The sequence below is a fragment of the Anopheles arabiensis genome, assembly GCF_016920715.1.
Source record: "Anopheles arabiensis isolate DONGOLA chromosome X unlocalized genomic scaffold, AaraD3 X_pericentromeric_contig0025, whole genome shotgun sequence".
Taxonomy (NCBI): Eukaryota; Metazoa; Arthropoda; class Insecta; order Diptera; family Culicidae; genus Anopheles; species Anopheles arabiensis.
This window is the reverse complement of record NW_024412103.1, coordinates 232-72,320: the sequence shown is the minus strand read 5'-3', so window position 1 is coordinate 72,320 and position 72,089 is coordinate 232. Positions and strand designations below refer to the sequence as shown.

At 39.1% G+C, this 72,089-nt stretch overlaps 2 protein-coding genes and 1 pseudogene across 2 annotated transcripts; 1 reads left to right on the top strand and 2 right to left on the bottom strand.

Moving 5' to 3' along the window:
* Positions 1-15,999: 15,999 nt before the first annotated feature.
* On the bottom strand, positions 16,000-20,217 carry LOC120907875 (plexin domain-containing protein 2; the record flags this gene model as incomplete). Its single annotated transcript, XM_040319113.1, has 9 exons — positions 16,000-16,371; positions 17,391-17,408; positions 17,514-17,911; positions 17,973-18,045; positions 18,117-18,271; positions 18,379-18,600; positions 18,666-18,858; positions 19,501-19,740; positions 20,164-20,217. Coding segments are annotated over 9 exons (1,422 nt in total), but the record flags the coding sequence as incomplete, so codon positions are not given.
* Positions 20,218-32,260: 12,043 nt separating this feature from the next.
* LOC120907874 lies at positions 32,261-35,627 on the top strand (annotated as a pseudogene).
* A 2,470-nt stretch (positions 35,628-38,097) lies between these two features.
* LOC120907873 lies at positions 38,098-53,413 on the bottom strand. Its single transcript, XM_040319112.1, has 3 exons — positions 53,276-53,413; positions 53,060-53,231; positions 38,098-38,261 (listed from the first exon to the last, which is right to left on the bottom strand). Exons 1-3 carry the CDS (start codon positions 53,411-53,413, stop codon positions 38,098-38,100), a joined length of 474 nt encoding a protein of 157 aa, XP_040175046.1.
* Positions 53,414-72,089: the final 18,676 nt, after the last annotated feature.

The window sequence follows — 72,089 nt, the reverse complement described above, 5'->3', positions numbered from 1 at the left end:
AAACTCACACACAAACACGCACGCGCAAACTCACACACACACACACACACACACACACACACACACACACACACACACACACACACACACACACACAAACGCGCGCACGCGATTAGGCACCTACGAACGCGCGCACGCGAGAACGCACCTATGAAAGCGCGCACGCAAGCACGCACCCCCACCAAACCCCTCCCCTTCCGCTATCATCAGCTATCATATAGCGCATCCTCATCCCTAGCGCCGGGCGGGTGGGGAATCGCGACATGATAGAGTGAACGATCACTTTCCCCGCGCTGTGTATGTGTGTCGTGACCCGAAAACTCGAGACAAATTTAGGCATATTTAAAAAAAATTTATAACCACTATACACTGTGCTAATGATGCTTAGAAGGTCGTTGAAGCATCAAACATGTTAAAATTAAAAAATATTAGATTAGTGTTAGACGTTCTCCTACGCTTGTTTTAAATAGGTTTCTTCACCCTCAACTGGCAGGAGCATCGAATGGTCTCATCAGCAGCGGCACGAAATAAAATAAACCATCAATACACCGATAACACTTTGAATCCCAATCCAGCTTCTTCCACAGCGTCTCAAGGTCACACACAAATTAATACAGGGTTTTTCAATTGAGTTTAGACTAGCAGCATACTTTTTTGAATAGTCGCAATAGATTCTTGACTAGCATCCTCTATTTTTGATTACGAGCAATGGATTATTCACTAGGAGCAATTGATTTCAGCAGATCCCTGCATGACAGCCTAAGAGCGACGCGTTTATAACATCCGGTGTGACAGATCGACTTGAATAATAATCTGTGGATAATATTTAATTTCATCCGCCCATTTGTTAAAATCACTTGTTTTACTACTATATATCATCCACAAAGTCAGATATATTTTATCTGATAGGTTTTCGGTGCTATTGTTTTGATTTTATTAATGCACAATACAACACAAAAGCACTTAACGGCTGAATTGAAATATGCAGTAGTGGACCCACAGGCATAACCTAACCAAAAGCTAGATTGGGCAAGTTTTTCAGAGTGACCATATGTAGTTCTATCGATTTTCGATAGAATATCGGTTTACAATTGAGCGCACTATAACTCAATTTTTCTAACCAAAAATCAAATGTTTTTCTAAGTATTCACCGTTCAACGTAAAATTAGAATTTAATAAATTTTGTGAGTGAATAAAAAGTTGTTTTACCGAAAATTACCGAATTTGCTTTAGATTTCCTACCAACAAACCTCTAAAAACAATCTGGTCACTCCGCGCCAGCAATCGGCCTGCTGAAATCAATTGCTCCTAGTGAATAATCCATTGCTCGTAAAAAAAGAATAGAGGATGCTAGTCAAGAATCTATTGCGACTATTCAAAAAAAGTATGCTGCTAGTCTAAACTCAATTGGAAAACCCTGTAAATGCTAACACCCACCAATAACAATACACAACCGTAATGCACATATATGAATCAACGCCTACACCACAACAACCAATCAGCTGGCGGCGGAAGGCACGGGCAGAAGCGCAAATAAGGCAGCAGGGTGAGGGAGGGAGAAGAAGCGGACGAAAAATGGACGCCAATATTTTTAAATTTTTGACCGTTTTTTTGCTCCGCCGCCATAAATAGTTCGTCCATTTCGCCAACAGAGGGCTGAAGTCCTGCGCGAGAAACGGGCCAAAATATACGCTAGCCAGATGCAATTGGCAGATGATTCAGTTATTTCTGTTACAAGTAAAAATATCACTGAGCTACAAAGTCCCTTGCAAACGACACTAAGTAATCTTGAAGTTTGGGCCAGAATCTTGGGTATTGAATCTTCCACACAGAAAACGGAAACGCCTTAATTCTCCTTTTTCTATGACATCTATCATGACATGAGACTGTCTTGTGAATAAATGCGCAAAAGAATCAATTTTCTTCGAACAATAACAGGCTTCTGGTGGGGAGCACACCCAGCCGATATCCTGATGCTCTATAAAACAACTATTTTGTCTGTCTTAGAATACGGATGCGTTTGCTTCCACTGGGCAGCCAAGACACAACTTATCCGACTTGAAAGGATATAGTATCGTTGTCTCAGGATTGAAGGATGAAGTCTACTCATACCATGTCTTTAGAAGTGATGTCTGGAATGATGCCTTTGACGCTTCGTTTTAAGCAACTAGTACTTTGCCTATTCGTCCGCTGTTCAATATTAAATCCTTTGGTAATTGAAAAATTCAAAGCACTGGCAGAGGAAGAGTCTAAATGCAAACTTTTGGATTTTCATGACTTTTCTTCTCTACAGGTTGAGCCTTGTACGCTAACGATTTACCAGAATCCTACAATTCTCTTCTTAGTACAGACTCCTCGTTGAGAGAAGATATTAAGGATATTCCAGATACCACTATTCCCCACAGTGGTGTTCGAGAAATGTGCCGCATATTCAGCATTGCATCCGATGAATTCGGGTATCATCAACGTTTTCAGGTACCATCAACGTTTTCAAGTATCATACCGCAGTCTTGGCATTGACTAAGACAGATTCGGGAATTGGTCCCGCGGTCTTGAGATAAAGTGTGAAACCCTATAATATACATACGCTCTCCGTTGATGGTAATGCCAACAGCTGCATTGAACCAATCCTTGATATGTTGGGTAAAATTATGCTACTTGTACTCGTTCTTTCAGCTACTTCTCTCTCGACAAGGGAAAGTTATAATATATACGGGAAAGATGGAAACTTGTCATAAAAACTGCATAACAGTTATGAGTGAATTATTCAACTATTTAATATCCAATCTAGAGGTGTGACAACACATTTGAGAACATTTTTGGCATAATTTATATCAAATTTGTACAAACAAATTTTCAATCGTGTGCTCGTTTGTGGATCTAATTTGGCTACTTTGGATCTTAAGTTATTTAAATATGTATTCTTTATATTTTCAAAAAGTTTTATATGAGCAAACAACTGATGAAAAACGACAAAAAAGCTTTACAAATATTGCTTTTGGTGGTTTAGCATCATGACACTAACGTGAAAGACTTTACCCCGTGGCAAAGATATTTTTCATCTGTTATCAATTGTTGATTAACAGATGTCATCACACAACAACTTAAAATAGGGTAACCTGAAGTCATGAACCAACCAGCCACTGAAGAAAGCATACAAATCTGCGAAGAACGGATTTCCTGTTAAATAGCAGCCATTCATTTTGCTGTTACTCACACGACGCTGAAGATAGACCTCACGAATAGATACAGGAGATTTCAGTGGGTTTCTTAATTTTGGGACACTTTCTTGAATATGTTTTACGGAAGTGTACTTTATGTGATAACAAAACAAAGGAACAACGATAGGACTGCAGAAGCGACGCCACCTCAACCATCAGTGCCAGTGTGGGAACCCAGTCACCCGGGAGGAATGAAGGTAGAGGCCCGAAACCAAAATGCAAAATGCCAATGTACAGACGATGTGTGATTGGGTAACCTTAAAATTGCTAAAGGGGACAAAAATTATCAGTTATGTTCAAAATTGGGATCGCCCACTAAATCCACCGTTAAATTCGACACGACCGCAACTTCACGAGAGTTGAATAACAAAAGACGAGTGCAAGGTAGAACGAATGCCTGCGAACAAACGGCGTCCACGGGCCTGCCCACGCCCGAATGCAGAGCCGATGACATACGATTCTATCTTCACAATTAACATGAGAGGGATAGAGCTTATACCCCGAACGTACCCGTAAGGTATGCATGCTTCACTCATCAGGATCTAAAGGCAAGGACAAGGCAAAAGAGACACAGAAAAATTTCCTCACGGCTACACATGTCCTTTTGATGCGTTGTCTATGCGTCTCGCTCGGTATCACAGCGGCATACGGCAGGTGAGCAGTACAAATGCTGCTACCTGCTATGCACACATGTTTATCGAACACAACTATTCGGTTCGGCTCGGTAAACTTCACGAGGACGCCGGAACACAAGGGCGCAGACATTTTCATGATTTTGTATGACTTCGGGTGTTTTGGACCGTACGTGTGGGTGCAGACAATAGGCACACCACACCCGAAATATGCAAGAGCCAATATCGGTGAACGTAAGTATTGCACCAGTGCGAATGAGAAGTATAGCACATATATGGCACATCTCACTATCAATCTCACTATGGCTTCGAATCGACGAAATCCGTTCGACTATGAGAATGAGAATCAAGATAAAGTCAAGCATTTAAAGACGTTTATATCTACGATTCAAGGATGGTCATGTTTTGAATTTGATTTTTTGCCGTTGGTATTGGATTTCATTCGTTACATCATTATTGGATGATTTGTTATCAATTAGAAGGCAGCTTGACACACTTTCTTGAAATTTGAATTTAACTTATTTCAAATTTAGAAGGACAGATGATTGGATTTACTTTTTAAAAAATAAAAATACTGATTGATTTTATTGTAAAGAGTTATAAACGTTATTTATGTGGTGAAAATGTTTTGCGATATTTTTCTATAAATTTTCAACATTTCATAAAGAAAACATACTCATTAATGGTGGTGTTTATAAATATATATACATATATATATAGTATATATATATATATATATATATATATATATATATATATATATATATATATATATATATATATATATATATACATATATATATTTATATAACTTTATTATTACATATTGCCTATATATATATTCGATATTTTATGTTTTAATATAAAATTTCAAAACTAATGAAAACTTTTTTATTGGGAATAGATAACAAAACATTTTCAAATGTTATCTCAGTTCAGTTCACCAATCATTTAAAGCAAAATTTAAAGCAAACGTTACATTGAAAACAACATTCGTTCAAACGCGCAAACCTCGCGGATTTCTCTCCCCATACAAACGTTCGACCCCGGCAGGTAGAACTCATTCTTTCGCGCTTCTTACGGTCTCTCAATGGTACGTTATTTTAAGCGCCAAGTGAGCGTTTTCGACAGCCGCGGCGAACGGATCTCGTTTTCGAGGCCCATAGTCGCCCCGTATATCTCACTATATAGAAATCGAAAATCGCCGCAATGACGTGAGAGTAAACATTCAGCAAGAGAGAGAAAGCGGTGAGAGCAGAGCTCTCTTAGCAACGCGCGTTGATGCGAAAGGACTTGCTCCAGCACTATTGCTAGCCCGCGGATGTTGCGGGTAATGGTTACTTAGATTTTTGTTTGATAAATCGATTTGAAATCACATGGTATTGATATAATGAACAATTCTTTAAATAATTAAAGATGCAAATTAGCCATCTGATGATGAGGCCCATCTCAAATACCCCTTCCCATTATAAATCAAGATTATATTCAAGGCTATATTAAAAACATATTTGAAAACCTGCAAAATACCTTAATTGTGAAAGTTGATATTCCAATTAATTCAATCATTCATAAAGCCAACCATACATTATTGGTGCTTAAGCACCTCAAATACTACATACACCGTCGTCACAGCAGATAAGTGTGGTATATAATATCCTGTAAAACGTTGCTATACCCGGTACGTCGAACATGTACACTCCCTCAAATCTTCTTCTATTTGTCGTAACGTCCTACGCGGACATGCCGGCCTATACAGGCTTTCGAGACTTAATTCATTACCACGTGGCCGGATATTCAATCCTTGCTGCAAGGTCTGTCCATTCTGGGCTTGAACTATGACGGGCATGTTATTGAGTCGTTCGAGTTGACGACCATGTGCGACCGCCCCAAATCTACTACACCCTCATTTACTCCGCATTACAGGCTGAGTCGGGACAAGCAAACGTGACAATAAGCAGATTATGTTTTAACCCTAAGCGCCCATATGCTAAAACCTTGCTGAAATTTTGATGGAAGCGGCGGTATTGATTATTTTGAAAATTAAAATTGAATTTGTAACGATTTGCTCGCGGGTGGGAAGAAACCTTTCAGGATGTCCTTCCGGAACAAAGCACTAAAGGAGAGATGGTTCATTGCGCAACATGGCTGCAACATACTGCGCGTTAGGTGAGACAGCCGTGCGCACTGCATTTAGCCCAGTTCAGCATCAACTGCAGAACGATCCACAATGAAACTATGCTACTGTAACGTGCCCAAGAGGGCTGAAAAGATTCTGACTGTATCTATCAAGAATGATGGCGATATCTACCATGTGATGCTATCACCGTACTATGGTGCTGATTAAGAACAACCACGTTATAATTAAGGACATGTCAAATTAGAAGCAAAATCTGAAAAGATGTGGGGTTCAAGAGTAATTAAAGTAGTTTGGCAGTAAAGCGAATTTAGTTAATTGATCTGGAAAGGTTATAACAGTGTTGAACCATCTTTTCTATAACAGTATAGATTGGAATACAGAACTACAACCGTTGAAATAGTAATGTGAGGAATATGTTCACTGTTGAAATTTGATGTTTTACAACAATAACAATTGTCTCATACACAAATACCAATTCCATTCAATACTTAAAACCAGTTTCAGGATAGTAAATAACATTTGACGGCGTTTTTGGAAATGACCTTTGAAATTTAAGACCGGGGGAAAATTGACATTGAAAATCTCATACAACCAAATCAATCCAAGCATCTATTGCTTATTACCTAACGTATGAAACATAAGTCGAAAAAGAGTAGAAATGGAATTGAACCATGTGCGATATCATATTTTGTAGTTCATTCTTACACATGGGCATAAAACACAAAATGGATTGAAGCAGAAGTGAGCATTTCAAAAATTATGTTTTTAAGTACAATTGGGATTGGATCTAAACATATTGTATATGTGTTAGCGGCACCCTAATTTTTAATCCACTGCACATCAATACGTTATTCAATTAACACGTTGTAGAGGTTACTACTTAGCTATGCCGTCGCTGGCATGCCTCAATACGATTGATACTCCTTCACTTCTGTCGCGCTTACATTTGTATGCACCTTGTCGCACCTTACGTTATCGTTTTCGTCTCCAGTTGCCTATATGTCGTACACGTTTTGCTCGCAATGAGCCTTTTGTTTGCGCTGTCGTGTTGCCGCACTTCTGATCTGTTCGATTTCAACATATCCTATCCTGTTCTACCGATCCCGTCTTCGCTCCTTTCCGTACCATAAACTCCTTCCAACTCCTGCGTGAATAATTGTACTATAGTCGTAAGCACTATTGCTGTAACCCAACGTGGCCGAGCAATTAATACAATAAAAATAAAATAAATAAGTAAATGCTTTCCAAAAAATCACGCCGATAACTAAAAATAATAATCAAAGAATTATACATTTATGTACAGAGGCATGGAACGTATCAGTTCGATTGAAAATAAGTAGGAATGCAGCTACTGAACCATTGCTCACACAAAACTCGCCAATTATGATTATCATTGTTATTACTTATAAGTGATAGTAAATAAGATTCATTGGTACTTTACGTGCGTAACAATAGCCTTAATTTTTAACACCAGTTAAATAATTAAAATGCACTAAGGTTTTCTGTTATTTAAGATTTAAGATTTACATCAGTATGGCTCAAGTAGCATCATGGATATTTAACGGTTCTGCAATGTACAGTAAGAACTGTCCAGGAAGTTACAAGGTTAACACATTTGTAGAACAAATAAGAACAAATAGGTGTTTGAGTTACAGGTTTCCAAGTCACTTTGCGATGTGAGCTGCACAATTCATCTCACTTGAGGCGTACTATTCTGACGCATTAGGAACACTCGAATTTTGCACGAGTACATGAAGACACGATGCCAGCGAGCCACTGTTTACATTTTTCAAAAATAAATTTTTGGGCTTTGAAGCAAAGCGGAGCAAACATGTGTGATTGTGTGAAACAACAACTTGTATAGAAAGCTAAAAGCCCAAAATTTATTTTTGAAAAAATGTAAACATCGCGGACGGCTCCAGCTAACATCCCCTGTGAAAAGACTTCACATAATGGATGAAAATGAATGCGGCGGAATAGAAAATTATTTCGGGCCAAATCAAGGTGTTATAAATGACAAGGTGAAGTTGTTCAGAGCAAAATGACATTTCTCGACTTGACATTTCTCTTCCGGGGCTCCGGTATAAAAATCGGGAAGGGCTGGTGCGGGGTAATGAAATTTGTATGCAGAGAGTGACAGATGTCCCCACAATGTCGCCCAGCAAAAGCGATAAAATCAACCTTCTAACTACATTATCCTTGGGCCAAATGAAGTAGCACGTCAGAATAGAAATACGTCTCAAGTGAGATGAATTGTGCAGCTCACATCGCAAAGTGAGTTGGTAAACCCTGTATGGTTGTTGCCACTGAACGTGTAGAGTTTGAAAATAATTCGAAATTTGAGGACATCCGGTAGATTTTACCGGGCCTAAACTAGTATGGTATTATATAATACCATATGTGAAAAACGGAAAATGTTGTCCTTACACATAGGTGTGATGTTGCTGGCCTATGGTAAGTTGGGAACAATATACAAAACATATTTCAACATTAATTAAAAATGCACTTAGTACGATGGTAAACAGTGATAGTAAAAGTTTGTGATAATTTCCCGGTTTTTTAAGAATTTCCCGGTTTTCCCGGAAAAATAAAATTCCCGTCTAATTCCCGGTTTTCCCGGTTGAGTGGCAACCCTGATATATTATGCCAAAAATATTCTCAAATGTGTTGTTTAACTTTAAGTTAGGATGCTACATTGTTGATTTTTTCGAAAATATTATTTTCATGCTTTTTATGAGAAGTGTCCATCTTACCCGTGTCCGTCTTTACCTATCTTTCCCTGCCCGAAATGCCAGTATAGCAACCAATCCACCAGTTGAGCAATTTAACCGAATACAACCGGGATAAGGTGATATTTTGTTGAAGGAAATCTCCACTAGCCTGAGTTATTGGATTGAACTAGACAAAGTTAGAATTACGTTAACTGTAAGACTTAATTTGTAAGCAAAACGGCCGGGCCGTCCCTACTGAACAATATATAAAAATAATAAAATTTTGCGTTCACACACCACGAATCTTCGCTGGAGACAATTATCGTAATTTAATAAAATGATTCGTAAAACACGGGTTTTGTTGTAAGAAATGCACAATAATGACAACCGCTAGAACATTTAGGACTTGGAAGCAATCGAAAACTAATGTTTAAGGACCCTGTCTGTGCTTCGTCGCATGCAATTTTATCGCACGTGCTGTTAAGCGCTTTTTCGATTCATATTAAGATTATTTGATGATTTTAATAGTTTGACGTTGGACTCATCACTCCGACTGCGAGGAGTGCAGACGTGTTTTCCGCGAGGCTCTAAGCGTTGTGATAAACACATACCAAAGTCAGAGTTCTAATTGGTAATAAAAGTGAAACCTATAACCAAAGCGACTAAAGTCGCCCGACCCGCCAACGTGGGTTGTGGCAAAGTCTCGTCAAAGCGAAGGAATGTAAAATTCCTCCTTATCTACATTAAAAATTTCTTATTAAAATTCCTTATCTACATTCCACCGCTTGAGCAAACTCAATACGGAACAGGTGCAAATGGTGTCGCCTAACACATATGCACTGCTTGAAGACGATAAAGAAGAGCATCCTATGGATACACATACGAGTAAGCCTAGCTCGACGAGTAATAGTGTTAGTATTCCTCCAATCAAGATTGTGTGCAAGTCATTAGGAGAAGTGCACAAAAAGTCATCGACGCAGGAGTAATACGTTATCACACCAAAGTGGCAAACGAAGGTATTATCGTGTACACATACACAACCAATGACTTTAGAACAGTGGTCAGACACCTGTCTAACACCAAAGTGAATTTTCACACATACCAACTGGCAGAGGATCGTACAAGCAAAATAGTACTCAGCGGGCTGTACGATATGCCCACGGAAGAGGTAAAACAAGTGCTAGAAGCTGAGGGCATTAACCCGGTGTCAGTGAAAAGTTAGCCGTTCGCAATAAAAATACGACGAACACGCAACCTATCTCCTTCACTTCCCCAAAGGAAGCGTAAACCTTACAAAGCTGCGTTCCATAAACGCACTTGAGCACTGCAGAGTACAGTGGAATTATTATTCCAACAGACAAGGCCCAATGCAGTGTAAACGCTGCCAATCGTTTGGTCATGGTGCTGCTAACTGCCATCATCCTGCTTCCTGCAACAAGTGTGCAGGTAAACATGACTCAAAAGAATGCCCGTTGAAGGCATCAACATCAAATGACAATGGTTAACACACAAACTAAAATGTGTTAACTGTGAAGGCAATCATCCAGCCAACTTTTGGGGTGCCCAAAGCGACCAACAAAATCAAAAGCCAGTGCTCCTAAACTTCCCGCATCGAGAGAATTTGTATTCGAAGGAAATGCATTCCCTGTGCTCCCTCCTACGTCAGCGTCCAAAACAAATAAACTCCTCACATAGAAGCGAATCAAACAAATAGCAGTACGGAGGATTTGTTTAATGCGACTGAATTAACAGTCATAGTTGGTGAAGTATTTTGCAAATTACGCGCTTGCAAGACAAAACAACAACAAATCACCGCGATATTCGAGGTTGTTAGTAAATTTTGTTTGCTAACTGATGGATCATATTCGAGAAATAACTATATCATACTGGAACGCAAACGGTGTTTTAAATAAGAAAATTGAGCTAGAAAACTATTTAAAGAAAAAGATGTTGACTTAATGATTATAGTAGAAACATTCTTAAAACCGGGACAAAGATTCAACATTGCTAACTATAGCATCTGTAGACTAGATAGAATCCTAAATGCCAAAGGAGGGATTATAATATTTATCAAAAGCAACATTGCTTTTAACCTTATGAAAGCCTTAAAATGGAAATTATAGAAACAATAGGAGTTCAAATTAAGACATCTAAGGGCCCATTGTCAATAATCGCAGCTTATCATCCTGGCTCAAACACAGTGATGAGTAAATTTAAAAACGATCTAAGAAATTTAACTAGACTAAAAAGTAGCTTTCTAATATGTGGTGACTTAAATGCTAGGCACAATATGTGGAACTGTGCCTCAACAAACGCAACTGGCAAAATATTATTTGACGAATTGCGCAAGGGGCAATTTTCGATTTTTTCCTGACACACCTACTCATTTCCCTTCAGACTCTACAAGAAATCCTTCTACGATCGATATTACGCTAACAAACAATTATCATCACATTTCCGACCTGAAAACCAGTACAAATTTCACTTCTGATCACCTACCAGTAACATTTCTGTATGAAACGAAAAGATCAATCTAAAACCCGACAGAACACTTCATGATTACACCAAAGCAAACTGGCCCTTATTCAAACATAGCATCAATTCTAAAATCAATCCAGCTGAAATTTCACATGACAGAATACATAGTCAAGCTCAAATCGATAATATGATAGAAAAACTAACTAACACTATATTATCCGCGCATGAAATCGCAATACCATCAAAATCAGCAGGAAGGTATAACTTAATAATCCCCCAGATATCATAAAGCTTATAAAAATTAGAAATACGTATCGTAAACGATGGCAAAGACACCGACTTAATAACACATTAAAACAATCATATTATTTTTGAAAAATCTTATTAACATTAAATTATCTGAACTGCGAAACAAAGCGTGGTCAATAAACCTTAATTCAATGAATAAGGACAAACATAATAAAACCAAACTATGGAAGTTTATTAAAATCATTAAAAATAATCAAAACGCAATACCAGCATTAAAAAGCAATGATCAAACGCTCATAACGTCAAACGAAAAATGCAAAGCACTGAAAGATGTTTTTGAATCTGCACACACAGTAACAGCAAATTTTACAAGCCCAACCGAACGTCATGTGAAAAAAAACCGTTAAAAACTTTCCCAGTATCAATCAAGAACTTATACAAAATAACCTATTCAAACCAAAAGATATTACACAAATTCTTAAAAGATTCAAACCAAAAAAATCATCTGGTATTGACAACATAAATAACTGCACACTCAAAAAGTTACCTCCAAAAGCCATTATATATCTAAATACCATTCTCAATGGTTGCTTAAAACTTGGCTACTTTCCTAATGCATGGAAAATAGCTAAAGTTATCGCGATACCCAAACCAGGCAAGGATCACAGTCAACCAGAAAGCTACCGACCGATTAGCCTTCTTAGTTGCCTAGGAAAATTTTTCGAAAAATTGTTAGAAAGCCGAATGGCACTCCATACATTCAACAACAACATAATCCCGAAAAGTCAATTTGGTTTTCGTCCCTCTCGTTCTACCACACACCAACTCCATAGATTAACAAACAATATCGTACATAACAGATGTAATAGAAAATCAACCGGCTTAGTTCTTCTTGATACTGAGAAAGCATTTGACTCCATCTGGCATCAAGGTTTGCTTTCCAAACTCATCAAACTAAATTTTCCCAGCTACTTAATCAATATAGTAAATTCGTTCATTTCAAATCGCCAAAACAAAGTACATATTTTAAACAGTACATCTAGCACATATACGCCAAAGGCAGGTGTTCCTCAAGGCAGCGTTCTGTCGCCTTTACTGTTTAATATATATACCTCAGACATACCCCACATGAAGAGCTGTGAGCAATTCTTTTATGCTGACGATGTTGCGTTTTCATCCTCAGCGAAAAATCCAAAAACAATAATTAGAAATTTAAATACTGCTCTGAAAAAATATAGTAAATACTGCACAAAATGGAAACTAAAATTAAATGGAAACAAATCTGAAGCTATCTTCTTCACTAGGTATACCTGTGCTCGGAAGCTTCCAAGTACTAAACTAACAATTAACGATTGTGAAATTCCTTGGAAAAATCAGACTAAATACCTAGGACTAATACTAGATAAACGACTGACATACGGATATCATACAGAAAATGTTACTGTAAAATGTGAAAAACTATTTAAAATTCTGTACAGTTTTCTTAACAGGAAATCGAAATTAAATTTCGAAAACAAAATGCTATTGTACAAAGCATGTGTTAGACCTATTATGACATACGCCTCACCCATTTGGTCAAATTGTGCCCAGTCACATAAATTAAAACTACAAAGAGCCCAAAACAAATTTTTGAAAGCTATCCTTAGAGTCCCTCGGTGGTACAACACAGCTGCATTACATCGAATGTAATATTCCCACAATAGTGGAAATATTAGCCAGGTTGAAATCAAATTATAACGCAAAGTGCACATAGCCCACTGCAAATACTAAGAGAATTGAACTCTTAAAGATATAATTTTAGGTTTACAATTACTATTATTATTTTTATTTTTATGTTAAGGCCTGTACATAGTATCAAAAGCAGCAAAATTAGTTTAAGTCTTGTATTCAGCCAAGGGGTTTTCAATTCCAATTATATTTTTCCCCTTAACCAAATTGTTACTTAATTTAGCTTTTGTTAGAAATATTCTAAGTCCTTCCGGCCAAGATTGCCATTAAGATTAGAATTCAATGGTAGAATTCAATGGAATTCAAGATTTCAAACTGTTGTACTTACTAATGAAATTAAAAAATGGAAATAAAAGAACTAACTAACTAACTAAATAGTTTGACGTTGACGTTTGACAAAAAAAATAGTTTGAGGTTGTTCCTTCAAAACACCACACAATTAGTTTGACAGATAACATCGGATGCGGCGTCCGACGAAATCATTTTTTTCAAAATCAAAATCGAAATCAAAAATCGCACGTCAGAGCGTTTCTAAATACACTGAGACTGCAGGTGAGAGATGGCTGTGAGAGAATTGATAACCGGTTTCTCACGCCGGTGTGTGTAGAAGCTCCGAAAAGTGCCGAGATGAGACTTTTAAAATGATGTTGAAAAATCTATTTTAACCACTAAAATGAAGTCAAAAAAGTTTCTTTTACTTTTTAATAATATTTCTACAATTATTAGATTGCAAAAATGCAAACTATGATTGATCGTCCGCCATAAACTCCCAATTCAGTCGCTGTCAAAGCATGCTGTTAGTTATTTTCTCAGCTGCTTTCTCGGTGTATGTAGTGTACGTTTGTTTACATTGCACATTAGCTGGTTGCTGTGATGCGTTATCTGACAGATATTTCACCTGTCAAATAGTTCATTTCGCTGTATATTTCACCTCGTCTGGCCTTGCGGTTAGGCCGGGTCTATGAAAATGTTGCCGGAACATTTGTTGCCAAATCGTATGGACGAACTGTCAAACTCATGTTGCGGGAACATTTTTGTTGCAAGAGAAACAAATCGATTTGTTTCATGTTTATGTGTTGCAGGAACATTTTCGGACTTGTTTGCATATCAAAACGGATAAAACATAATTTCAACTTAATTTTAAAATGTTTTTGTGAGGAAATACGAGCACAATTTTTAAATAAACAGAAATATCAATAAATGTTGCCGCAACATGTTCATAGACCCGGGCCTTATCCGTCCAATTATGGATAGCTTGGATTGCTCGAGAAAGATTTGCCACAGGCTGATAGACTTCCCTACCTCAGTGAAAAAGTGTGTTTGGCAGATATTTTTAGAAGAATATATTAGCAGAATATGCCGTGTCTGAACGCGGCTAATGGGGCCCCTGGCTGCCGATCACCGATGAATCCGCCACTAGATAAGGTACATATGTTCTGCAGTGTTCTCTCATTTATCCAAAAATGGAAATAATATGTGAGTTAATATTAAATATGTGATGGTTTTACTTCTTCTTCTTCTTCTTTTGGCTCAACAGATGTCGGTCAATGCCTGTAAATGTGCTTGTCAGTGACTAATGATTATAAGGATAGTCAGTCCTACGTAAAGTCTATTTAATTGTGACTATGTTGTTAAGTAATGGTTTTAAGAGCTCTTGCTGACTAAGTAAGTATAAATTTTAGCTTCTGATCGAAAAGATTTTCTAAAGTTTGAGTTATTAATCAATGAATCAATCAAGAAGTATCAGGATCAAACACTTACAAAAGAACACCGCAATTACCACACAAACCAAAAGCACTCGTGTATGTCAGATAAAATGTTAATTAAGTAATAAATGTAAATAAAATGCGTTTTTGGAGTTTGAATGAATTTGTGTGGGCGTACATAGTTTGGTTTTGGTTTTCACTGTTGAAGTGTTGTTGATTGATCAGTTTTATGGTTATAGGCATACATATATTATTCAACAAAATACACCATGATTAATCATGACTGATAGACATAAATTGTATCAATTATGTCCCTTTATTTAAAATTTTCGAGGTTGACGTAATACTTGCCTACTTCATACAGTAATAAATGTCTTGTGCCTGTATACATAGTCATGTTCATTTTCTGTTAAAGGTACAAAATCCAATTTTATGAGTGAATTAGGTGTAGTATTTAAATTTACTCATTTTTCCTTAAAGGCACTTACGGATATTTTATTTGTTTTTCATTCGATATTGTACAACGAAGCTTGTTTTGTCAATTTTGTCATGCTGTTAAATTTTTTTCATGTTGTTAACATTATGCATTAATCATTATACTACTATTTAATATATATATATATTATATATATATATATATATATATATATATATATATATATATATATATATATATATATATATATATATATATATATATATATATACACATATATATATATATATATATATATATATATATATATATATATATATATATATATATATATATATATATATATATATATATATATATATATATATATATATATATATATTATATATATATATATATATATATCTTTGAGGTTTCTGTAAGTTCAACTAGTGCCAATAATCCGAATACGCTGCTTTTTTAATTTTGGGCTCTAATATATCTTACCAACTTATAACTGGGGTGGTCTCGTGGTAGAGTCGTCAACTCGAATGACTTAACAACATGCCCGTCTTGGTTTCAAGCCTAGAATGGACCGAACCCCGCTGCAAGATGACTGCCCAGCTGTTCGTGGTACTGAATAAAGTCTCAAAACCTGTATAGGCCGGCATGCCCGCGTAGGACGATACGCAAATAGAAGAACTTATTACTTCTACGTAAAATATAATTATTTGAATATACTTTTTATTTGTGGCATTTCCATGAAATGCCGTTTGAGATATTTTCAGGCTTGCATAACTTTTACATTGATCTTTTCCAAACGTATATGATTACTTCATCGATAAATTAACAAGCTAACAACAAATTCTATTGACCATATCCGAGGATAGTAAAGATGCTCTGAAAAATTCGATTGCTTCTTAAACAGGGAAATAAATTGCAAAAATGATTACAAAAAGACCATGCACGGCAAGATGTTATGGACGGACTGTTCTTGGAATTCATTCTTAACGGGGCTCGGGCTCTCACATGTGAATGGAAGCTGCAGTATAACGTGCCTCGCCACGTCGCCATAACCACTTGTTAGGACGATACTGTAAAAAATACATTTTTATAAACAGAAAAATAAATATAAAGACATATGTAAAAAAACTTTTGTGTCGTGAGAATTTACACTAAAGGTTTATAATGCAAACGAAAAATAAAATACAGTATTCTCTCCGAGTTACACAACAGTCAAGTCACCCGAATTTTTAATTTGGATAGTTCATGTATCATATCTGTACAATTCTATCCAACAATTGTCAAACGCAAAATAAACTACATTTTTCCAAAAATAAAGTTTAAAATCCATAAAAAGTCAGAATTAACCAAATTTTCTATACAAATTATATTAAATACATACTTAGTTTTGATAAGAGTACTAAATTTAATCAAAAATAGATATTATAGATATAGATATAGATATAGATATAGATATAGATATAGATATAGTTCAAATACATTGTGGCTGAAAATCGCGATATTTGACTTGCATGAACATTTTAACTACGCGAATGTCTCCGGAACGCATTATTCGCGTTACTCAGCAAAATACTGTACAGGCGGTCCCCGAGATACACGGTTAATGGGGCCGAGAACGGCCGCAAAAGACCACGTATCTCGAAATTTCCACGTAAGTCGAATCTCGTAATTTCCAGCCAAAATATAACTAATTTTCGTATAATTTTGCATCTAGGGGTGGTTTTAATTAATCTTTAATCTACTTAATTAATTAATTGATATGATTCTGACTGAATCGAACAGTTTTAAACATTTCGAAATGGTTTTAATATTCGATCAAAGGGAATTATTTGAGATTTGACAAGTGTTGTGTCAAATCAGGACAATTTGCTCTAAGAACATCAAATTAAGAAAACCGCGTATCTCTGAATCCGCGTTTCAGTATCTTGAGAACTACCTGTCTTATTTTTAGGAAAGAAATACGGTAAAACAAAGAAAAAAATGTTTGCATTAAAATTTCTGCCAAAGCTTTTGAGTGACTATTACGTAGGCGTATAAATATTACGAAAAATATGTCAAGCTTAACTTGGAAAATGTCTGATAAACCAACCTTTTTCCATTTGAAAATCTACACAGTAGAAATAATTGAATGCATTTGGAAGAAACAGGCATCATAATTATTTCAACGTATGAACGAGATATCATTTGTTTAATTAATTAGAGATTTACTTACCCTAATTAACAATTGTCCACTTTTCGTGTGTGGGTTTCGGTAGGCATATAACACCCAACAGCCGCATATTAGCAAAATTAAAATGATAACAAGCAGAGAAACTATCAGTTTGTTGCTCGAACCACTATCCATGTCAGTTGTATGATATAAGTGGGCTTTGTTGACGAATTCTTCTTTTTTAGATCCATTATGAATATAACTTCCATTCTGGGCGACGCCATTTGTGTTTTGATGAAGTTTGTCATCTTGTGCTGGTTGATAATTATCTCTTATGCTACTGGTGCTATTGTACCTATCCGTTATTTTGGATGTTACGTCCATAGATTCTCCATAATTATTACCTTTTTGCCCAAGAGCAGGACAGTATAATATCTCAGAAATTGTTGTTGCTTCACATCCTATAAATTACGATACATAAATTTTTATGTTTTGGTTTATTTTACTGATTTTCCAGCTTACCTTTATGTACCCAATCTTGGCGCTTACGATCTGTTCCAGTTGAACATCGATTCATGGTTGGACACCATAAACACTAAAATGCATGAAATGTGAATAATTGTAATTTGGTTTATGTTATTCGTTACGAAATAAATCTACTATTACCTCAAAATCGGCTCCTTCATGAGTTATACAAGATTCACAATCTTTAAATGAGAAACAAGTAGGGAGAGATGTTAATGTAATAATAGTATCATTCGTCACTTCAGTTTGTCCAAAATTAACACGATGATATTCGTAAATGGTTTTTTGTTTGGTACCTATTGATAGAGGGAATAATAAAATATATTAATAAAAATATACCAATACTTACAACAATACATTGCTACTCTTGATCACCATAGCTAGTGGTCATTGGCTTACTTACGCATGATTGTTTTATCAATTATATACGCATCTGAAAGTCCTATTTTAACTGGATGGTTTTTCATCAAAGGATTTTCAAATATGTGTTGAATACTGATAGGGATTTTTTTGTATGCAAACACTATATCACCAGATTTATTCAATGTAACGCTGAATGTGAATGTGCCATTGCTAGGACGATCTTGAAGAATCACATTTTCCCATACCACGGTAAATGTTTCGCCTAGAAGATTTTTTGGACTCATTTCAAATGATTTTTTAGCCATGTGTAATTAAATTCAATATTACCATCATCTCGATATTTGACAAAGGAATTATTGGACAATGCAGTATCAAAATTAGCCATCAAAGGAGCTATATATTGCGTCGATGCCAACCACGAATGCACATAGTCCCCGGTGTATAAAAATCCTCCGCTTGCGATTGTTACATTACGAATAGGGAAGCCGTAGAATGGGAAATCGAATGATAAAATCATAGTCTGTAAACGAAAACCGAAAACGATACATAATAACCATCAAAATACAACTCAAAGATTGTTGATAGATAAAGAAGAACGAATCGCTAATCCATAGGCCTCAAAACACGACCCGAAAACTCGAGGCAAAAGCTCAAAAATCTAAAATCTTTACGTCAAAAGATTTCGGTTCGTTTAGCCGCGTTTCGGGCACCATCGAGCGGACAAAACCGATGCCATTTGAAGCAAACAAAAATTATTGAAGAAATTTCACCGAATGAAAATAGATACTCATTTAATGCGTGTTTTAAGAGGCTATTCGCGTGACAATACATTTGTTTGGTTGTAATAATGTATTTTCATTTTCACATCTGCAATGCGGTCATTGTGAGTTTTCGGGCTCAAAAGATTTCAGATAAGCTGTTCAATGAGGTGCTTTGATCTACGCGGCATGAAATTTTGAGCTACTTATTGTCGCGTGAGACGTTGTCGCTCTATGTCTATTTTAACGATGACTTTTCGCCTTTTATCGACATTTCGCATGCCCGAGGCCTTATGAATTTAAAATGCAGTTAACATTACAGAAAGCAAGCAGACAATTTGAAGATATTTTGATCTGCCATCTTTTGCTATCGAACCAAAAAAGTGCACGGAATAGATACATACAGTTGCTCGCCGGTGTGAATTAGAAAGCAGCATATTGACGGTAAGGTTGGTAGATATTTTTTTCCAAAACTCCTCGCTCATAGTTTTATCAGTTGACCAAGTGCTTTTGTAGTATAAATGATTATCTTCAAACGTTTTAGTTATGTTATGTTCTTGAAGAGTGCTGTTCAATTCTGTTTCGGTGCGTTCGATGGTATCGATGTTGATTGCATCGCTGATTGGATCCCTAGTTGATGAGTCCTGCAACATTTTACAACTATTACTATGGTGTTCATTGCGTTAAACTAAACAATCAAGTAATTTGTACGTAAGATGTAAACAATGCAGGGGGCCAATTGCGCGACCAAGCTGCCGAAACACGTTTAACACATGTTGCGGTTTTTGTTGATAAAGATTGAAACCAATATGTTTCTTTTTATTTGCATCAGAAACATTTTTAAAGAAATATTCAAAACTTAACAGATGCAAAACAGTCTCTAAATAATTTTGAATAATTTTTAAGTGCAAATGTGCTTAGCTTTAGAAATTAATTGAGAAATCTGAATGTATTAAATAAATTAAATTAATTAGGAAAAATTAAAAATTCTGAATCTGTTACCATTAAATTAATGTTGCCGCAACATTTATGTTTTAAACCGGAATTGAAGTGACAAATTTACTTACGGCAATTAGTGATGTATTAAGACCAACAGCTCCCAATAGCTTTGTTGGACTAGGAAAACGCTTTTGTTTGCGCTCTCTTCATCATTCGGAAAAACTTTTTCTGTCCTGTACCATTAAAACCGAGCAAGTGTGTCGTTTCCCCGTTGAAATTCAGTGAAGCAGCCGCTGTCATAGAATGCCCTTTTTTACCATTCAGATTCTCTTGATACAGCTTTTGTTTAGACATACTTTTCTTGTTTTCATCCAGCGGTAAAATTGATCTATTAAACGGCATGTCTCCTGTTCCGGATTCGTTTGTATTACCATTCCCATTGCCTGAAGCTAAAGGCACTACTGAACTGATTCCAATTTCGGCAGGGTCGGACTGCAGATATTTTCTTGGCACTATAAAGATATAGGAATGCACCAAATTATTTTCGATTTTCAATATGTTTAAGTTTTGTACTTAAACTAAATCCTTAGGTACTTTTCATCTGACTTAAGAATCTGCGAAATGTTTACCTTTAACACAAACGCAAAGTTGAAGCAGGGATAAACATATCAACCAACTTATAGATCCTCGGATAATAAGCATCATTCTCATCATTGTCGACAATATAAACTATTTTCACTTCTATCACTTCCGTTTTTACCGATCCCAAACAAAACACTTCGAAATTGCGAGAATACCAATTTGTAATGTATATGGTTTATTATGCTATTTTACCTTCCTTTCCTCACATTGATATAATGCAAATGAGTAAATGTACATCAATGTGACCAATAATAGATCGATTTTTGCTTAAAAGGATATCTTGTTGCTGTAAATTGACGCGTGTTCAATCCATATTTCAATAATTCATTAACACTCCATAACACTGCTGCCGAAATTTTTGACATGCTATTTACATCATCTTTTCCATGTATCCAGAGTGGCCAGATTATTTTGCGGTTTTCGCAAGGTGGATTAAAAATATCAGGTGGAGAATTAGGGCCTTTGGGGAGTCGCCATAGTTGAGGGACTTTACGTCATTTTAGAACCGTTGACCATTGGTTTCCGCACACAAAGCTTAGCAAATATAACAGATTTCTTTGTTATTATGTGCATTTTAGTGTGTCTATTGATTTTATCGATAAAACGTAATATATTAACAAAAGATTTGATGATTTGTTTATGCACGAAATTTAAAATCATGCTAGCATGAGTTCTTATCTCAAGTAAATTGTCCATGCGGCTCGTAGATAATGAGGAATTAATGTAAAATTGAAAAAATAATGATTTCTTAATTTTTGTCATCAAAAATGTCGAAAACACAAAGAATTCTAGAATAACTTCACAGAATAACACAAAATAACACACTTTAATGTATGTTTCAATGTTAAATAAGAACTCGCAAAGTCCAAAATATATTTTTAAAGAATATTTAATCGAAAAATGGGGTAGATAAATTATATGAACAAATTTAATTAATATAAACAAAGTTTGAATCCTGGGGACCTTACGTCAAGCGACGAATTGTCAAAATGCACTAGAGTCCACCACCTGATATTTTTAAATCCACCTAGGGTTTTCGGTAGGCGCATCAAAATTTTATCGGTAGTTTTCGGTAGGAGTTTAAGATTTTTCGGTAGTTTTCGGTAGGCTTTGAAGTGTTGAGCGGGGGGTTGTTGGAGATGGAAGCTAATCTGTGGATCAAACGGAATCAAAAATACTGATTTTGTCGGACGCCGCATCCGATTTTATCTGTCAAACTAAATGTGTGTGGTTTTTGTAGGAACAATCTCAACTTAATTTTTCATAATCGTTATATTATTAAAATCATTCCAATAATCGCAATATGATACGAAAAAGCGTTTGACAACGTGCGATTAAATCGCATGCGATGGAGCACAGACACGGGCCTTAGTTGTCTCTGTTAAACTTCTGGTTCTGGTTGCTAGTGATTTCCATATAGAGTTTTATACTTTAAGTGATTTGGGAAATGGTTATATAACTTTTTTGGTTAGTATTACGAAAAATCTGTGATTTTCGGTAGGATAAATGAAAATCAGTAGTTTTAGGGGCTCATCTGTGAATCGGTAGGCATATCAAAATCGGTAGGAATACAGATAAATCGGTATTTCTGGTCACTCTGCGTGTATCCGACTACACTTCGATCATCCGTGTTTATTTGTTTTAACTGATCAACCGGGCCCGATTTTCGTTCCCATTTGACCGCAGAGTGACCAGAAATACCGATTTATCTGTATTCCTTCCGATTTTTGAAAGGGTAACTGTACCAGTTTTCGGCAGTATACCTATTTTCGGCAGGGTAGCTAAAAACGTGAAATTCTGCACAAATGCGGTAAAAATTTCACAAAATACAATTGTGTAGTGAAAGTGTACTTATTTGATATTCACATACGAAGTTTCACTCAATTTCATTACGTATTTTCCAAAATATCAAATAAATTGTGATTTTTTTCGGCAGCTTTGCTGTCAGCCAATCGTTCGGCAGGTTTTGTGATTAAGAGAATCAGAACAGTAAAACAATGAAAAAGTGGTGTATATTAAAGATTTTATGCTTATTTAATTTATTCTAACTTGTTTGGAATTTTAAAATCACGATAAACAGGTTATTTTTCATTTTAAATGCTGCCGAAAATAGGTGCACAGTAAATGTTCATTTTGACAGCTCAATGTTGTGGGCTCCTGCCGAAACTCGGAACAATAACACACTTTGGCTGAATATTCCTGGAATATTCATTGAATTTGGCTGAATATTCCTTTTAAAATTGATCAGAACACTACAATGCGTATGTCGACACATAATATGACCTTTCTTGTACCAAATATCACCAATTTTACGACAAACAATGCACTAACTTAAGAGAAAAATAAATATTTGTAAGCCAGTTCGCACCGTACGCTATAACCATCAAACTGTCAATGGCTGCTCTGTTTAAACGTCGCATCAAAATGGCTGTCAAAACGGGCCAAAATAAGCAACATAAAAATAATATTATTAATTTTGATATGAAATTCGCGAAGTCGCGGAAGGTTAGTTGATCGGTTCAGACAAAACTCTGCACACGGTGCACAGTTAGGCGTCAGAATTGAAGTGTTTATTCAGATTCAAAATGAATTCTTATATACTAATTTCTTCAAGTTCTATTTGGGAAGGTTATTTTCTTCCGCTTTTTCAAATATGTTCGTGTCGCTAGCTTTTCCTTTTGCCACGCCTACGCATTCTCCTAGGAGGTTTTCTGGTTCTGGTGTTGTTTATGTCAAGCGATCCTGAAGGAAATGTGATCCCTTTTTATTGCTTTCTCTGGTGAGAACAAATTGTTGCATTGATTGCAGGCGTTGTGGTTTTTCCCTTTTGGCGTAACTGTACCTAACACTTGACTTCTGTGGTGCATGTTCCGGATGTATCGCATCATTGACAAATACTTGAACTTATTGCCTTTCGAAATCTTATCTGGTTCATGTTATTAACGCATCTATGTTTGAGAGATTTTTAGGTTTAACGATTTACGGCCGTGAGAAAATGGATGTGAATTTTCCTACGCTTCGGAGTTGGTCTAGCTTGGCACACATGCATGCTGTAATCCTAAGTTAATCGTTATAGGTTCTAAACGAATTGAAGTATTGACTGCCAAAAATGCAAAAATACCCAGATGGCCCTACTTGAAGGGTTTAGGATTACATTAAGTTTGTCTCCTTGATGGTACGTCTGTTCTCAGTATGTTTGAACTATCATATTTATTCTTTTTGTTAGAAAGAAATATAAAAATCTGGATTGTCGCGTTCGCAACATACGCCCTCGTAAAACTACAAGTTTACAAAATAAAAGCGACTTAATAAAATTATAAGATTGAATTTAAATGCAATGAAGAAAAAGATGAAATTGTAATAGTGTTAATTATTCACCTAATTGCAATCATTTTGGGAGTTGTAGGGAAATGGGAGTGAAGCTGGTGCGCGGTGAAACTGGACGTGTTGTCATCTCGTTGTACGACTCAGTTGTTTTTCGATGGAATAACTACGTGGATCATTTGATGCTAGTTGTTTCTGTTATTCAACGCTTTAAAGGTGGATCTCTTATTGTATGTTGAGTTGTTTTCGTGACTTCGATGGCTCGATTTTTGAGCAAGTCAAGTGCCACTTATTGCAGCGGATTGAACGGAACTCTGGCTCAAATGTCGATTATCGTTTATAAGGCGTCAAATGTCGATGTTATTTTTCTAGGTGATTCGTTTGTTTACCTGCAGCATTCTATTATTTGAAACCATGCATACAGAACTGGCGTAGTATTTCAATGGCAATTTTAGCTCGTATATTGATTAATATACAAGAATGGCAATTATTATATTTTGTCTACTGCCGTGTAGCCGGAATTGGTTACCGTTGCATACACATTGTGCAGTGTCGTTAAAATAACCTCGACAAGAGATTATGAAGAGACGGTCTTCCTTTCGCCATAGAGTGTTCGAAATGCAATTGATTTTGCTTAGATGATCCAAAAGTTTTTCGCTTATTGTCGTTGTAAGCTGGTCTCCAAATGAGGTATGCTCTGGATCCGCGCTTAACCCATCGTATGTACGCATACGCCGCTGCGCAGTGTAAGCTGATCGCATGATGGTTGCTGTAATTACGTAATCGTATAACCCGATTTCATTCGTAGTATACCAGCTCATCTTCTCAGTCGAAGCTCGAGTTGATAAGTTTCGCCGCTGCATGCTGAACCCTTGATGCTGCCAACGAGGAGCGCTTTCTTCCTCTGGTCATGTGATTGCAATACCCCTAACTTTTACATTAACGGATTAAGAATTTTACAGTTTTGAATTATTTAACTATGCACGCATAGCCGTTTTCGTAATCTGATGTGAGCGAGAACGCGCTACAATATTTAATTGATTCGTTAATAATGACATTGCATTGATAATATTTTTTGTATTTATGTCTTTCATTGGTATGATACCAGATGCTATCCATAAGGGAGTAATTGGTAATATTTACTTCGTTATTAGAACAGTCATATGCCTTTAACTTTGTTGAATTCCCGTGCTTCAGCTGTAAGAAACAAAACGTTAGTATCATGATTGTAAAGGAATTTGATTTCGTAAATTGTAAAAGTGTTTGCTTGACGAAAATTTTCTTCCTCGTCGACTCCGGCCCTCGTTTTGAGAGATTGGCTCGGTGGAAACGGACGTCATTGGTACTTCATTTTCAGAATTTTACCAGGGAGTTCGGTTGTTTTTTGTTTCCGTTTGCTTTCGTCTTACGGTGTACTTTAGCGTGTTTATAAGCCTTTTCTTTAACCTTGTATGATATTCCTTTGTGATGCCCTACGTACACTAATGGTTTTTCTTCGGGTATATTCCTTTAATGCTGGATGTTTTTGTACTTTGATTATTTTCTAATCGACCAAAACATGATTCCATCATTTGTATAAAGTATCGTCGTCAAGACGTTTTAATGCTGTTAATAAGGAATATGATTGTCTTCTTTATTATTTTTGTCCGTAGAGTACCCAACCTAATTTTGGTTTTGTTGCAATTGGTTCGTCGATTTTATGACTCCTGCTTTCAAGCCCCATTAAAAATGGCTATTATTAAGACCAATCATTATTGTAGGACGGATCCTCATGGCTTTGAATCGGCAGATTTCTAAGATGCGGATGCTTTGCACACAAATCTTCATAATTTAATGAATGAAGCGGCAATTGCAAATTTTAATAGTTCTTGCCTTTCACATTAAACCCTTTTTGGTTGTTCCTTTAATCCTCAAATTCACTTTCGACTGGATTCTTGAAAGATGAAGTTCCTTGCGTCCAAGTCATTTCAAGTGGTTTGTTAGGACCTGTTAGTTCTAACTGACGTGCAACGTCTTCTTCAACAGTGTTACTGACGAACCTGGGTCCAAAAAATGTATGTTTAATTTTTCCTATGTTGTTAATTAATTAGAGTTACTGTAAATTTGAAAAGCGTCGAAGAAGATATTGTTGTGTTTTGAATCTTCTTTTTTCCTTTTTTAGTTTTTGGTTTACATGCAGAACAGTGTTATTTTTATTTATTAGTGTTACTGGTGTTTGATTATGCGTGGAAGATGCGCTTTGTACCTCGTGATGGTTATTTGCCACTTTCAACTGCTGGATTGACTTAGAATGAAGCATTTTATGATGTTTAGCTGTACATCCGTTAATACCACACGTTTGCACTTCTGCAAACGTTTATACCGTGATTGTTAGATTTCAAACATCCCAAAAGTCGTTTGTTACGAACTATCTGTTGACGCTCTGTTATAGTTTTGTTTACTAAGGCGTAACATTTAATAGTTTCGTGGGATTTATTGCATATTAAACATTTTATATGGTTTGTTTTGATTTGGTTTATTATTGTCCTGCCATTTGGCTTAGATTTATGTTCAAATTTTGCTCATGTATGTTTAGATGTCCTTTGTTATTAATCGATTGTGCGGCACTCATGAGACTGGCTCTTTTGGCAGGGTTAAAACCATTCACACAATTCATCTAAGGTTTGATTTTCTAAATCTACCTTTTGTGCTATAATATAATCCGTCCTTTTGACTTGATGCTTTGTGGGAGTTTGGACACTAATTCCAAAACCAGTCTATGATCGTTTAGATAAGACGGTTTATTCATGAGTTTTACCGTGTGCACTAGATTTTCTAAATTGGTCAATTCATAAATCATGGTTTTTGACCTTTTTAATTTTTTTCTGTAGATTATTTAGGAGTTCAAGATAAACTAAATCATTTCTTCCATATTCCTCTTCAACCTCGACATAATTTCTTTAACGTTATTGGATTCCATCATTAGCTGTTGAACGTGCTGCAACGCTTTTCCGTTCAAGGCCTGTGTTAAACGGTTTAGATTTTCTAAGTCCAAAACTGCCCTCTTCGTTTGTTTATCAAACGTTTGTTTGAATTTCGTCCATTCTTTGGATCGCCTCCAAACTTGGGCAACTGCATGGATTGCCTTCTGATAAGGGTTTCACGTGCGATGGTTCCTTTTATCATCAACTAATATTTTGATGACGTTAAAATGTCTTTCATCTGATCCTTTGGCTGATGATAAAATCTTTATGGAGTTTTCAATGCTTGTTTCTTGTTCCTTTCCCTCCTTGTTCCCGTCGGTTTCCTTTGTCACGTTTAAGACGATTAATTTCGTACTTGATGCTTGACATTTCGGACATAACCAATATTCTTCGTTTAGGCAGTCGTTGTACTTAACACACGACAAATGGAACCAACGATCGCATTCATTGCATTGTGTCATCGTTGGTCGCTGTGTCCACTTCGGTACACAATCGACATGCGCCGTTTGATTGGTCACAAATTTTACAGGCATTTTGGACGATGATTTCTGCCTTTTGTTAGTTTTAATTGGGCGGCTTACCTGGATAAGTTCCTTTATTTCCTTTGAAGTGACGCAGGTGACGTTCTCTTGTTCAGACCTTGGCTGCGCTGTGATGAATTATTACAAGCACATTGTTCAGTAATGAACAAACACTGCTGGTTCAGATTACGAGTTTTTTTTGTTTTGTTTAATTAACGAGTTTAACGGACGAGGAGGAAATTGTTCTTCACAAGAACGGTAAGAAATATGATTTGACGTTACAATTTAACACCCCTTTTGTAAACTCATTCACTAACTTTTTTGTTCACTTCGTTCACTGGAGTATATAAAATAAAGTTTTGGAGTTTTCCTATTTCTTTACACTACTCCTCTGGAGCCACCATTATTAATTTCGATATGAAATTCGCGAAGTCGCGGAAGGTTAGTTGATCGGTTCAGACAAAAAACTCTGTACACGGGTGCACAGTTAGGCGTCAGAATTGTAAGTTTTATTCAGATTCAAAACATTCTTATATACTATTTCTCGTTTTGGGAAGGTTATATTTTCTTCCTTTTCATATGTTCGCCTCCTTTGCCACGCCTACGCCAATCTCTCCTAAAGGTTTTCTGGTTCTGGTGTGCTGTTTTATGTCAAGCGATCCTGAAGGAAATGTGATCCCTTTTTATTGCTTTCTGGTGAGAACAAATTGTTGCATTGATTGCAGGCGTTGTGGTTTTCCTTTTTGGCGTAACTGTTCCTAACACTTGACTTCTGTGGTGCATGTTCCGGATGTATCGCATCATTGACAAATACTTGAACTTATTGCCTTTCGAAATCTTATCTGGTTCATGTTATTAACGCATCTATGTTTGAGAGATTTTAGGTTTAACGATTTTACGGCCGTGAAAATGGATGTGGAATTTTCCTACGCTTCTGTTGTCTAGCTTGGCACACATGCATGCTGTAATCCTAAAATCGTTATAGTTCGAAACGAATTGAAGTAATTGACTGCTAAAAATGCAAGTCAAAATACCCAGATGGCCCTACTTGAAGGGTTTAGGATTACATTAAGTTTGTCTCCTTGATGGTACGTCTGTTCGAGTATGTTTGAACTATCATATTTTATTCTATTTTATGGTTAGAAAGAAATATAAAATCTGGATTGTCGCGTTTCAACAATTAAAGTGCTTGTTTAACACCAATCTTTTAAGTAAGAGTGTTAAATTGCTTTAAACATTTTTGTACATATTCACATTGATACAAACATTTTCTGACACGTATTCGCGCTGCCGAAAATAGGAACATTGTGCTCGAAAATAGGAACAAACTGCCGAAATATGAGCAAAATCAATGTTTGCATTTTCACGAATATTTATGAAAAAGGACTTTGAACCGGCAAATAAAAAATATTGTAACATACTATGATAGTTTATCAACCATAATAACAACACTTTCAAGAAAAAATAATGAAAAATATTGATGTGTGAGCAATTTTTGTGAAACTGCTGCACTAGCCTGCCAAAACTGGTACAGTTACCCTACTTTCTTAACACTTGTAAATATTTTACTTAAACAAATATGCATTCACTCATTTTATTAAATTGTCTGTTTTGGTAAAAACACGAAAATAATTCACTGTTTTCAGTACACTGATGTACACAAAGGTTATTCGTAAAAATATTCGAAAGCATGTCCTCGACGCGGACCAGTGTGTTTCGAGAAATGTGCCGCAGATTCAGCATTGCATCTGATGAATTCAGGTATCATCAACGTTTTCAAGCATCATACCGCAGTCTTGGCTTTCTCAAGACATTCGGGAAGGGGTCCTGGTCTTGAGATAAAGTGTGAAACCCTGCGCAAGTGTCCCATTTCTCCTTCCAACAGGTTATGGGCCCAGGGAAAGTTCCAAGAAAGGTTTCTCGGAAAGTTTAAGTCGTGTTTGAAGTTAATCTTCTATTTTCTGACGTGAATCGATAAAGATCCAGTATGGCAGATGCCGGAAAGTTTTCGTTTGCCAGATTGAATAATCAAACTATCAGGGCTGGAAGTTTCGCATGGAAATGCATGCTACGGCTAGATGATAGCTACTTGTATGCGGCTACAAATGACAGCTACCAATTTCTTTTGTTCTTAATGTCAAATGTAGCTGTGGAATGTAGCTACCCGTCCGGCAAAATGAGGTTTTTTGAGTGATTTGAGTGACGCTGTCGAAACCCGTCCGGCAAAATGAGTGTATTTTTTGAGTGATTTGAGTGACGCTCGAAATACAGTGTCTCTTCGACGAATGAGTTACACCTCGCGCGAGCCCTCCCTCCCCACCCGTAACGCACGGTGCTCTGCAGTTCTCAATGTGTTTGTGTTCTTTCGAGCCATGCTACAAACACATGTAAAGATAGTTGTTTCTTTTCTGTTTCTCATTTTCTTTCATGAATAGACACGATCGCAAATGCGCACTTATTCTAAAAAGCAAACACAAACACGGTCATTTTTGGTTACATTAAACACTTTATTGAAATATAAAGCAACACACTAGTACACATTTAGAATCCTTCATACTCACGAATGACGTCATAGCAAGTACCGGGTCGAGCCAGGATGCGGGAAACTTGTCGACAATCTGCGTTGACTCTGTTCAGCAAATTCTTACCTGTCGATCCACGCACTGCAGCGTGCGTCTACATCAGTTTATTCACTGCACACTTCACCAAAACACACCGGCGCACCGGTCTCATTGTTTGCGTGGGTTACTCTTGAGGAATGATACCGCGCGACTTTCCTCACCGTACGCACGGTGCGCTCGCAGCTCAATGTTTGTGTTCTTCGAGCCATGCACAAAAAACATCAAGCTTGTTGTTTTTGCTTTTTCATGCACTATTCTAACAAACACAACATTTTTTATTATTAAACACTTTCTTTGCTGGAAACAGCAATATTAATTACGTCATACGAAAGCGGCCGCATCTGCGCTGGAATTGGCATTTCTGCTTCGCCGCCTGCATAAAGGCATTAAAGTATCGCATACTGGCGCATGTTAATGAATAAACATGTGCACGGGCTTAAATACAACGATGTCGTTACTGGTGGTGTTGGTGATGAGCGAGCATAATACGATGAGCAGCCGCTTTAGAATATTGATTGCTGCAGCACGGTATTTTTGGTAACAGGAAGGCAATATCATGCCCAGTGTTTTTGCTTCACATTATTTAAGCCTAATCACTCAAAATTTGGAACTTACGTAACCGTCCGCAAAATGAGTGTATTTTTTGAGTGATTTGTACGAGACCAAATTTTGAGTGATTCAGCCGAGGGTGTGAGGAAGCTTGAGGAAGCAAGGAGAAACGCGCTGCGATGAGAGTTCGCATTCTGTTTTACACGCGCCTTCACCAACACTAATACAATACCGTGCTTTGACGAGCCGTCTGTGAATGTGTGTGTGTTCTCTTTCAGCGAGCTCAACTTGGAGCTGCTCGCTCATCGTGTTGTTCGCTTACACTCACAGCATCGAACCATCGCTCCATGTCCCCTCCTACGCGCCAAAACCACCAGTACAGCGCGACGCTTTGACGTAGATGGTTGTGCGCGTTTGCCCTAAGTCCCGCGCGCAGTGTTTTGTGCGTTGATGCGCATTTCGTTGAATGTCTCATGCGCCGGTGTGTTTGGTGAAGTGTGCAGTGAATAAACAGTGTACAGACGCACATGGTGCGTGGATCCACAGGAAGAATTTGCTTGAACAAGGCCAACGCAGGTTTCACGTGCTTCAGCAGCTCTGGCTCGAACCGGTATGAGCTGTCATTCGTGAGTATGAAGGATTCTAAATGTACATTAGTGTGTACTTTATGTTTCAACAGCGTTTAATATACAAAAAATGACCGTGTTTGTGTTTGTTGATATTGCGTGCATGAAAGAAAGCGAAAAACACGAGCTTTTGATGTTGGAGCATGGCGAAAGAACACAAACACATTGAGAACTACAGATAACCGTGCGTTACGCAGTGGGAGGAGGGCTCGCGCGATTTAACTTCCTCCAAGATAACTGCAACGGGGACGGTACCAAATCACTCATATAAAATACACTCATTTTGCCGGACGGGTTGAGTACCGTCCCCGTTAGCAGTTACTCTTGGAGAATGAGTTACACCTTGCGCTGAAAGTCCTCCCCACCCGTAACGCACGGTGCGCTCTGCAGTTCTCAATGTGTTTGTGTTCTTCGAGCCATGCTACCAACACACCAAAAAGCTTGTTGTATTTCGCTTTCTTTCATGCACTTATCGTATCGTTTGGGAGCCCAGCTACGCTAGTTTGCTGTCATATTGCGCTTGTCATTTATGATTGATTTGTGTTTATACTTGTAGCGATGATTGGTTTGTGCTTACTCCATAAGTTTTATTGTTTATTTTGAACAACGATAAATGGATTCAAACTCAACTTTACCAGCTGGCTTCTGGGAAGTGGCTACTTTGTGATGCTTCTTATTGAAGAGGAGGAAGAAGAAAATCAACAGGAAATCGAAAGGCGCTGCTGGATGACCGATCTCTTCCTGGAGCGGGAAAGTGTGTGGAGCCGGTTGTTTCGGGCAATTGACGGAGAAGGACCAAATGACCAGCTCAATAGCTTTCTAAGGGTGAATAAGGAAGAATTTTACTATTTGCTCTTACGGATTGGTCCTAAAATGACCAGGGAAGACATGACGATGAGGGTATCGATATCTGCCAAACAGCGGTTGTGCATCGGCCTGCGCTTTTCAGCCTCTGGAGATTCATATAAATCGCTTTTTGTTCAGGGTGAGTTACCGAAACATCAATATTTCACTTAATTTATTAATACTTCTTTTATTGATTTTAGGTTTCTTGCTCATCCGTATCCCAAATCGTTCGTGAAGTTTGCACGCTTTTAATCGATGAATTGAAGGAGTATGTTAAGGTATTATTATATTTCATCAAGATTCAGGCCGTTTTTGCTAATATGTGTTGGTTAATTCTCGGGTGCAAATGGGGTGTTCATTGAAACTGTATACTTAACTCATAAACTAACCTATGGAATGGTACCATAATACAGTGCATCAACGGCTAAACAACATGCCCGTCTTGGTATGAATCTTCGTATGGACTGACACCCCGATCCAAGGACTGACTATCCGGCTGCGTGTTACTCAATAAGTTTCAAAACCTGTATAGCCTGGCGTGACTCGTTTTTTCAAAAAGTCGTTTTGCCAAAAGTAAGAAACTAATGTATACTAATTTATTGTAACTCTAAAACTATATACCTTTATTATATGTATACTATAACAACTATATCATAAGCTACTACCATGTATTTATTATTGTAAGTTATAAATAGAAATAGGACCGAACTGATGAGTGTAAATATTCCGACGTGATATATCACATATATCCATCCAAGATGGATTGTATTCGATCCGATATATCCATCTATGATGAATTGTATTTGTTTAATAGGAATATTTCGAAAGTCCCATAGTATTTAATACATCTAATGTATCTTTAACTCTACGACCGGATATTCGGGTAATATTTTCATTTTATACTGAAATAACTTTTTATTTAAAAGCAGTAACTACTTAATTTTTTCACATATCTTTAGGAAATTTTATTCTTATGAAGGAACATGATGAACTTATTTTTAAAAACCTTAATATTTAAATATATTTACTTTTGATACACCTTATCTCTACGACCGGTATAAACGGGTATCCCATACATTTTGTATGAGAAGTGATACTTTTAATTTTAAAACTTTCATAACTTATGGTGTGATACTTATTAATAAATTTTAAATTTGCTGGAATGATAAAGGCATTAGGCTTATTAACTTTGATAAAGAAATTAGAATTTTAAAGCTTCATTTAATATTTATAAAATATTTTATTTTACACATGGTACCGGTTATTCTATTGGTTGCCTTCAATATTGCACCATATTAAATTAATTAGTAATTATATACTTCTTGGACTTTTCTGATGATTTTTATGAAATATGAAAATAAAAGCTGGAATTATTCATAAACAAATATTTTTAAACCATGTTTTTGTGTTATTTCATCTTTGTTACTAAAAAATCGAACGTTTAAAAGGTGTTGCATATTGAAATATGCATCATGTTCTATTTTTCCATCATATTTGCTCTCTTTAATCATATTTCATTCATAGAAAATAATACCAGCAGAGAGAAAAGTTAGGCAAAGTTAGTATATTTCATGAAATTATATAATTATGAAAGTGTACTTACCAAACGAATAATTAATAACATTGCTTATGGAACAACTCAAATTTCCGCGTTTGCCGAATCTCGTGATTTGCAACCAAAATACCCCTTATTATCGTGTAATTTTGCAAGTAGGGTGTTGTTTAACCCACTTCATTAATTATTTGCTATGATTCGGACTGAATATAACAGTTTCAAACCTTTATTATTTGGCAATTTAAAATTGATGTGTGAAATCAGTACAATTTGCTCAAAAAACTATCAAATTTTGAAAACCGCGTATCTCCGAATCCGCGAATAAGAGGTACCGTGTATCTCGAGCACAGCCTGTACTACGAAACCGGCCTAAACTATCGTCTTGGGGAACCCTAAATGTCTCCACCGAACTGCCCAGTAATCATCACCCAATTTAATATACAAACTGCGAAAGATACGTTTTTAGCAAACAATAGAAAACATTTATATTTTATTAACACAAATTCATGCGTTAAAGGCTAAATCGTAGTGTTATGAAGATTATTTCATCAAAATTCTTAAATTTTTTTTTTCTTATACCAAAAGTTCATAGAATTTACTGTCAAAGTAAAACAGCTAACAAATAGGCACTTGGGTAATTAGAAGTAGGCATGATCATTGTGTTCCACAAGTTGATCTTCATAAAAATTTTCAATTTGCTCGTTCATTGTTGTTGTCACAGCATGAATAAGCTTTGCACAGAACTGTGAGTGACTTTGCTCGTAAGTGGCGACTTGTGCTTCTACTAAGCTACCCAAAGCTCTGGCTTTGGAACAGGACGCTGCAGAAGTAGTAGCTGGGTTTACCAAGGCTTTAACAGTCTCTAAACAATCTGCAATTTGCTGTGATCGTATTGAACGGTCGAGCTTCTTTGACCTTTGGAAGGCATCCGGCCCTGAAGCATACCACTGTCTACGTCGGAGGTAGCTGTTGAGGCAGCAGTGGAGGTGGATATAGCTGTAGGGGCAGCAGTGGAGGTGGAGGTATCTGTAGGGGCAGCTATGGAGGTGGTTGTAGAGCAAGCGTTGGAGGTTGACGCCGCAGGGTTTTTACCAGATTTGCTTGTAAAATATAAAAAATTTATTTTAATTTTATTTCGTTTCAGTTACCGTCTAATGCTACCGTCTAAGATCTCAAAAGTCTTTGAAGAAAAATGGAATTTCCCCACGTAATAGGGTCCATTGATGGAAAACATGTGACGTTAAAACAGCCTGAAAATACTGGAAGCCAATTTTTCAACTACAAACAAAACTTTAGCATCGTGCTGTTGGGTATAGTGGACGCAAATTGAAACTTTATTTTTGCTGATGTCGGTTGTCAAGGGCGTATCTCAGATGGAGGTGTCTTAGCAAACAGTGCTATATATGAAAGGCTGGAACGACGGGAGTTAAATATACCTGTTCCTGAAATTTTGCAAATTCCCTACAACATCGAGGTGCCATATTTGGGTGATCAAGCCTTTGCATTTAAAGAATATTGCCTTCGACCTTTCAGCGGAATGCATGCAGCAAACTCAATTGAACGTTTGTTCAATTACAGGCATTCACGCGCTCGTCGAACAGTTGAAAACGATTTTGGTATTGATGCAAAGGTGTGGAGAGTTTTGGCAAAACCTATGGAATTGGAACCAGATGTAGCGGAAAAAGTTGTCCTTGCAACAATACATCTGCACAATTTCAAACGCAGACATCTACTTTGGAACTATAATTCAACATTTCTTGCACGCTCTAGAAATACGGCATCTACATCTGAAGAATCTAACGTTGAATCCACTATTTCAATGTTACCTCTTCGACATGTTGCTTTGAGACCGACTAGAGTGTTGCAAAACATGCGATTGCACTTGGCGCGGCATTTGAAATTAAACGATCCACTTCCGTTTTTCTACCACAGCCTCGTAGAATAATTTAATGTAAAATTCAACCGGCAACCATTACCATTCTACATACACACTTTTTACTTACACTATTAAGCGTTCGACGCGGAACAACCGTGTCGTGCAGAAACGACATGGCTTCGTAGCTGTACCATACATCCTGCAAGATTTTGCTGGCGCCTAAAAACAGTATCAAAACACAAATAAAATATTATTTTGAAAACAGCCTGGTTTGTACTCTGTGAATACTAAAAAGTTTAATAAAAAGTGAATTTTACTTACCGGAACCCGTTCTTTGGCTTCGTGCGATTTCTTTTTGGTGCGTCTGTAGGTATTCATAAGGTTTTCCATTTTTCCTGGGCGTCCTCAGGTTTTTCGTCCAGCGCTGCTCCAATTTCTCGCCAAGTCTGGTGGCGTATTTCGTGGTTTTTATACTGCCGGTCGGAATTGTTGTGATATGTGATCAAATGAAGTGACACCGTGAACAGCTAGCATGCGACTACACAGTTTTATTGAAATCCAAGTGCAAAGTTCATGAGGCCGCGTTTACATAGTTGTTGTGTTTACGTATGGATAATTTGAATTGATACCTTAACACCCCCACACAATTCTAGGATCCTAACTATCCTAATCAAAGACCAAGATATAATTCAAACAATCTTATTGATTTACTCCTCTCCAATCCTAACTTAATACATAAACCTTTGAAGAGGTTTGGCGATAGACCCTTTGTCATGATATCGGCTTGTTGCATCGATGATGGCATGTATATGATTTCAATCCGTTTTTGTTGTACAAGTTCCCTAACTTTTGTGTGTAAAGACACATGTCACTAGCACTACGCACAAACCCTATGCTTGTTAAGAAATTATGAAATTTTTCATTCCACGCACGAGAAGCCTGTTTCAATCCATAGATTGAACGATTCAATCGACAAACCAATCCTTTATCCTTCAGCCTGCATCATGTAAATTTCCTCGGATAAATCACCATTTAAAAAAGCAGTTTTAACATCCATCTGATGGATATGCATTCGTTTTTCGTTTGCTAATGCCAGAACCATACGTAATGTATCTAACTTGGCAACAGGTGAATAGGTTTCAGTATAATCTATACCTGGCTCCTGGGTGAAACACCTAGCAACCAATCTTGCTTTATAAATGATTTCATTATTATTCCTGCGTTTCATTTTAAATACCCACTTGCAAGATATAATTTTCCTACCTTTGGGTGGCTTTACCAGTGTCCAGCTGTCGTTTTTCTGCATCGTTTGCATCTCGCTGTCCATGGCGGATTGCCATTGTCCCCAGTCATCTCTTTTCTTCAACTCGGAAATTGAGCTTGGGATGTCGTTAACGAAGCTCAGCGCATTGAAAACATAACCAGCATAACTCATATCGAAATCTGCATGCCACTTGGGAGGTTTTATTTCACGACGAGAAACCTCTTCTTCATCAAAAGATTCTTCATTGTTGTTAACTAATGTCTCATCAGCACTGTTGAAACTAGTTTCAAGAGAATCTGCTTCTAACTCTTCTTCTTGTTCATCATCTTGCACAACAACGGATCAACTTCTTTGGAACCTAATACAGTACAGAGCAACTAATACAGTTTTTCTGAGGATTCCAAATACGATAACCATTTGCGGAATATCCAACAAATATTCCCTTCCATGACTTTGCATCAAATTTTCCACGAAATTGTTTCGGTATATGCACAAAAGCGTCCGATTCAAAACCTTTAGGTTCGCAACGTTGGGTTTCTGCTTATTCCTTTTATTAAAACGTGCTTAGGTTCTATTTAGCATTAATTTTACAATGAACAACGCAGAACTTCTAAATAACATCTGCTAAAGTTTGAACTGTTCGCAAACACCTAGATACTGCTTTTGCACAATGCTAGTGGCAAACGCAACAAACCAACAATAACGTTGATTCAGACGGACACCCTGAAATTACAACGCTAATTCACTTGTGCAGAATTGCCAAGCATCAGCAACTCTTCTGCAGCCAGCTTCCATTCCAGGGTGTCTATTGCAGAACAAAACGAATATGACGGAGATGGGATGTATTCCACGCAGCTCCATGGCTGATCTTGCGTTTACCAGCAAGAAAGCGTGCGCCGAAGGGACGATAGAGGAACGATGAATATTGCGCCAGAGTAGCCGCCAACACTGACGGATTTTCTGCTACCTTCGGCTCAGAAGCCTTCCGTCATTGTTTGGCGAATCCAGCGTGTCGTGAGGTGGTTGATGGGGTTGGTAGCCAAGTTGCTGTTGTCGCAGACAATTCCAAACTCATAAAGAGTTTTTCCAATGGCAGCAGCAGGGCTTCGATTTGCTAAATAAGCTGCAGTATGAACTGCCACACCTTTTTGTCGCTTTGTCTTCCATAGATGTTTTCCAGAGTCCTATTCATCCTCTCACTTGTACCGTTTTGTTCAGGCACGGGTTTGTCCATTCCAGTACTCTTTGTTTGCAATACAGTTGAAATTACGACATTTATTCGCCACCGTTGTCGCATCGAAGTTCGGCGCACCAAACTTTACACACCATGGCCTCATACTCACGGAATTTCTGGTAAACCTCCGCCTTTGTTCTCAACAGGTACACCACAGTGAATTTGCAATCGTCGATGAACGAAACAATATCGTTACCCCATTGTTCTGCATAACCACACGTCCGATGCACGAGTTCCGATTCGATTTTTCTCCACTAGAAAAGATTCTCGTTTGTTTTGCTGTGATACACGCCACAATTTTCTTTTCGTCAGCACTGATCGGTAGCCCCAACACCATATTATTTTTTCATGAGCACCAAAATTTTCGAACTGAGGTGTCCGTACCGGATGCCACAAATCGTATTCTTCCGGAATTTTACCATAAACAAAGCACGATTCGATTTTTCTTGATATAACTTACTTTTAGAGATTTCCACAATTTTCACCGGCCAAAACTAATTCGGAGTTTCTGAACACTTTATTTCCCCTTCACGAAAACCAACTTAAACCTGCGTTTTCCATTTTTCGCACTGATAACAAGTTTATTGCTTCGGAATGTATAATACATTTTCTAAATTAACACCAAATTTTAAACATTTTATCAAGCGCGAATCCGGTGAGTAACTGTAATGCACGCACCTTCTTGCCCTGCAATATTCATGAAATCATTTGTTAAGCTCGTTTAACTTTTACGTTCTTTTTCGTTCGTCCTCGTTCGAGACCCTACAGTCCTTTTCATATGGCCTATTTTACCGCACTTGTGACACTTTCCAGAAAATCGTTTTTGTTCCTTTCGTCCGACGAACGCCGCCGAAGGCCCACTGTCACTGTTCACAAGACGTTCACTTTTACATTCTTCGGCCAACAAACGTTGCTTCACAAAATCAACGCTTAAATCTTTTTCAGGAAGATTTTCCAAGGCTGTGATCATACGATCGGCGCTGTCCGAAAGAGTTGAGAAAGATATCCGCGAAACGATATCCGCTTCTATCAAATTTGCACCTCTTCAAATTCGCGTGCGCGCGCATGGAGTTTCCTTCATGCATCCTGAGTCGCCCAAGCTGTTTTCGCAAAATTGTCTGATTAACCACAGATTTCTTTGCATACACTTCATTTAAACACGTCCACATTTGCTTCGCAGTGTTTGCATCACGCACTGTTTCTAAGCATTGATCAGCTAGAAACCACACTAACAGGCATTTTGCTTTTCGATCCGCAACATCGAATAATTCCTTTTCTTTACGTCTTCAGGAACATCATCAGTCAGTGTATGTAACACACTTTCTGCATCCATCACCATTTTACACGGAAACACCAATTGTCGAAGTTTCCTTCACCGCTATACCGCGGAATTCCAAGAATAACTTTTTCCATGGTGACTGGGCCCATAACCTGTTGTGATATGTGATCAAATGAAGTGACACCGAGAACAGCTAGCATGCGACTACACAGTTTTATTGAAATCCGAGTGTATATATACAAAGTTCATGAGGCCGTTTACACATAGTTGTTGTGTTTACGTATGGATAGTTCGATACTTGAATTGATACCTTAACAGGAATCCTTCCACAGGCATGGATAGGTTCCAACCAGTTGGATCAGGTGCAATACCTTTTCCGTTGCTTGTATTGGCTAAAAACAAAGAAATTATAGAAATTATACTACCCAAGTGCCACAAATCCACTAAACGACCACTAAACGGCTTCTAAACGACTCAAGTTCTCTACCTAAACGGAATATAGAAAGACTTCGTTTAGCAGACGGCAAACGACTCATGCAATCTAAAATAGCGAAAAGCTGGTGGCGCTATCTGTTGGTGGGATACCCCAACCAGTTGGGCTTCCTCGCTTGGAGGAGAGCTTTCTCATTTCCTCTGTACTGTTGTATGGTTTCGCATTGAAGTTATGCATCGCTAGAACTAGAACGGCGATGCGATTGTTTAAATACTAAACCCCAACAGAAACCACCAGTACTGAAGCAAGTGAGATTTGAGGAACGTTCGTTGGTGTTGATACCCACGTATCTGACCACACGACCATTCATATAGATTTTTGCTCAGAAAGTTAGAAGGCTATATAGGTCATGATAAGATGAAACTTGTCGAAACACATTGCAAGAAAAGGATAGCAATATAATGATGAGTTGTAATACGCCATCTATTGATCAAACCAATGAAGCTGTGGAGCTTTCATTTTTTTCTATGGATATTCAATTTTCCAGTCGTTTAAGCTTAATCTGTGGCGCTTGGGTATAATGATTATTTATTTGGGAGAACAAATAAACTCACGTTTTTTTATTTTTATATGATCCAATTACTGCTTCCATGTTGAATTAATCTTTCGATGGTATCTTTGACCGGCGTACCAAATATGTCTGCTTGGATGTTCCTAGAAAACTGATAATAATAGCCCCAAATGTGTGCCCAACAAAACAAGATATTTTTTCAATAATTATGTTTCCAACCTACCTTTACTCGTTTTACCTACCGAGACACACTGTTTATAATTTTAAATTATTTTATAACATTTTTCTTTGAAATTTAAATTTTGAAATAATTATGCAATTTAAAAATAAATTTTATTTTTGAATGTCACTTTCCAACACTTCAATGTATGGTATAAACATGAGCGATAACAGATATGTCACTGTAACCGCTCGTAACCCGCATACATCGGGTTACGAGCGGCGACATGCTGACAGTTCTAGAACAAAGGAAATCGGTAGCTGTCATTTGTAGCCGCATACAAGTAGCTATCATCTAGCCGTAGCTTTATGATTCGCCAAGAGCTCTGCCCAAGCGAGTGAAAAGTCACTTTTCGGCTGTGTTTTCGATTGATATTTCGTGCACGATTTGACAAACGAAATAGTGTACGAGATTCAGACTTTTCGGACATACCCAAACGAGTGAAAATGTCACTTTTCGGCTGTTTTTCGATTGATATTTCGTGCACGATTTGACAAACGAAACAGTGTACGAGATTTAGACTTTTTCGGCACATAACCACAACAGCGTGCAATGGCATATTTTCTATCTTCATTGCACGTCTAGCGTTACACATTTTGAGGTTAAATAGTTTTTAAATTGTTGGTATTTATATGAATGATACGATACGAAAGAACACAACTGATGCAAACTAAACGTAATACACAAAAGAAATACACATAACCCGCTTCAACGCTTGGCTGGAGAGCGAAATGTTACGAATGGAAGAACCACACATACAATCATATATTGCTTGTCAAATTATGAGAGTGTATGAGTTATCGTCCGAAAATTTCCGCTTGGGTGGTACGTGATCGACGAACCAAAGGTTGAACCCAAGATCTATTAAGGAGAACAGGTCGATGCAAAGCCCGTTGCTAGGTTGCCATTTTCAGGTCGCTTTTGACAGTTTCATGAAAAAGTGTTTACAAACAAACGGCTAATAGTTAACGCGGAAAAGTGGACGAATATACTATTAAGAAGATTATATTGGTTAAATTTCTTGTGGTCAGAATTAAGGAGGCGTAATTGCAGTCTACTCTGTGTTCAGAAACGTTGATAATCGTTTTGATAGTTTGCCATTCCGTGACCACAAACCAACGGTTTTCAACGGTCCTGCAGGAAAACGAAAAGTTTAACATGTTCCAACTAGGTAAAAGAAGTCCTATTTACTTTCAATGAAACACTGAGAGTAAAATGAAACATCCAATCGACACACACTGATACAATATGCATACCGTCCTTTACTTATAACCCGGCGACGAATGATAAATGAGATCCATGGATTCAATCAGCCATGTAATATTCTAATTAGATTCTTTCTTATAATATTCTAAAAGGAAATGAGTGCAAAATGCTGAACAAAACTTCCATTCGCTCCATAGCAACGTCCATCGCTAAACATAAACAATGTTCACTTTAACTGTCAAAATTTTCCCATGGCTTTCTGTCATTTTACTCTAAACGCTTCGACCTGTTCTCTTTCAAGGACCTTGGTTGAACCAGTGACGCCACAATGGATCAAGGATAATAAAAGGGCCCGAGCAACTATTGGACTATGTGTTGAGGAAACCAATTCAGCATAGTGAAAAGGCAGATTCGGCGAAGGAATTCTGGGAAAAGCTGCGTGAGTACCATGAAAAGACAACCGTTACCTCAAGAGTGTCCCTATTGAAAAGCTGGGTAACCTGAACCTGGGCGAAATCGGTGATATGGACCGCCATCTTATGCAGGTTGATGAACTTTTCGATCGACTCACAATTGCGGGCCAGGCAATGGAAGAATCGCTTAAGCTCGCCATGATTCTGCGTAGCTTGCCAGAATCATACGGTGGCTTGGTTACGGCGTTAGAGAGTCGCCCAGATAGTGATTTAACCATGCATTTGGTAAAGTTGAAGCTACTAGACGAGTACGATCGAAGGAAAAGAGCGACCATGTGGTACGGTGAGTGAAGAAAAGGCCATGAAAAGATCCACCAGACAACTGCCTTCAAACAAAAGAGTTTGCTTCAGCTGTGGTAAGCCGGGCCATCTTAAAAGAAACTGTCGTTCCCGTTCTGATGCATAACAAAGCGACAGAGTGAGAAGGCCGAGTGAATCGAAACAGAATGGCTACCATGCCGAGTGTAGCAGTATGTGTTTTATGGGAGAAGCACACCGTGATGTGTGGCTCATCGACAGCGGTGCTAGTTGCCACATGACGAACAACATGCGTTTCTTCAAAGAGCTGTACAACACAAAAGGACCGAGCGTAATTTTGGCGGATGGTAATGTCGCACAAGCAAGCGGTTACGGTCATGGATTACTGCGCTGTGCAAATGGAAATGGCGGCGTGGTGGAAATAACACGGCAAATTGTGTTATACGTTCCGTCGTTAAAAACGGACTCATTTCAGTGGACAAAATTACCGCCAACGGATTTTCAGCGATGTTTAAAGCAGATAGTTGCGAGGTTCGCAATGCGGATGGAAAATTGATGACTGAGGGGCCGTGTTCCGGTTGTTTATACCAGCTACAATTAACTGAAGCATCGAGAATGGCTAAGGAAAAGAAAATAACAGCAATTGCTTGCATTTGTGGCATCGGCGACTTGGACATCGAGACCCAAATATGATCCTAACGATGGTAAACGAGGATTTGGGCACAGGAATGAAGTTCGTCGACTGTGGTATTCACCAATCCTGCGAAACGTGTATGGAGGGTAAGTCAGTACGTAACCCTTTTCCTACAGCAACTGAGAAGAGATCGACGAAGATTTTGGACCTGGTTTACACTGATTTATGCGGTTCAAATGGTACGGCTACACCCAGGAGAGATCCCAAGCGCCACAGATTAAGCTTAAACGACTGGAAAATTGAATATCCATAGAAAAAAAAGAAAGCTCCACAGCTTCATTGGTTTGATCAATAGATGGCGTATTACAACTCATCATTATATTGCTATCCTTTTCTCGCAATGTGTTTCAACAAGTTTCAGCTTATCATGACCTATATAGCCTTCTTTCTGAGCAAAAATCTATATGAATGGTCGTGTGGTCAGATACGTGGTTATCAACACCAACGACCATTACTCAAATCTCACTTGCTTCAGTGCTGGTGGTTTACGTTGGAGTTTAGTATTTAAACAATCGTATCGCCGTTCTAGTTCTAGCGATGCATAACTTCAATGCGAAACCATACAACAGTACATAGGAAATGAGAAAGCTCTCCTCCAAGCGATGAAGCTCAACTGGTTAGGGTATCCCACCAACAGACAGCGCCACCAGCTTTTTCGCTATTTTAGATGCATGAGTCGTTTGCCGTCTGCTAAACGAAGTCTTTCTATATTCCGTTTAGGTAGAGAACTTGAGTCGTTTAGAAGCCGTTTAGTGGTCGTTTAGTGGATTTGTGGCACTTGGAATACCTGATGACGATGATAGACGACTTCAGCCGGTATACCATCTGTGGTATGTGAGAGTAGCAGTGTGGATGTGCGGGCAGTATGAGGTTGGACGGAATAAAGAGCAGACGTGTGTTACTGTAGTTGCGGTGTTTTCTATGGAATATCACATTGGCGATCCTGCCATGATGAATAAAAGCGCTCCTAGGTTGAAGAAAATAAGGAGTGATAAAAAGGAAAGGAAAGATAAAAAGGCGATATAAAGGATAAACCGAGTGGTAGCCTAGTTCATCTCATGGCCCCTCCAAAAGTGTAAGCCCGAGTGGTAGCCGAGTTCAGCTCATGACCCCTCGAAGAATGTGTAAGCCAGAGTGGTAGCCGAGTTTAGCTCATGGCCCCTCGAAGAAAATGACACGCGGGTGGTAGCCGAGTTCAGCTCATGGCCCCTCGAAGAAAGTGTAAGCCAGAGTGGTAGCCGAATTTAGCTCATGGCCCCTCGAAGGAAATGTATACGCGGGTGGTAGCCGAGTTCAGCTCGGCTGAAAAAAAAAAAACATAAAGCGGTACATCGTTTTTGTTTCGCGTTCTTCTTCTTCTTTTCTCATTTATTTCAGCCAGCAGAACCCGGCTGACCGGTCTGGTACAGCTGCCCGATATTCAACAATAACAATTCTATGGAATACAATGGATAGTCGGTCACTGGTTTGCTTAGATGGATTCAACCGAACCCGGCTGTTATCCGGCGTGATGGCGTGCCGTCCTAGATTTGGCAAAAACAATTCCATGGAATTCAATGCCATGGTAAACAAGTGTGATCGTATAAGTGATGATCGCACACATAGCACTGCAACGGTGGGCTGGTGGCAACCTGAGCTATCAGGATCAGTCGCTTTTGGTGTAGCAAGCGGACAGAATCGTCACAGAACAAGCACGGAAGTGGTTTAGAAAGATGACAGGTTGGACAGTTGAGAACAATTTGGAGTGTGCCGTGGAAGTGCGTAGTGAGAGCAAGGAAAAAGATTACAAGGGGATTTTCTGGCCGGTTCTTGGCCGCTTAAACCATTTTCGGAAGAGCTTCCTATCCACGAGCGGAAAGCAGAGTGGGCGCGTTTTAAAGGACAATATGAGAGAAAAGTGATGTGTAAAGGAAAAGTGAATTCGGAAATGAAGTTGATAGCTTTGAAAGTATTTGCAGGAAGCTATCTGCTAAACATTATAATAAGACGAGTGAAAAGTGGTGAAGGGACGTGTATACAGAAACAGTGAAGGGGTAGACGATTTTTTCATGCATATGTGATGAGAAAGAAAGGATGAAGCTGAGAGAAATGAAAATGGAAGCTGATGAAACATTTGGGATTGGGTGAGATTAGAAGCTCAAGTGAAATTCTGTGGTCTGCCAGAAGAACAGAAAACTGAAGAGTTAGTGCAAGCTGTGTTGCGACGTTCGGTTCCCCAGATTGCCAAAACATTATTTGAAATGGCAGATTTATTTGGGAATGAATTGGACAAATTAGTAAAGCATGGTGAACACCTTGATTTCGTAAGAATGGAAAAGAGAGAGATGGAACAAAAGCTTGCCAAAAGCACGACAAAAGAATTTACAGATAGCAATAATTATGTAGCGGCAGTGACTTCGTGGAACAAAACAAGAGACTATCGAGAATGCATCCAAACGGTTTTCGGAACACGTATAATAAGGGAAACGAAATGCTCAAAAGTGTGAAAAATACATGGCGGAAGTGTGGAGCATCCAGATCAAAATGCTTCCGGTGCGGTGCTATAGGACATCTGGCAATTTATTGCAGAACCACATTGGGATCAAATCGATTTCCAAATGTGGTGAAGAAGCAGACCGAGAACATTAATCAGGTGGTAATAGGAGACCCCGACAGAACGGTACCAAAAAAAAGATAATAAAAAAATAAAATGAAATAACAATAATAATAATAAAAAACTTATTAAACTTATTACAACAAACATATTCCGTTGAAAGTGTTTATCACGAGCTACGCAGTCGCCGCCTTTCTGCCTCCGAATCGACCATAACATACTTCATTGACATGAAGAATATTGCCAGGAAAGCGAAAATTTCCGAGGGTGAGCTTGTTGACATCATAATCGAAGGTATAAATGATCCGGTCAACACCGCCGCTATGCGTTATGCTGCTCGTCAGATGGATGATCTCTACCCTTGCTGAAAAGATATGAAGAGATGCGGACACGTCACCAGCCGTCAACATCTGCACCCAAGGACAGACGATCTACTCGCGACGTACCCATGAACATCGAGCACGTGAAGTGCTACAATTGTTCGCAACAAGGGCATTATCAAAGCCAATGCCAACGACCCCAACGTCCTCATGGATCGTGTTTCCTGTGTTCAAAGACGGGACATTCACATCGCGAATGTCCGAACCGTAACAACGTACCAGCCGCTGCGGTGCATTCAATGGATATGGAATCGGGTTATTTACAACAAATTCCAGCCATGCAGGAGGTATGTGTGACGTTTGTAGAATTAAGTGGGCCGAATAGTTTTCTTCCACGTGTGTTTTCTTTTCGATTCAGGGAGCCCCAGAAGTTTTATAAATGAAATTTTGTGCCCATAAGCCTCTTACAAAAACCGGAAAGTTCGGGATACTGCGGTTTAGGAAATAGTGCGTTACTGTCACTGGGACGAATTAATTGCCGAATCAAGTATCGGAAAAATGAAATAAAACATGAATTTATTATTTTGCCTAAAAACTGTATGTCATGGCCCATTATTGTAGGTAGAGATGTTATGTCAAAATTAAAAATTACTCTAGCTATATTGCAACATCAAATTTATGATAAAAGCACATTATTAAACCATAAATTGAGTTCCATAAAACCTCCCCTGAAAACACACGTGGCAGAGAAACTTCGCGATCTAGGCATTCTAAAAGAGCTAGGGGCGATGTACAAGTAGGTAAAAATTGTCGACTAAATTATTGACCTCCCTCAAGATGAGGGCACAATCAATACATTCTTACAATTGTGCGCTATTGATACTTCCTCTTATAATGACACTTTATTTGACATAGGTAAAGATCTCCTTGATGAACAAATCTCGTTAGTAGCTAGTTGAAGAATGTTACTGCAAGTTTCCTTTAGAGAAAATTATTCCACCGGAGTATGGTATGAAAATTAGCTTAATGCACGATACTCCAATATTTTCCAAACCGAGACTGTCTTACGCCGAACGGAACCAAGTCAGAGATTGTTAAAATTTACTCGAAAAGAATATAATCCGCCCTAGTAATTCACCCTATGCCTCGCCCCTTGTGCTGGTGAGAAAAAAGAACGGAGAAGTCCGAAAGTGTGTAGACTAAAGGCCTTTAAACAAAATCACAATCCGTGATAACTATCCTTTGCCTCTGATCGAAACGTGCCTCGAGCATTTAGGGAACAAGAATTATTTTACGTTACTTGATTTGAAAAGTGGTTTTCATCAGGTTAAAATGGATGAAAATTCGATCAAGTATACAGCGTTTGTCACGCCTGACGGGCAATACGAATACCTACGTATGCCATTCGGGCTGAAAAACGCCGGCCGAATTTCAAAGGTTCATAAACAACGTGCTGAGAGATTTCATTGAAAAGGGTAAGCTGGTCGTATATATTGATGATATCATTATAGCATCAGTTGATTTTTATGAACATCTTGATATCATCAAAGAAGTTGTATATACATTGCGGAAAAATGGATTGGAATTGCGTTTGGATAAGTGTAAGTTTGCGCATGAAGAATTGGACTACCTAGGCTATCGTGCAAATGCTGCTGGTATACGCCCCAGCGATCATCATATCAAAGCAATAACTAATTACCCACAGCCACAAAACAAGAAGCAATTGCAGCAGTGCATAGGGTTATTTTCCTTTTTCCGTCGTTTTGTCCCATCCTTTTCTATACTGGCCAAACCTTTAACCAATTTGTTGAAAGACAAAGTTACCTTCGTCTTCGATAATCAATGTGTTACAGCTTTTGAAACTCTGAAGAAAAAATTGGTTGAAGCACCTTTATTATCTGTATACAATCCTGCAAGAGAAACAGAACTGCACTGTGATGCTTGTGCGATAGGCTTTGGCTCAGTTCTATTACAGAGGCAAGAAGATGGAAAACTTCATCCAGTTGCCTACTTTTCGAAAACAGCATCTTCAGACGAGGCAAAATTGCATAGTTGTGAGTTGGAAACATTGTCCATCATTTATGCTTTGAAACGTTTTCAAGCCTATGTTCATGGAATACCATTGAAAATTGTCACCGATTGTAACTCCTTAGTAGAGACTCTAAAAAATCGAAACACTTCGGCAAAAATTGCTCGCTGGTCGTTGTTCTTGGAGAACTACGATTATTCAATAACACATAGACCAGGTAGTTCGATGAGCCATGTCGACGCGCTAAGTCGTAAACAGGTAGCGATAGTAGTCGATGGCAAAGATATTGACTTGCAGTTACAGATCGCTCAGTCTCGTGATTCATACATAACAGAGTTGAAGGAAAAAATAGAAGCGAATTCAATTGATGGTTATTTGATAAAAGATAATGTAGTGTACAGGCAACCTTCCCAGGATAAATTGCAATTACTGGTACCAAAAGAAATGATCATTAAGGTCATTCGCAGTTTTCATGAAAAATGGGTCATTTAGGCGTAGACAAGTGTTGTACTTCAATCAGTAGACAATATTGGTTCCCTACAATGAAGGCACGCGTTGAAAATTTTGTACGAAACTGTTTGAAATGTTTAATCTATTCTGCACCTGCACGTAAAGACCAGCGAAATCTCCATAGCATACCAAAAGTTCAACTTCCTTTCGACACTGTACATATTGATCACTTGGGCCCTTTACCATCAATCGCAGAAAAAGTATATTTTAGTTGTGATAGATGCATTTACTAAATTTACAAAGCTTTATGCAGCAAATCAACTAGCAGCAAGAGCGCATGTAGTGCTCTAGAGCAGTACTATAGCCGGCCAAGACGAATCATTAGCGATAGAGGGACATGTTTCACATCGAACGAATTTACCAAATTTTTGTTTAGTCGTGGCGTTACCCATATTTTAACGGCCACTTCATCACCACAAGCCAATGGCCAGGTGGAAAGAGTGAATCGAGTATTACGACCCATGCTTAGCAAAACGACTGACCCATACGATCACTAAGATTGGAGCACTAAACTTCGTGCGTTGGAATTCGCGTTGAACAACACAGTACATTCTTCAACATGTTTTACCCCTTCAATGCTACTGTTTGGAACGGACCAACGTGGTCCCCAAGTTGATGAATTAACAGAATTTCTCAAAGAAAAGTCGACCCAGGTACACTGGTGGACATTAAAATAGGAAAAAAGTTTTGTGTGTTTTTGCATACACTAGGTGTGTCATCGCCAACAGTTCGAGGCGTACTGAATTTGTAATAGCCGAATTTGCCTTATACCTCATTTTGGTGCGCTACTTATCTGAGTTTTGAGTGCCGGCAGCGTTTTGCGGCAGTATAAAAGGAGAGCCAAACCGTGTTGTGCTTCATTCTTCCATCAGTGGTCAAGGTGAAAGGTTGCTGTTTAAAATTCCACAAAATCATCATGGGTCGCGGAAAGCACTGCACACCAGAGGAGCGAAAACACATTCAGGGGCTGTATCGTGAGAACGTGCCAATCAAGACAATCTGCAAGGCGTTCGGCCGTTCGCGGACGTTTGTGGACGCCATTCGTAGCGAGGCTACGGGTAAATCGACAGGTCGTCCGCGAAAAACAACGGCCGACGTTGACGCGCGGATTGTTGAGATGATCAGGGCAGATCCTTTCAAAACTTACCGTATCAAGCAGGAGCTTGGTTTGCAAGTTTCGGCGAACGGTGTCTCGCCGTTTACACGCCGCTGGGTTCTGTGCCCGGAGACCGAGGAAGGTTCGTGCTGCAGCCGCACCACGTAGAAGCGCGCTCGAAGAACATTTAGCTGCATCCATCTTTTGGTGGAGCAAAATCATTTTTTCGGATGAGTCCAGAATCAATCTGGATGGTTCGGACGGCATTAAATACGTCTGGCGCTTTCCTAATCAGGCGTATCATCCGAAAATACGATAAAAACGCTTAGTCACGGAGGCGGCCACGTATGGTGTGGGGTTGCTTCTCCTGGCACGGCACGGGTCCTTTGTTCCGTATCAACGGGACACTGAACCGGAAGGGTATAGAAAAATACTTAGTCGTGAGATGTTGCCATACGCCCGACAACACCTGGAGACGAAGAGCATTACATCTTTCAGCATGATAACGACTCTAAGCACACATCGCGAACAGTTAAATGTTATTTGGCAAACCAGGATGTGCAAGTTCTACCGTGGCCTGCGTTGAGTCCTGACCTCAACCCGATTGAAAATCTGTGGTCAGCTTCAGCTTACGTCAGCTTCAGCTTACGTTAAGCGTCAGCTTAAGAACCAGCCTGCACGTTCAGCCGATGATCTATGGACACGCTGCAAGTTTATGTGGGAACGCATAGACAGAAGCGAATGCCGTAATTCATCGGCGATATGGCCAAACGCTGTCAGGAAGTGATAGCGAATAACGGTCACCAGATTGACCGTTAGAATGTGTTTTCGCTCAGTGGAACACCGCAACACCTCCTCCCAACAACCACTTAAATAGTCCTTTTCAGGGCTACCAAATATTTCTGACAAGAACTATGTCTTTCGGTCACAGAAAAGTTCATATTTTTATGTCCACCAGTGTACAGGCAAATCTAGTTAGCATACGACAAACTGCGTCAGATAACATTATTCAATCACAAATAATCAATGAGGAACAATTAGTAAAAACATCGCCCAGCAATTGAGTTTTAGTAGAGATATTGTAGTCATCCGCAATGTCGACAACAGCACTAATGTAAATAAGAAACTGATAGCTAGGTACAAGGGACCTTACATAATTCATAAGCGGTTGCCCAACGATAGATATGTAGTAAGGGACATTGACGGTATACAGCACACTCAAATTACGTATGACGACGTACTAGAAGCTGACAAATTGAGAAAGTAGATCTCGCAAGAAGTAGATCCTGCTTCCGACTTAGGCGAAAGTTAATTGAGGCCAATTAAATGTCAGGATGGCCGAGCTGTAGAAATTTATAAATTCGTACCCAAACGTCAACCCTGACAGCTGAGAGTGAAGCGAAGTGATGCAACCCGGTGACAGTTGTTATGTCAAATCGTAGAAATAAACGGCTCAATTGCCACTTGAAAACCGAAAAGCCAAACGCGTTTTCTGTGTGACCTCAAGTGTGAAGTGAGATTTAGCTACATTTACAATGGTAAGTATTTTTTGAATAACTTCCCAACCATATTTTATATTTTCTTTAGTTCTTTCAACGGTTTAGCGTACATTAAAATATCATCTAGGTATATAAGAACATTTTTGCAATTCCTAAAACTTTCTCCATCTCTTTTTGTAAAATCTCCGGTGCACAAGATAGCCCGGAAGGTAATCTCTTGAACCGCATTAATCCATTCATCGTCATAAACACAGTCAAATGGCGCACCTCACTATGTAATTCTATGTGAAAGTATGCGTCTTTCAAATCTATCTTAGAAAACAAAATCTTTCCATCGTTGTTGGGGATATCAGTCCAAATTCTTTCTAATGATGACATGGGGTACGGATCTCGTATGATAGCCTTATTCGCTTCTCTATAATCAATAACAATTTAAAGTCCTTATTTCCTTCCGGCACTAGCACCATAGGTGACACAAAAGATATTTCCCCGCGCATCCTCGTCTACATACTCAATGATACCGTTTCCATTTCTAGTCTCTCATTCAGCTCTCTCAAATGCTTTAGGTATATTATAACGTATCATTTGTTTGGGTGTGACTGTTTTGTCTATTCTAAATTTAACCGCACCAATATTCAATTTAGGAAATGTATCCTTACCATCGTTTCTTCTGTTTTGTTACTCAACATATAATGCTTTCCAGGTCCTATGCATACTAAACCTAAGCTGACTGCTGTGTTAAAACTTAACAGGATATTTCAGCCTTTACCACAAAAAAAGGGTAAAGTTCTATTAGTTCCACCTGCATATATTATTGCTTTAAATGAGCATTCTACGTCCAAAACTGCACTATCACATAACTCCGCATAAATAAATAAGATATATATACATCTATAGCTATATATATAAATACACATATATATATATATATATATATATATATATATATATATATATATATATATATATATATATATATATATATATATATATATATATATATATATATATATATATATATATATATATATATATATATATATATATATATATATATATATATATATATATATATGTAAATCTCTTTATTGACGTGTTTTCTGTAAAGGTTGTACATCGACTGCCCCTTGCTCCCGAATTCTCTCGCTTTATAGTTCATTTTACCATCAGGGTTGTCGAGCCCATTTTTCAATTCTCATTCGGCCCTCCTGATGTTTCTTCCGTCTCGGGAGTTCCTTCTTCTTCTCCCTCTTCTAGCTCTGAATCTATGTCGTCTGTCCCTACCGCAAATGCCCAAGGCTTCATATAATCATCGCTAGACGTCGTTACGTTCGCACCCTCCGCGTTACCCACTTTCCTGACTTTGTACCGCCCATTTCGATTCACCTGAACTACCTCATAAGGCCCGATATATTCACTCGCAAGTTTCCGTCCCGCCACAAATTGAGTCCTACGGATAGCTACTAAGTCCCCTACACTATAACCCCTTTCCGGTTTGCGCTTTTATCATATTGTCTTTTGTACTGTTGTTGAACTTTTATAATCGCGTTTTTGGCCTCGAGTCTCATTTTTTTCCTATCTTCATCAAATTCCTCATATAACTCATCATTTAACAATTCTATTAACTGATCACTCGCCTTACTCCTCATTTGTATCCCAAACATCAGCTGAAATGGTGATCGTCCCGTTGACGCGTGACTATGTGCGTTAATAGCCTGTTGAACTTTATTTATATTTTTAAACCATTTCGCGGGATCGTCAGATGAAAGCTTTGACAAAATCGTTAGTACAATTCGGTTAACCCTCTCCGCTTGCCCGTTACCTCTTGGCACCCCAGTAGTACTCACGACATGATCGATACCATTTTTCTTCAGATGCTCGCTGAATATCTGCGATGTAAATGCCGATCCCCGATCACTGATGACGCGCGCCGGGTTGCCGAAGATCGATGACCATACCTCCAGCTTCCGCAACGTTTCCTCTCCGCTGGTCGTCTTTGTAGGAAGAGCCAAACGAATTTCGAAAATCCGTCCACTACCGTTAGCACGTACTTATACTGTTTCGCTGTCGCGTCCATTGGTCCGACATGATCCATATGCAGGGTATGCAGTGGTGTATCTCCTTTGTCGATGCAGTTCAGGAAGCCATCCTTGTGACCAAGCTTCTTGTTGAACATAATGCACTTCACACAACTATTCACTACTTGCGCCACCTTTCGTTCGAGATGAAGTATCCAATACTTCTGTTTGATGGCATGTGTTGTACCTTTCACGGAGAAATGACCATCATTATGCGCGTCGTGAATAATCTCTTTCTCCATACTTCGTGGAACTACAAGTAGCTCATTTCCATCACACACTTTGTAAAGCACACCACTTTTCATTACAAAATCATCGTATGGTCCTTTAGAAAGCATTTCCACGATGGCTCTAAGCCCACAATCGCGCTGTTGAGCAGTTTTAATACGATAGATCGCCTCACTCACAATGTGTAACACTTCATTCGGGTATCTGCTTAAACAATCTACGTGTTGCAGATTACCCCTGGACGATGCTCGGCTACGTAAGAAAAGTCCTGCAGAAACATGACCCAAGCCGACACTTCACGAGGCACATCCCTTTTCTGCAATGTTTGCTTAAAAGCAATACAATCTGTTACTAACTTAAATTGTATTCCCAAAAGATAATGCCTAAACTTTTTCACTGCCAGATACACTGCTTTTGCTTCCAATAAATAACTGTGAAGCTTCGATTCTCCCTCCATGGTCTTCTTGCTCCAAAAGAAAACTGGATGCATCTTTCCACTAAATTGCTGAAGTAGCACAGCTCCGAACCCGTTCTTGGACGCATCCGTATGCAGCTCTGTATAAGCTTCCCTATTGTACAACACTAGGATCGGTTCCTTCACCAACACTTCCTTCAACGCTCTAAATGCACTAACTTCAGACTCACCCATTTCAAATTTCACATCTTTACGTAACAAGTCGGTCAACGGTCTCGCTACCACAGAATATTGTTTAATAAACTTTCGAAAAAATCCTGTCAACCCTAGAAATGATTGCACCGCCTTGACATCAGAAGGTTCTTTAAATTTTGTTATCGATGCCACTTTCTCTTGCCCGGATGATATGGTTCCATTTTCCACAAAATGACCAAGAAACGAGATGGAAGTTTGTAAACCGAAAAGTATTTCGCACTCTGCAGCTTATCTAACACTTCATCTATTACAGGCACTGGAAAAGCGTCTTTTAACACCATGGTATTCAATTGCCGATAATCTATACACATTCTGCTAGATCCGTCCTTTTTCTTAACCAGCACAACACGGCTAGCATAATCGGAGTTTGACGGCCGAATAATTCCTTTTTCCAACCACTCTGCCACCTGTTTGTTCACTATTTTCCATATCAGGCAAACGACTGGGAGTATGCCTAAACGGTGTTGCTATGTCATTCAACGTTATTTTTAACTGCACTGACACTCTTTTAAATTATCACTGTTGGTCAAGCGATCGCTGTTTTTCTGCTGCATTTCTACTACCATTTCACTAACCACCTGTTTAAACTTCGGATGCACCTGATAGCTTTCACTTTCATCTCTAATATTCTGAATCCACGCAACGTCAGACTCCTTAGATTGTTTTGGTGCTATCGTGATCGCACTGTTGTTGATCGTAAACTCCACCGTCTCCAAAAAATCCATGCCAATGATTAATTGTGCGTTTATTGCCCTCAGGCACAACAATAAGTTGGATTTCGTATGTTACGCCATCTATCACGATAGGAACCTGGGTTTTTAAGACCATTCCGCAAATGTCCACCCAAACCTTTCAGTGTTCTCCGAATTGGACCAAACCTTGCAATTTGATGGAAGTTCCTCAAACGCATTACTTATTATTAGTGAAACTTCACTTCCCGTGTCCAACAATGCTTCAAACTCCTTTCCGTACACTGATACGCTCTTCACTGGTAATTTCTGTTTTGCTACCAATTGTGATTGAACACCAGTAAACTGCACAGCAAAGTTATTGTCACAATTCTTTGCCTGGTGTCCCATACGACCACACTTGAAACAGGCTCCTTTGTTACCAAACGTGTTTGGCGTTGCTGGAATTGCTGGCCTTTTGTTTTGCATTCCTTTGCACGATGTCCAAACCCGTTACATTCAAAACATCTCGGACCACTTTTGTTCGATGGACACTTTTGTGCTTCGTGCCCGGCGTCACCACAATTATAACAAAAGCGCTTCTTCTTATTGTCTTCATTTCTTTTGAACACATGTTTTGTCGGTTCGATCCTTTTGCTTGCTGCTCTCTCGAACAAACGAATCTTTTTTAGCATAGCAATGTTTTGAGACGCATAAAACAATGCACGCTGATTTTCATCTTCCGTGAACCCATCCGCAATGTACTCGATCAAACTTGCTTCGTCCAACTTTATTTGGTTTGCCAATTCCTGCATCGAGTAAACAAACTCTAAAGCAGACTCTTCTTTTTCTTACGTCGTGTTGACAACAACCGACGTCACTCCCGCATTTTACGTCCAAACTCGTTGATCAGTGCTTGGCGCAGCTTTTGGAACGTCGTCATACCCACCAGAGTTCCTAAGAAACTACGAGCCACACCCGTAAGCTTCTTGCGGCACATTATAAGTTTTGTTCGGCACTCCAGCCTGCCATCGTAGGGGAAGGTAGGTAAAGACGGACACTGCGGGTAAGATGGACACTTCTCATAAATGCATGAAAAAGGTAATTTTCGAGTAATTCAACAATGTAGAATCCAAACTGAAGGTAAAACAACACATTTGAGAACATTTTTTGGCATAATATATATAAAATTGGTTAAATCCACGAACAAAACAAATTTTCAATCATGTGCACCCTTGTGGATCTAATTTGACTACTGCCGATCTTAAGCTCTACAACTTGTATTGTTTATATTTCCGGAAGTTTTATTTCATGAATGGGTTGTCGTGATCATTAATGAAAAACTGGCGAAAGAACGAGGGTAAAAACAATACAAATTATTGTTTTCTGGTGGTTTAAACATTCTGACATCAAAGCGGGAAAGACGGACACCTTGTTGTAGGGAAAGATGGACACCGAATTTATTGATTTTTTACATCTTATATCAATTGGTGATGAATATATTTCTTCAAATATCTTAAATAAGGGTTTTCCGATGCTATAAATCAATCAGTAACTAGAGAAAGTATTGAAATAAGCGAGAAATGAAACATCGGTCAAAATAGTAGCCATTCGTTATGCTATTACTCGCTCGACGCTGATGAGGCGCTTCTCGAAATCCAATATCTTCTCATGACTTGGACAACTTTAAGCAATAAAAAGATGAGGCATTTATACGACATTGTTCAGGAATAGATGAGAAATTCTATTGATTACATATATCAAATGTTGAATTTTGACATGGTGGAAAATGGATTAGGCTGTTAACAAGTCCCTCATGAATACTGGGGTCGTGGACTTTTTGCGGATTAATTACCTAAAAGGAAGTTCTAGACTGTTGTTCTGTAAGCTAGAGCAACGTCAGCTGTGCGCGATATGTCAATAATGCTTTAGATGCTGCATTCGACGATATATTACAAGCGCCGTTTACAATTCCTAAATTCATGGCTGAATGAATCGCCGTTGCAATAGACCAAGAATTGGTTTATAAACGTACCAGGACGTGGAAAGCGATAGAATTTGTTAAAATATTGTAAAACTCTTTACTTTCTAACCTTTTTTACAGGTGTCCATCTTACCCTTCATGGTGTCCATCTTTCCCATATCAGGTGTCCGTCTTACCCGCACATTTCAAAATCGCACGAAAAAATTATGTTTTTTATTCTAGAAAAAACGCAAAAATCGATGGAAACTTAAAAGTTTTAACACATTTTCTGATAAAACATGAGTGTAAGATAATGTATGCACATTTTCATGGTCGTTGCACTTATATATCCCTAGATTTTTACCATCTCCTTAACGTGCCCGTCTTTACCTACCTTCCCTACTAATTTCCTCGAAATGTTTCAACCATCGATGAATATCTTGGGTGGAACCAGCACTGAACGCCTCAATCCCTTCTTCGATGTCCCTGAAGGAATATGGCTGTGTTCCCGGCTGTCCCTTTCTGGTATTGTTTCTGCATCGGCATGAGCTGCGGCATCAGTTCGATTCAGTGTTTCATCTTGTGTTTGTTCATCGTATTCGACAATACGAGTGGCCAGTTTTGTTTCCACCTGTAGCTATTCCCCGTTCCTCGCACTGTTTCACCAACCAGTTGTGTATTCTCGACCAAAGCCGCAACGGCTGCCTCAGTGTCGTTTTCCGTCGACATTTTCGCGGTATTTCGCTCAACGCAAGAAACCTTTGTTTGCACTGCACCGACCACACACGTTTTGTTTCGGCTATTGTTCGCTCTTCTCCACCCACAAACACACTTGTTATTTCGTCGGTTGCGCTCCCGTCTGAACCCGTCGCACACACACAATCACGTGTTTTCAAATTGGTTGATCTGCGCCTGTCCTAACGCACAACACACGCACGCACGCAAACACACGTCTTTAAGTTTTCGGTTGCGCCCGTTTCATCCTTCAACACAGACACATACCCAAACGTGCGACTTTCTTGTTTGCCGATTGCGCGACCGTCTCAACGAGTACACACAAGCGAACACACGACTTCAAATTGGCCCGATGCGCACACACAAGCAAACACACGTCTTCGCGTATACCGGTTGCGCATCCGCCCCAGAACGCCGCACACAAGCAAAAACACGTCTTCCTGATTTGGTTGCGCGCTCGTCTCAACACTCACGCACACACACACACGTCGTCAAGTTGTACGCTCTTCACACAGCATAGCACACAGCATAGCACAAGTCGACTACCACGAACCTGGTTGAATTTGTAACCCATTGCACTAGTCAAATTGATGCCGGAGCTCAAGTCGATGCAATTTATACAGATCTAAAAGCAGCATTCGACTCTTCCGCACGCAATTCTTCTCGCTAAACTCGATAAGCTAGAGTTCCCAGCCCGCTCGTACAGTGGCTTAAGTCGTACCTAATTAATCGCACATACATCGTGAAAATTGATAAGCACATGTCCAAAGAAATAGTCAGCAGCTCGGGTGCCACAAGGAAGCAACATTGGCCCGCTTTCATATTGTTTATCAACGATGTTACCCTCGCTTTACCTCGACAGTATCAGTCTGTTTGCCGACGACGCAAAATTTTTGCGCCTATTAACAACACAGGTGATTGTACATTCCTGCAAGACTGCATCGAAATTTTCTGTTCGTGTGCGTAATGGACTGACTATCTGCATCGAGAAATGCTACTGTGTGTCTTTTAGTCGATTTGTGACTGGGACCTACTTCATGGACGGCACTGCAGTTAATCGACAGAATCATGCCAAAGACCTGGGCGTTCTGCTTGACTCTAGTTTGAACTTTAAACAGCATATCGATGACGTTGTAGCCAGAGGAAATCAATTACTTGGCGTGGTTATCCGACAACTAATGAATTCCGCACCCCATGCATCAAAGCTGTGTACAACTGTATCGTTCGTTCGGTTCTGGAATATTCGTGCGTAGTCGAGCCCAACTACCGCTTCTTCAATTGCTCGAATTGAGGCGATTCAACGTAAGCTCACGAGATATGCCCTACGCCTACTTCCCGGCAGGATCGCAATAATCTTCCTCCGTATGCTGCGCGGTGCCGTCTTCTAGGCCTTGAACCTCTTTCGGTTAGAAGACGCAATGCACAGTGTTCTTCATCGAATTGCTAAATGGCTCTATCGACTCATCGCCATTGTTGCATCGAGTCGATCTATGCACCATCCCGAACACTTAGGTCTAGAGAAACTCTACGGCTCGCTCAACCCCGTTCCAGTGCTGGTCGGTCAGACCCTATGTTCCGCATGTCGGCTGTCTTCAACACTGTCTCGGATTGCTTCGACTTCGACATCTCAACTCAGTGCTTCAAGGAACGTCTCCGGCTTTGCCGTGGCCGCAGTGAATTGCGATGCAAATCTTGTTTTGCTATGTATTTTTGAACTGTTACATCTTAATTAGCCATACGGCCCGTTGAAGATTAATAAATAATAATAATAATAATAAACACACGTCTTCCAGTCGTATGCTCTTCACACAGCATAGCACACAACACACGTCTTCCAGTCGTATGCTCTTCACACAGCATAGCACACAACACACGTCTTCCAGTCGTATACACCTTTTTTATTTTCTTATCCGCGCTCATCCGTGCACATCCGTGCTCATCCGTGCACATCCGTGTTTATCCGTGCTCATCCCAATTCTGACACCAAATGTAAATTCTCTTTATTGACGTGTTTTCTGTAAAGGTTGTACATCGACTGCCCCTTGCTCCCGAATTCTCTCTCGCTTTTATAGTTCATTATACCATCAGGGTCGTCGAACCCATTTTTTCAATTCATATATATATATATATATATATATATATATATATATATATATATATATATATATATATATATATATATATATATATATATATATATATATATATATCTTATTTATTTCGTTTTATTTTAATTTACTTTAACAGTTTGCATGCAGTAACCGACGATCCAGGCGCATCAACTGCATGATCGGAAATGGGCTTATCATTTTCTTACTAGATACTGGGGCATCGGTGAACACTGTTACTGCTGAGAGTTGGTGGCAAATAAGGACACACGCCCAGTCGAGTGTGGTTAATGGTAGCCACACCCTGAAACAACGCTGCGGAGTTATGCGAATAGTGCAGTTTTGGACGTAGAATGCTCATTTAAAGCAATAATATGTGCAGGTGGAACTAATAGAACTATGGCAAATTTTTTTGTGGTAAAGGGAGCTGAAATATCCCTGTTAAGTTTTAACACAGCAGTCAGCTTAGGTTTAGTATGCATAGGACCTGGAAAGCATTATATGTTGAGTAACAAAACAGAAGAAACGATGGTAAAGGATACATTTCCTAAATTGAATATTGGTGCGGTTAAATTTAGAATAGACAAAACAGTCACACCCAAACAAATGATACGTTATAATATACCTAAAGCATTTGAGAGAGCCGTGAATGAGAGACTAGAGGAAATGGAGCTTAACGGTATCATTGAGTATGTAGACAGCGAGGATGCGGAAATATCTTTTGTGTCACCTATGGTGCTAGTGCCGGAAGGAAATAAGGACTTTAGAATTGTTATTGATTATAGAGAAGCGAATAAGGCTATCATACGAGATCCGTACCCCATGTCATCATTAGAAAGAATTTGGACTGATATCCCCAACAACGATGGAAAGATTTTGTTTTCTAAGATAGATTTGAAAGACGCATACTTTCACATAGAATTACATAGTGAGGTGCGCCATTTGACTGTGTTTATGACGATGAATGGATTAATGCGGTTCAAGAGATTACCTTCCGGGCTATCTTGTGCACCGGAGATTTTACAAAAAGAGATGGAGAAAGTTTTTAGGAATTGCAAAAATGTTCTTATATACCTAGATGATATTTTAATGTACGCTAAACCGTTGAAAGAACTAAAGAAAATATAAAATATGGTTAGGGAAGTTATTCAAAAAAATGGACTTACCATTGTAAATGTAGCTAAATCTCACTTCACACTTGAGGTCACACAGAAAACGCGTTTGGCTTTTCGGTTTTCAAGTGGCAATTGAGCCGGTTTATTTCTACGATTTGACATAACAACTGTCACCGGGTTGCATCACTTCGCTTCACTCTCAGCTGTCAGAGGTTGACGTTTGGGTACGAAATTTATAAATTTCTCGGCCATCCTGACATTTAATTGGCCTCAATTAACTTTCGCCTAAGTCGGAAGCAGGATCTACTTTGCGAGATCTACTTTCTCAATTTGTCAGCTTCTAGTACGTCGTCATACGTAATTTGAGTGTGTTGTATACCGTCAATGTCCCTTACTACATATCTATCGTTGGGCAACCGCTTATGAATTATGTAAGGTCCCTTGTACCTAGCTATCAGTTTCTTATTTACATTAGTGCTGTTGTCGACATTGCGGATGACTACAATATCTCCTACTTGAAACTCAATTGCTGGGCGATGTTTTTACTAATTGTTCCTCATTGATTATTTGTGATTGAATAATGTTATCTGACGCAGTTTGTCGTATGCTAACTAGATTTGCCTGTACCTGGGTCGACTTTTCTTTGAGAAATTCTGTTAATTCATCAACTTGGGGACCACGTTGGTCCGTTCCAAACAGTAGCATTGAAGGGGTAAAACATGTTGAAGAATGTACTGTGTTGTTCAACGCGAATTCCAACGCACGAAGTTTAGTGCTCCAATCTTAGTGATCGTATGGGTCAGTCGTTTTGCTAAGCATGGGTCGTAATACTCGATTCACTCTTTCCACCTGGCCATTGGCTTGTGGTGATGAAGTGGCCGTTAAAATATGGGTAACGCCACGACTAAACAAAAATTTGGTAAATTCGTTCGATGTGAAACATGTCCCTCTATCGCTAATGATTCGTCTTGGCCGGCTATAGTATGAGAAGTACTGCTCTAGAGCACTACATGCGCTCTTGCTGCTAGTTGATATTGCTGCATAAAGCTTTGTAAATTTAGTAAATGCATCTATCACAACTAAAATATACTTTTTCTGCGATGCGATTGATGGTAAAGGCCCAAGTGATCAATATGTACAGTGTCGAAAGGAAGTTGAACTTTTGGTATGCTATGGAGATTTCGCTGGTCTTTACGTGCAGGTGCAGAATAGATTAAACATTTCAAACAGTTTCGTACAAAATTTTCAACGCGTGCCTTCATTGTAGGGAACCAATATTGTCTACTGATTGAAGTACAACACTTGTCTACGCCTAAATGACCCATTTTTTCATGAAAACTGCGAATGACGTTAATGATCATTTCTTTTGGTACCAGTAATTGCAATTTATCCTGGGAAGGTTGCCTGTACACTACATTATCTTTTATCAAATAACCATCAATTGAATTCGCTTCTATTTTTTCCTTCAACTCTGTTATGTATGAATCACGAGACTGAGCGATCTGTAACTGCAAGTCAATATCTTTGCCATCGACTACTATCGCTACCTGTTTACGACTTAGCGCGTCGACATGGCTCATCGAACTACCTGGTCTATGTGTTATTGAATAATCGTAGTTCTCCAAGAACAACGACCAGCGAGCAATTTTTGCCGAAGTGTTTCGATTTTTTAGAGTCTCTACTAAGGAGTTACAATCGGTGACAATTTTCAATGGTATTCCATGAACATAGGCATGAAAACGTTTCAAAGCATAAATGATGGACAATGTTTCCAACTCATAACTATGCAATTTTGCCTCGTCTGAAGATGCTGTTTTCGAAAAGTAGGCAACTGGATGAAGTTTTCCATCTTCTTGCCTCTGTAATAGAACTGAGCCAAAGCCTATCGCACAAGCATCACAGTGCAGTTCTGTTTCTCTTGCAGGATTGTATACAGATAATAAAGGTGCTTCAACCAATTTTTTCTTCAGAGTTTCAAAAGCTGTAACACATTGATTATCGAAGACGAAGGTAACTTTGTCTTTCAACAAATTGGTTAAAGGTTTGGCCAGTATAGAAAAGGATGGGACAAACGACGGAAAAAGGAAAATAACCCTATGCACTGCTGCAATTGCTTCTTGTTTTGTGGCTGTGGGTAATTAGTTATTGCTTTGATATGATGATCGCTGGGGCGTATACCAGCAGCATTTGCACGATAGCCTAGGTAGTCCAATTCTTCATGCGCAAACTTACACTTATCCAAACGCAATTCCAATCCATTTTTCCGCAATGTATATAAAACTTCTTTGATGATATCAAGATGTTCATTAAAATCAACTGATGCTATAATGATATCATCAATATAAACGACCAGCTTACCCTTTTCAATGAAATCTCTCAACTCTCAACAATTTTCATACCATACTCCGGTGGAATAATTTTTCTAAAGGAAACTTGCAGTAACATTCTTCAACAGATCTAGCTCCTAACGAGATTTGTTCATCAAGGAGATCTTTACCTATGTCAAATAAAGTGTCATTATAAGAGGAAGTATCAATAGCGCACAATTGTAAGAATGTATTGATTGTGCCCTCATCTTGAGGGGAGGTCAATAATTTAGTCGACAATTTTTACCTACTTGTACATCGCCCCTAGCTCTTTAGAATGCCTAGATCGCGAAGTTTCTCTGCCACGTGTGTTTTCAGGGAGGTTTTATGGAACTCAATTTATGGTTTAATAATGTGCTTTTATCATAAATTTGATGTTGCAATATAGCTAGAGTAATTTTTAATTTTGACATAACATCTCTACCTACAATAATGGGCCATGACATACAGTTTTTAGGCAAAATAATAAATTCATGTTTTATTTCATTTTTCCGATACTTGATTCGGCAATTAATTCGTCCCAGTGACAGTAACGCACTATTTCCTAAACCGCAGTATCCCGAATTTTCCGGTTTTTGTAAGAGGCTTATGGGCACCAAATTTTCATTTATAAAACTTCTGGGGCTCCCTGAATCGAAGAGAAAACACACGTGGAAGAAAACTATTCGGCCCACTTAATTCTACAAACGTCACACATACCTCCTGCATGGCTGGAATTTGTTGTAAATAACCCGATTCCATATCCATTGAATGCACCGCAGCGGCTGGTACGTTGTTACGGTTCGGACATTCGCGATGTGAATGTCCCGTCTTCGAACACAGGAAACACGATCCATGAGGACGTTGGGGTCGTTGGCATTGGCTTTGATAATGCCCTTGTTGCAGACAATTGTAGCACTTCACGTGCTCGATGTTCATGGGTACGTCGCGAGTAGATCGTCTGTCCTTGGGTGCAGATGTTGACGGCTGGTGACGTGTCCGCATCTCTTCATATCTTTTCAGCAAGGGTAGGAGATCATCCATCTGACGAGCAGCATAACGCATAGCGGCGGTGTTGACCGGATCATTTATACTTTCGATTATGATGTCAACAAGCTCACCCTCGGGAATTTTCGCTTTCCTGGCAATATTCTTCATGTCAATGAAGTATGTTATGGTCGATTCGGAGGCAGAAAGGCGGCGACTGCGTAGCTCGTGATAAACACTTTCAACGGAATATGTTTGTTGAAATGTTTCGATGAGTGTTTGCTTCAGAGCATTATATTCTAATAAACCTGAAGCTCGAGCTAATACTTGAGCTGTCCCGGAAAGCAGTCGAAGCGTTATCACCAGATTTTGCTTTAAGTCGATGCTGAACAATTGAAAGACTCTTTCTTATTCCTCGAACCACATAGAGATGTCAACGCCATTTTGTCCGCTAAACGACGGAACCAAGCTGTAAATCGTCGTAAGGTTGGGAAGGTTCTCAGCATTACTCTGCAGCTTCATTCCGAAACTTCCTTCTGCAAGGTCAGCAGTTTCTTCTCCAGCTCCAGCTGATCAATTTTCTTCTGAACGGCACAGCCATTACCGGTACATTCTTCAGCAGTGTCCAACAGTGTGCCTTCCATTTTGTTTTCCTTTGCTTGCACCGGCATCACGGCGTCATACAGACTCCGGATTTGGTTAATTGTAGCGTTGGCAGGACAATCTACGCCAGCATCCGATAAAACACACACCATTTGGTCCTTTGTAGGCATTTTCGTGAGTAAATCCCACTTCTGAGGTTGTAATGTAGCTAAATCTCACTTCACACTTGAGGTCAAACAGAAAACGCGTTTGGCTTTTTCGGTTTTCAAGTGGCAATTGAGCCGGTTTATTTCTACGATTTGACATAACAACTGTTACCGGGTTGCATCACTTCGCTTCACTCTCAGCTGTCAGAGGTTGACGTTTGGGCACGAAATTTATAAATTTCTACACCATTAACGAAGAAAATCGTGTTATGGTCAGGAAAAGTGAATTTCTTAGGATTAACACTAGATAGAGATTACCGATGAGGGAAAAATGACAACCATTCAAAATTTTGACAGACCTAAGGATGCCGGTGAACTTAGAAATTTTTAGAATGTTGACTTTTATTGGCCCATTTATCAGAGACTTTTTACATAAAACTAAGCCGTTGAGGGATTTGATAAAAAGAGATAAATTTAAATGGGAAGAGATGCATCAAAATACGTTTGAAGAATTGAAAAAGGTTGCTATGGAAGACCTTATCAAAAGGTGTTATTTCAATGAAAAGGATAGGATCATACTATATACTGATGCATCACCTTGGGGCTTGGGAGCAATTTTAGCCCAAGAAAATTGAGCACGTCCGAATGCGTATTATCGCATGTGCATCCAAAGGATTGACGGAGACGGAAAGCCGCTATCCGCAACTGCATAGGAGGCTTTGGCCATAGTTTGGGCTATGGAACGATTTGCTTACTATCTATTAGGAAGGAAATTTTTGTTGCGATCAGATAGTGAAGCGTTGAAATTTATGATTAAACCGGCTAAACAAAAGATATAGGGAAGAGGATTATGTCCAGGGCAGAAGGATGGTTCATCAGACTGGACCATTATGATTTTGATTTCGAACACGTTCCGGGAAACGAGAACATAGCCGATACTGCGTCTAGGCTGTGCAGATCTAAAGAGGATTCCCAATTTGGGGTTGCTAAGGAGCCTCACGAACTATGTTTGGTTACTGCGTGCGTAAACCAGGTTAATGAAACACTATTGGCGTTAACCACGGAAGAAGTAGGAAAGGAATTAGAAAAAGATGTTATATTAAACAAGGTTATTGCTTGGTTAGATAAAGAGAGTGAATGGTCACAAGAAATTGCAAGGTATAAAGCGGTTCAGAGGGAGCTGTATGTGGAAAACGGTTTCCTATTTAAACAAGAAAAGATGGTCCTCCCGCATATACTTTGGAACCGAGCGTTAACATTAGCTCATAGAAACCCTGGCATCACGATGAAAAATGTTCTGAGAACGGGACTTTGGTGGCCCGGTATGGACAAAGAGATTGAAGCTTTTGTTAGAAGCTGCCCAGAATGTCAGCTAGTGAAAACGACAAGTACGGCGGTACCTATGGAATTAACGGAACTACCGGAGAATTCATGGGATTATGTGTCGATGGATATTTCATCTACCACAGATAATGTTAAAACATTGGTGCTTACAGATAATTACTCGCGATTTCTGATAGTTATTTGGAGAAGAGTTGGTATCGAAAGGATTGCCGTAGGCTTGTGGTAGAGATTGTACCACGACTTCCACATAAAAATACACGGTGCGCTCTAGGTTTCGAGGTTCTCTCGGTTTCGAGAATACTTTTAAAAGAAGCCTCGGAAACCTAGAGAGCGCACCGTGTATTTTATAGAGTGGAGAGAACCGTGGTACCGATTCTCTCCCTTTTTTAAGCCTACGAAATCTTCCATCGGCTTGATTCTAGGTTTTACGCACACCATGATAAAAATTACCCGCTCTTTGTCCGTAGGGCATCCCTCTAGAGCGAACGGATGCGAATAGTATACAAAAAGCATTGAACTGAATATTTTTAACATACTATGTACCTAAGAAATTAAAAGCAGATAATGGACCCCGTTTAATGCGGTAGATTTCAAAAGATGGTTAGCAGATGTATGGGGATAAAACTCATAAATAGCACGCCGCTAAATCCCACCGAAAATGGGTTGGTTGAGCGTGGAATGCAAGGTATAAATAAGATTGCAGCCATTGCACGGTTAGAAAAAATGCTGGAAACATGGAATGCGGAATATGTAGCGGATTATAACTCATGGCCGCACCATGTAACTAAAATAGCACCAGCTGAACTAATGTTTGGTAGAGCTATTAGGCATAGGTTACCAAACCCAAAAACGGATACTAGACAAGCGAACGATGATGAATTACGAGACAGGGATAAAATGGCGAAATTTCAGCGCAATCAAAGAGAGGATACAAGGCGTGGAGCTAGGCCTCTTAGCATTAAACCTGGGGATACGGTTTTAGTTAGAAATCAAAAAGCAGATAAGACAGACTCATCGTACAAAAAAGAATTGCATGAGGTACTTAAAATTTGTGGTGCTGGCAGGGTAACGGTGAAGGAAAAAAATCAGGAAAAATTTACGATCGTAATGTAAAGCACATAAAAAAAATTTTCATGCGAAAAGCGGAAGAAGGGTTGACAAGTGGTAGTAGTTGTTCGGAGGAAGTAGCAGGGCTAGTGAAAGAACGACAGAATAGGCTGATTAAAAAACCAAAACGATTAATCGAATATTAAAGAATTTGTAGTCTTATTCCTCGAGGATGTGGTATGTGAGAGTAGCAGTGTGGGTATGCGGGCAGTATGAGGTTGGACGGAATAAAGAGCAGACGTGTGTTACTGTAGTTGCGGTGTTTTCTATGGAATATCACACCATCGTGTATTTGTTAGAGAGGAAATCCGAAGCAGCTGAAAAGATAAAGGAGTATGTTCGTTACGTGGAGAATGTCTTTGCACGCAAGCCTAGAACAATAAGATCCGATCCGAAAAATACGCCAAAGATCCTTGAACATGTAAATAATGCGAGAGGAACGCATATAAATTATAAGTTTGGTGTTATATTTGTCCAGAAAAATATTTTCTGTAGAATGAATAAAGTGGGCACTTTATTTTGGCACAGTGATTTTGATCAATTTTGGAAAAATATTTTTCTTGAAGCAAACTTCTCATTTTTGTCATGCTATGGTAATTCGCATATCACTAACAATGTTTCAAAAACAAAGCAGTACAATAACTTCATTTTTCACGGAAAGAATGGAAAAATTGTAAAGTTGTAATTAGTGGCCACTTTATATTGCCGGCCACTGTACATAAATGTGGCAATGAAATGTTCAAAATCGTATTGCTTTCTCGCTCTTCGCACCGTGCGAACGGGTCGTCAGAGATCAAAATGTACTCTGTCGGTGTTGAAATCGCACCCATACAACTCAATTCCTCGAACGCCGTCGAATTTGTCCAGCAGTGTTCGATACGTGTGCTGTTGGTGTGGAAATCGTATCTATACGACTGAATTCGTCGAACGCGTTCGAACTGGTCCATCAGTGTTCGATCTGTGTTCTGGTGTAAATCGTACCTACAGAACTGAATTCGTCGAACGCGTTAGATCTTATCCGTAAGTGTTCGTTATGTGTTCTGTTGGTGTGTAAATCGAACTGAACTGAATTCATCAAACGCGTTCGAACTAGTCCATCAGTGTTCGATCTGTGTTCCTTTGGTGTGTAAATCGTACCTACACAACTGAATTCATCGAATGCGTTCGATCTGATCCGTAAGTGTTCGTTATGTGTTCTGTTGGTGTGTCGAACTGAACTGAATTCATCGAACGCGTTCGAATCGGTTAAGCAGTGTTCGATCTGTGTTCTATTGGTATGTAAATCGTACCTACACTACTGAATTCATTGAACGTGTTCAAACTGGCTCTTGCGTTCGATCTGTGTTCTGTTGGTGTGGAAATTATACCTATGCAATTCAATAGATCGAGCCCGTTCAAACGGATTCGTCATTGTTCGCGAATGAACTGAACAGAATGGATTGTGCTCATCATGTTGATCCATATTTAAGTAGTTTTTAAAATAAAATCCTTGAGTGTGTACAAGGCAAAGGGTACATAAAATGCTGGATATATTTTTGCTCGTATTAGTTTTTAACATGCTAGTTTTTGGTCGGATGTGCGATAACTTATATTGACCAGACAGCAGATGGGCCGGGTGTTTAATATTTTAAATTATTGGTTTCAACCGCAGAATGAGTACTTTTAGCTACAGTATGCGTCTATGGTGGGTAAATGAAAAAGATAACGAGCGTTCTTTGTGAATAAAAACCCCATGAAAAAAAAACGAATCGTCGTTCACGTTCGTTCGTGAGCGTTCGGTGAAAAGAATCGTTTTGCCCATGTTTAATGTCTACCCATGGTGTTAGTCCCTAAAGAAGCAGAGTAAAGTAACAGAACCGTCGCAAGAACAGGAATGGAATGATGATTCCAATGAAAACGATATAGAATATTTCTTATCGAGTCCTTCAAAGCGTAACACTGCGGAAGATAGTCCACTCGTATTTGCTGATGGCGAAAGCGAAAATGTCGAGTTTTTCAATTTCGATAATAACGAGGATCCGCTCGCATTTTCACATGAAGACAGAGATGATTTTATCCGTGTAATCGGTTTTCGTTCTAACTGATTCCAGTATTGCTGTATCCGTAAGCTTTAAGCGATAACTACTGTGTTTACGATATTTTCGGCTTCTATTCGTGGCTCCTTCGACGTTCATCCGCAGCTGCATCTAAAATGGAGGACGTGTGTTATACATGTTCTGAAGCACTGGGCCCGGTTGAAGGCTCAATTATGTGCCTGTATTGTGAGGGCACTTACCATCTGGCGTGCACGAAAGTGTCCTTATCAGTGATCGACGAAGTGAAAAGGATGCCTTCGCTGCACTGGAGCTGCATTGCGTGTACTAATGCGATTGGTAATCCTTGAAGCAAAGTGTTTAAGGGTACGGGTATGCAAGTTGGCTTTGCCGCCCTCACAGCTGCCGTTGAAGCAATGAAGTCCAGCTAAGTCCCACCGGTAGTGCAAGAGATTCGTGATGGCTTTGCCGAATTCGCCGCGTCCCACTCAGCATCCTTCCAGTACTGCAACCATTTCCCCGGATGCACTTCCTAACGGAAAAAGACGGAGATTATTCCGCGAAGTAGTTGCATCCTCGGATACCATGTTTGTTGACAGTGCAGCAACCTCAAACATCACAAATACCAACAACATTCACCGGATCGATCGACGTTCACTACCACCTATAATAACAGGCACCAATACTACCTCAGCTCCAATACCAACTGTGTCACAGATACCAAAAACTGATTACTTGTGGCTGCACCTATCAAGACTGACTGCCTCCGTCACCATTGAACAAGTTATCTCGATGGTGAATTCGCAGCTGGACACCCCAGACGTAATCGCTTTTAGCCTATAAAAAGCTGGAACGGTTCCTAACTCACTGAGTGCGATAACATTCAAGGTCAGGATCCCCGCTATCCTTCGTAGCAAGGCGCTTAACGCAGCCTCTTGGCCGGCCGGGCTCGGTGTGCGTGAGTTCATCTCGCCCCGCCGCGATCTCTTCAATCACGCACACATCACACGAACACTTACATATCACTACCGCAACAATCCCGCACTCAACATTCTCTGGTAGCGCCACAGCCCTGCCATGCAAACAATGAGACCCCAAATTTTGAGTGATTCAGGCCGAGGGGTATGAGGAAGCTTGAGGAAGCACGGATAAACGCGCTGCGATGAGAGTTCGCATTCTGTTTTACACGCGCGCTTCATTAACACCAATACAAATACCGTGCTTTGACGAGCCGTCTTTGAATGTGTGTGTGTCTTCTTTCAGCGAGCTCAACTTGAGCTGCTCGTCACATCGTGTTGTCTCGCTTACACTACAGCATCGAACCATCGCTCCGTATCCCCCTCCTACGCGTACAAAACCACCAGTACAGCGCGACGCTTTGCCGGAGATGGTTGTGCGCGTTTTGTTCTAAGTCCCGCGCGCAGTGTTTGTGCGTTGATGCGCATTTCGTTCAAAGTCTCGTGCGCCGGTGTGTTTTGGTGAAGTGTGCAGTGAATAAACAGTGTGCACAGACGCACATGCAGTGCGTGGATCGACAGGTAAGAATTTACTGAACAGAGTCAACGCAGATTGTCGACAAGTTTCCCGCAGCCTGGCTCAATCCGGTACTTTGCAGTATGACGCCATTCGTGAGTATGAAGGATTCAAAATGTGTTGTGAAAGTTTACTTTATGTTTCAATAAAATGTTTAATGAAATAAAAAATGACCGTGTTTGTGTTTGTTGTTAGAATAAGTGCGTATTTGCAATCGTGTCTATGCATGAAAGAAAGCGAGAAACGAAATAAATAACAAACTTTTGAGGTGTTGGTAGCATGGCTCGAAAGAACACAAACACATTGAGAACTGCAAAGCGCACCGTGCGTTACGGGTGGGGTGGGGGAGAGCTCGCGTGAGTGTGTAACTCATTGGTCGAAGGGACACTGTATTTCGACAGCGTCACTCAAATCCACGCAAACAATGAGACCCCAAATTTTGAGTGATTCAGGCCGAGGGGTATGAGAAGCTTGAGGAAGCAAGGAGAAACGCGCTGCGATGAGTTCGCATTTGTTTTACACGCGCGCTTCACTAACACCAATACAAATACCGTGATTTGACGAGCCGTCTGTGAATGTGTGTGTGTCTTCTTTAGCGAGCTCAACTTGAGCTGCTCGTCACATCGTGTTGTCTCGCTTACACTACAGCATCGAACCATCGCTCCGTATGTCCCCCTCCTCCTACGCGTACAAAACCACCAGTACAGCGCGACGGTTTGCCGGAGATGGTTGTGCGTGTTTTGTTCAAAGTCCCGCGCAGTGTTTGTGCGTTGATGCGCATTTCGTTATAAGTCTCGTGCGCCGGTGTGTTTTAGCAGTGTGCAGTGAAGTGAACAGGTGTACAGACGCACATGCAGTGCGTGGATCGACAGGTAAGAATTTGCTGAACAGAGGCAACGCAGATTGTCGACAAGTTTCCCGCAGCCTGGCTCGACCCGGTACTTTGCTGTATGACGTCATTCGTGAGTATAAAGGATTCTAAATGTGTACTTTAGTGTACTTTATGTTTCAATAAAGTGTTTAATGTAATAAAAATGACCGTGTTTGTGTTTAGTTTTAGAATAAGTGCATGAAAGAAAGCGAAAACAAGAAGCTTTTGATGTGTTGGTAGCATGGCTCGAAAGAACACAAACACATTGAGAACTGCAGAGCGCACCGTGCGTTACGGGTGGGGAGGGGGAGAGCTCGC

Coding starts and splice junctions, on each gene's coding strand:
- LOC120907873 (XM_040319112.1), bottom strand. CDS start 53,413: ATGTTCAACAAGAAGCTTGGTCACAAGGATGGCTTCCTGAACTGCATC. Junction 53,232..53,275: donor AGTATAAGTACGTGCTAACG/GTAGTGGACGGA, acceptor CTTCCTACAAAG/ACGACCAGCGGAGAGGAAAC. Junction 38,262..53,059: donor TACTACTGGGGTGCCAAGAG/GTAACGGGCAAG, acceptor GTGGTTATGCAG/AACAATGGGGTAACGATATT.